General features: G+C 47.7%; 2 protein-coding genes across 2 annotated transcripts; both read left to right on the forward strand.

Moving 5' to 3' along the window:
- Positions 1–9,100: 9,100 nt before the first annotated feature.
- Positions 9,101–29,487, forward strand: LOC129385254 (uncharacterized). The gene is made up of 9 exons (XM_055071621.2): positions 9,101–9,195; positions 11,615–11,847; positions 13,527–13,656; positions 18,102–18,214; positions 19,821–19,892; positions 21,363–21,410; positions 23,997–24,041; positions 27,658–27,813; positions 29,116–29,487. Exons 1-9 carry the CDS (start codon positions 9,101–9,103, stop codon positions 29,199–29,201), a joined length of 978 nt encoding a protein of 325 aa, XP_054927596.1. The 3' UTR covers positions 29,202–29,487.
- Positions 29,488–34,297: 4,810 nt separating this feature from the next.
- Positions 34,298–45,573, forward strand: LOC126533268 (uncharacterized). Its single transcript, XM_050180533.3, has 7 exons — positions 34,298–34,385; positions 36,144–36,248; positions 38,479–38,547; positions 40,960–41,184; positions 41,849–42,028; positions 42,867–43,043; positions 45,167–45,573. Exons 1-7 carry the CDS (start codon positions 34,298–34,300, stop codon positions 45,487–45,489), a joined length of 1,167 nt encoding a protein of 388 aa, XP_050036490.1. The 3' UTR covers positions 45,490–45,573.
- The last annotated feature ends 9,908 nt before the right edge of the window (positions 45,574–55,481 follow it).

Raw genomic sequence — 55,481 nt, forward strand, 5'->3', positions numbered from 1 at the left:
TTGCGCGTGAGCTAAGTTTCGAAGGAAACAGACCGACATAATGTTGCAAAATTGCCAGGAACACTAAGTCACTCGTTAGGAGTGTAGGCATGGGCACTACTATCGGTGACGTTTGGTAGATTTAAACGTTCATTGATGACAACTGCTGCTTGTACTCTAACCATAGCTGAAGCGTTAGTGCACATGTAACGAGGTGTTAAAGGAACACTAAAGATTTTAAAAAAGTCATGAGCTGTATCAGTCAGAATACCTTGTACAGTATATATGAAAATAAGCCGCTATTAACGTTGGAAGAGACTTAACGAAGCGAAGCAAGAACAAAAGACGTGTGACGACTCCTAGAATTAAGTTCCCGCATCAGTTTATCGTGACGTCATGGATTTTGACGCGCGTGCTTGGCCCTAAACAATTCCTTATCGGTGAGGTTAGACCGAACTGTGTTTTAAATCAGCCAAACTTCGGACGTTTCAACAATTTTCACTAAGCCACAGAGGCTGAAATAGAAAAAAAAAAGTACTTTGGAGTCGGTGACGTCGCATTCACGTGCCGCTGCTGGCGTTTTGGCGCGAAACTTTAAAAATTATACTTTTCACTTTCATTTTTTTTTCTCTTATAATGAACCGTTCACCGCGAAAGTAAATGATTTGAAATGTCTGAAAGAATATTACTATAAACGGATTTCTTGTGTATCTTTATTGTCATTTTAATATTTCACCGTGCGGAGAAACACGGACGAGACAAGCTATATACACGCAATGTTCGACAAGAGCAGACCGGTGAGAGAGCAAGAAGGAAACTATAGGTCGCTTCCAGAGACGACCGCTCGAATTCACAGACTTCTTACGCTATACATATTTTTTCGCAAGTAAATAAATTTGAGCCAATACCGAGGATGAGCGTATTATTATTGAAGGAAGCCGGTCAATGGCAAGGAGCACTTACGAAATAACATCTTCGTGAATCGCGACGTCAGATGGCCTTCTTCGTCTTACTTCCCGCCGGTCTTTTTGCGATATGTAGGGACGTAGGAATTGCACTAGAAATTCTATGTAAGCTCGAGGCGAGTGCGCGCAGTCGTCGCTGCGGCTATCGTCGCCGTCGCCGTGCTGTCTCAGTATCGACGGTGTAAGCGCAGCTCGCGCGTAGATGCTTAGGTCTCCAGAGGCGTGAAAGACGCGCAGGGCTTCTGACTTTGCACACTGAATGAACAACACACTTGGAGGAGCATATTTGTTGAAAAAAAAATCAATTGTGAGGTTAATTTTTTCTCTCGACCATCTGGAGTCCTTTAATGTGCACCCAGCGCATTTCGCCCTCGTCGAAATGCGGCCGCTGCGGTTGGGTTTCGATGCTGCGGACTCGTGCTAAGCAGCGCAACGTCAAAGCCACTAAGCAACCACGGCGGGCGTATATTTCTTGCAGTGAGAATGTTTAGGCGTCGCTTGTTGTTTCACTGCGAAATTCTGCAGAGAAAGGAGACCGACACATCTGTGCAAGGGTTCTGTACCGATGGGATTGCTTATAAGCCAATTAGTTACGTGAGTGTTGTCCTGCGTGCAAGCTGTTCAATATATATATATATATATATATATATATATATATATATATATATATATATATATATATATATATATATATATATATATATATATGGGGTTTTACGCGCCAAAACCACTTTCTGATTATGAGGCACGCCGTAGTGGAGGTCTACGGAGATTTCAACCACCTGGGGCTCTTTAACGTGCACCTAAATCTGTGCTCAGCAGCCCAACACCATAGCCACTGAGCATCCACGGCGGGTCAAGCTGATCAGAAAGACAGGAGCAGCAGACACGGTCAGTAAAGTCGGGAAGTTTTCTCAGTTAAAAAAAAAAGAAAATGATTTGGAAGCGCGGGCAGGCGCTTCACGAGACGCTGGCCACAAGTAGCATATCCTGACCACAGGTGCATTGAAAACGACTACGTCAGCGTTTCTACCGTCTCGTCACGCGGCGAGGCTGAAGCCTACCTGAAGTGTATCCCGACATGCTTATTTTGCACAGCATCCACACACCTCATATCATTAACCAATAGCGGAAGCGTGTACCGTTGGGCTAGTTGCTTCATCTGACGTCGTTGTTCTATCGTCGACGTTTTGTGCGCTGTTCTCCCGAAAACCGTTTGCAAACAGAGATAGCCAATAACTGCTCAGCAGCAGACCTCAGCAGGGAAGTCATAGCTTGCGCTAGACAATCTTCCTTGGAGGGTTTATGCTCACGCTTCACGCGCAAGCGTTGGAAAGGAGAGGGGGAGCGGTGCTTCGCGCATGGGGCATGTCGTTTGGCCCATAATTAAAACATATGCTTCCAAACACCGCTGTAAGAACCTGGGAATTCTCATGTCGTGGGGGCGCCTCGTGCACGTGGAGGAGTGGCCCAGTGCTTTCGCGTGCACATACTACAAAAGCGAACAGATTTCTTTGTCGCATTCGTCCGTTTTCGTGGTGGTAGGCGGGTGGCTTTCTTCAAGTGCGCCCTTATATGCAAATGGCACGTGCTCCCTGCGGGGGCGCGTCTATCGTTAAACGCCCAACCAGCTTCTGAGGCGCACCCACAGGGACGCGAAGTCTTCGTGGCGTGTGAAGATTTAGATACTGTGGTGGTGGTGCTGCGTCGGACATTGCTCCACCGCCTGGACTGACCTTTACGGGGCGCGTTCCTCGCCGAAATCAGCTGTGCATGTATGTAGTGTCCGTGACGCACTCTTTCGTCTCGCCGGTTTGCCACTGTGCGCCGCTCAGACCGTCTCCCGCGGTGCGTGGAGCCAGCACGATGTTAAATCGAAAGGGTCGTAGGAAGCATCTGGCCGCCGGTGGAGTGAACAAGCGGAGCAGTGCGGGTGCGGAGCCGTTGTCAGGTCGTCGTTATCACGCTTTCGTCATTTCGTTGCCGTCACGCCGCCGTCATCGCGCCATCGTCGTCTCCATCTTCGTCGTTCCATCGTTCGTCGCGCCGCCGCCGCCGCCGTCATCCTGAACCACGCTTTCCCGGCGTCATGCCGTACACCAAGACATGTCGATGACATCATTTGTAAAAGTTCTCTACCGCGGGCTCAGCTAGCTAACCGCGCACTTGGTTAAAAAAGGCTAGCTGTGGTCGACAGCGGCCCGCGTATGTGCCACTGCGGACCAGAAACACGCGACGCAAAGTAAGGCACAGGCGTACATGTATACTCGCCCCAAGCTGCTCCCACGCAAGAAGGCCCCCTCGCGAACTTGGAGGAGCAAACAGACACACAACCTTTCTCTTTAAAACGCAATTTTACTTTCTCAACGACACAGCCAGGGTCGTGTACACCGCCAGGGTCGTAAGACGCGGGGCCTCGAGGCGGAGGGAGATGCCTGCGGTCAGCGAAGGGGGTCGAACCGGGGGTGGCGGCGAAGCTGCAGCCCGCCGCTTGCGGGACTGTCTCCTCAATGTCTTCGAGGCACCTCATTTTCTGAGGAAAACGGGGCCTCGTAGTGACGGTGCCGTGTTCGTTGCTTACAAACTTGTGCCATCATCGTCAAGCACCGTTATTGACGTCAGCAGTATATGTATGCTCCGGAGGTATTGCTGTAATGTGCCCGTTTGATTTCTGCATTCCGAATAAGCTGTTTACTTGCTTTGACAACAATATTCGATGTTTTATATGACGATTGCTTTTTATCCAGTATACTGTGCGACCGTTTGAAGCTGGTAAAGCTGGTAGTAGTAATCGCGCATGTTCTATCCTCTTTCCTGTCGCGCTGCTTCTGTCTACTCGTTTTTTGAAAGAATGAACGGGTCAACTCGGCAGTGTTGCGTTGTATTATATCCCGGTTGGTTATAGTCGTATCTCAGTGTTACGTTCACTAGAGTCCCTTGCTTAACGAGCGGCGGAGACCCCTGCGGACCTCCGCCCTGCTTGTCGCTCACGTTCACCTGAGTGATGGCCGTCGCCGCGCGGGGCGCGGTGGGAGGTGTAGACGCACTTCCGGTGCGCAGCATCTGCGTGGGCGTGCTACGTATACAGTTCATCAGCACGTGGCGGGAGGTCACGTGGTTGCACGCGAACGCGCAACGTTTGCCGTAAACGCAGCCCACGCCTTCGAGAAGACCAAACAGTGCGCTGTAGACAGCACGGCGCCTTGACCCTCCTTTCTTTGATCTCTCTTATTCTTTTCACCTGCCTCATCACCTTCTATATGGAGCGCCTTTCCATTTGTATTGTGCCTTCGCAGGACACTGTGCTTCGCCCTCTTTGTTTGGCGCTAACACCCATCTTTGTTGTATGAGGTTGATGACGGAGGCCGCGCTGATGAACCGGACGATCTCTTTTTTTTTTCTCCCCTGTTTCCTTCAGTTTTTACTTTGTTTGACAGAGCGTCTGCTATCCAGGTTGCTGTACGTGTCGTTTCAGTAGGCGTCAGGGCTCTTGGGAAAAGAACATCCCCGGACAGTGGCCTTGCGCGTCTCTGGCGCAGAAACCAACGATAACGTTACTGCTGTACGTCAAGTTGGCAGATCTCGGCGAGCTTTCTTTATAGACTTGCTGCGCATCATTCGAGTGTGTGCGCAGTTGCTGCCCTTTCCCTCCTCTTCTCTCCCTCATTTCATACCCTTATCCCCTTGCACCAGTGTAGGGTAGCAAATAGGACGTGCCGTCTGGTTAACCTCACTGCCTTTCCATTGTTGTATATCTCACTCTTTCTCCCACGTCACTGTCTCCACTGAACGGATACGCAATCAAGTTTGCCAAATGGGGTAATGCTTACGTAATCACTCCGGGACTCACCACGGTAGCATCCCTGGATATTGTTTTCTGAGGCGTTGCAGTAAGGGTGTGTGGTGGTAAAATTGAGAAGAATGGTGCTAAAGCAGGTTAACGGGGGGTGTCTTCTGCGTTTCAATGTTATATCACAGCACACAACTGAAAGCAAGCAGATATTACTAAACGAAGGAGGTAAGCACTAATAAGGGACTCTTAGGGTTTGCGCCCCCGAAGTTAGGGGACACAAGTCGCCGAGCGTACAAGATACCGCAAAAAAAGTAAAAAAAGAAACGCAAGAATAGTACCAAAGAGCCCAAGCAGTGCACGGGCTTTCGTTAAGAAACTACGCTCGGATGCGCTATTTCTCAAACTCGCTAAGTTGATAAGTTAGTTGTTGATAATAATAGAGGTGACTTAATACCTGTACAACGTTACTGCTAAACGGTTATCGTTACCGATACCACCTGCCAACTATACTGCTCGTGTGCAGGATTGCACCATGCATCCGCATTTTTCCACTTGGGAAGAAAGTGTACCGGTGAGGGTATGCCTATGCTAAGATATCTTAATATGTGAGCTACCGGGGTTGGACGGTGCTTGCTCGAACACGCCGCTTTACTGTATTAACCACAGTCAAAACTAGGTTTAACTAATACTTATTTCATGAAATTTTCAATTTAACAAAGCACTTTTGATTTCCCCAAAACACGTTGATGGAGGGCTTCGAAGACTTCAAAGTAACGGAGGGAATTAAACGTGGCGCCCGATTTAAGGAAGCTCTCGCGTGAAATTTTGGTTATAACAATGCAGTCCACGGAAAGCTCTGGTGTTCAAACGCCTCGAAATGTATTGCTACGTACAGCAAGCGTATTACCATTCCTGTTACAGGGGAACCGTTTTCCTTTGACGAAACTGGCCGTTGCACAGTCTCAGTTTTGCAAGCTCAGACCAGATGGCGCTAGCCAGCAGCCGCTATGTGTCAGTCGACTTGAAACGTGTGCTGTGTTTTCAGTGTAACCTTATTTCACAGTTGCTCACTCCCGAAAAAGTCCACGCTCGCAAAAGCTGCATTCATTTGCGCTCTTGAACAAACATGCAATTCGCGCAAGCGCACTTACATGCCTCCGATTTAACGAAGTCCTCGAGTTAACGAAATAGTAATTCTCGGGTCCAATCTAAGTCGTTTTACCGAGCTTCAAATGTACTCCGCGTGTGTGTCTCCTTTTATCGTGTACTCCAATTTTACAGCTATTGCAGCTACTACTTGTGGACGTGGGAATACCTCATATCATAATTTATTGATCCTTCCTATTTTTCACTCGTGTGTTTGTGTGTGTGTGTGTGTGTGTGTGTGTGTGTGTGTGTGTGTGTGTGTGTGTGTGTGTGTGTGTGTGTGTGTGTGTGTGTGTGTGTGTGTGTGTGTGTGTGTGTGTGTGTGTGTGTGTGTGTGTGTGTGTGTGTGTGTGTGTGTGTGTGTACCCTCTCTCTTCTTCAACGGACACTGCCGCTCGCCCCGTCTCGCGCCTCTTTTGCAACGACTGGAGACTGGCGACGAGAGGCCACGTGCGTCCTCGGGTTCAGGGCACGTCTGACACGTGTCGCCTCCCCGGTAGGCGCACGCTACACAGCTCGCCACACTCGGCTCCTCGCAGAGACGCGAATGAATCCCCCAGCGCGCCAGGAAAGCTTGTTTTGCCCGCCGCCGACGCCGCGTCGTGGGTGCGGCAGTGGCGGGCGTGTGCGACCCTCCCTGTAATACGGCTGACTCATCGCCCCGCCGCCGTCTAAGAAGCGCCCCTGAGCGTCATCACCGTCTCCTCGCACGCCGCGGTTCGCGGAGCGGTATACGCGCTTGTTATTTATTGTGGTATATCACTCGCGGCCTCTCACTCATCGCTCCGCTTATAAGCCTGGCTCTGGCTCTGGCTATGGCTCTTCTGTTTCATTATTCGTTTTTATCTCGTTCTCTGCCAGACGTGGTCGCGAGACGTAGGACTACAGTGCGTGCATGCAGGCAGGGAACGCACAGCGTATAAGCGGAACCAGGCCGGTTAGCGCCGTATAGCCGTCGTGACCGATGACGTTGCCCCGTTCCCACACGGGTGTTGACGTGGGTCACAGATAGCGGTGACGTCGATTCCTGTCTGGACCTCAGTTTTTCAGTGTTACGTCTCTACACGTTGTTCTTTCTTCCTCTCCCCCCCTCCTCCTCTTCTGCGAAATCTCATCGGTCGCTGATTCAGTGTCAGCGGTCCAGTGCGCGGTCGGGGATTTACGTAAGCCCCGAATGTGCGTACTGGCGCTGCGCACTCCGACAGAGATGCTAGCCCCAGAGGTTTGAGTCATCTGACGCGTTAACTTTTCAGTTTCGTGATTCGGTTCAAAGAAACAGACAGATACTTAAAAAAAACACACACGCAGGGTTCTGAAGAATACGCACTTATGCGCCGGTACATTACTCGGAAGGCAACGCCGCGGAATCTCTATTCTTATTAGACTTTTGCGCGCACAAAGACAGGACGTCGAACGAACAAGGGACACACAACATGCGCATGTTGTGTGCGGCTTCTTCGTTCGACGTCCTGTCCTTGTGCGCGCAAAAGTATAATAAGAAACACCTATATAACCAACTCGCCAAAATGTAACGCTTTTGAATCTCTATTGTGTACGCAGTATAATTTGTGCGGTCATAAATGCCCCACTCGGCGCGTTTCGTTGTCTAGTTATTTCTGACGTGCGACTGTCTCTGCGGAATTATTGCTTCGTATATTACAACTACATACAGCATGTAGACGCGAGGGTGCACCAGATTGCGAATTATTTGCGCCCCGCTGTGCTTGCGATGTGCGACATGCTGTTGTACTTGGTCTTGAGCGCAAGCAACGGCGCTGTGATCGCTGCAGGTCGCAAAAACGTTGCCACTGCGTTTCTTCGGAGACACATGTACATAGTTCGTATCTACAATGCCTTCAATGTAATAGTCGCGTCAAACTTAGCGACGTGGAATTACCATGGTCATTATTACATTGAATGAAATGTAGCTACATACCGAGTACCTACCGGTAAAATAAGTACAAGCGCGTTTCGAGCCTGGTTCTCGGCAACTACGGGAGTTGCAGATTCTTGGAAGGCTACCCATCTATTAGGAAGTTAGCGGCATGGGACCACCAAATTCCTCTTAAAGGTGCATCTTCCAGCGACTCCGCGATATACGTTTCCAACATTCCCTCTTTCGTCAATTAAAAAATATATATACTTTTCATTAAGCATTGCTTTTCTGGTCTATGGAAGTTTGGTACGTTGTTTCCGCACTCATTTTCTTGTTATAATCAGTTTCTTTAGTCATCATCATCAAGACGACCACGATCATCCTCTTCATCAGCATCAGCCCATATTGCAACTTGTCTTCGTGCTGCAGATGGCATAATACAACGGTTTATTAATTTTATCTTGATCTTTAATATTTATTTTATAATTTAGTTTGTGCTGGTATTACTCCTCAGTTACGTATGTCTGCAAAAGCGACGTTTTCTTTGTCTCTTCTTCCACCCCGGCAGGTGTAGCGGCGGCCAGCCCCCCTGCTATAGCTGCTCAGAAGTTGAACTCGCTCAATTTAACGTGATTCCGGCTGCCGCGCGCTTCTTGGCCTGTCTCCCTAAGTGGGTGCATGCGAGGGTTAAGAACAATCATCATCATCATCATCATCATCATCATCATCATCATCATCATCATCATCATCATCATCATCATCATCATCATCACCACAGATATAAGCATAGGGTGCCTCGCATTACCCGCTACTCGCCCAGTCCCCGCAGTGGGTAAAGGCACGGGTACAAAGCAATGAAGCAACTGCCAGAGCCCGAGCCTTGACATAGTTGAGAATCATGATGATGATGATGATGATGATCATCATCATCATCATCATCATCATCATCATCCTAATAAACATGTGTATACGTTGCCTAGTAATGCCCGCTCCTTGGCCAATCCCCGTACAGTGGGAAAGAGCCATTAGTCGGATGCCAAGCGATCGAGGAAGCGTCAAAACACGAGCTCTACGGTCACGCCGCGCGCGTCGACGCATCCCAGCTGCCATCGGTCGTGCCGGACGGTTGCACGCATCCACAGCTAGGCCGTTGAGCTTCCAAACACCAGGACGCAGGGACTCGCGGTGCACCCAGGCAGGAAGGACACTCGACCGTGGGCCAACTGCCACCGCAGGTCCGCGGGAGCATCGACAGCTGCGGTGAAAGGCGGGAATCCCCGGTAGTTGCGCCACACGAACCTCGAGGAGGAAGTCCCTCTCGAGCAACAGCTCAAGCAAGACATGAAGCCCGCCCCCGGCGCAGCAGGAAAGGGTCGCGGAACGGCACCCGCGGCCGCCAAGCCGACCGCTTCGCGGAGGGGATCCCTCACTTCCAAGTACGCACTCTTCGAGAGAGCTTAGACGTTCACACTACTTATGGCATCTTGTTACCCCCGTATTCAGAAATGCAACCTAATTTGAAGGTCATGCTTGACTTGATATAAATGACGCCTGGTGCGAACGCGCCGAAGAGGCTCATTGCGTTTCTTTCGGTGGGTTGAAGACAGGCGTCGTTTAAATCAAGTCAAGCATGAGTTTCAAATTAAGATGCATTTCTGAATACGGGGGTTAGGCCATTCATTTTCCGAGCATTCGAGTCTCACTGCAAGCTCCCGCAAGATGGCGTTGGAGCTGCGTTTTGAGGATAAGCAATAGCTTGAATGGCGATAATTGGTGTGTCGTGAGTTTCGGTTTGGTTATTAGTTTCGGTTGCGTATACTCGACTCGGACGTGTACCCGCGGCGTTGGGTGACATAGTGGCTTTGGCATTGCGCTGTTTGGCCCGAGGTTGCGCGATTAAATCCAGGCAGCGGCAGCTGCATCGCGATGGCGGCGAAGTGCAAGAATGCCCGTGTACCTGCCAGTGCCCCACTGCGGCGTTCCCCATAATCATATCGTTGTTTTGGCCCGTAAAACCCTATAATTTATTATTTATAATCGACTCGGACGCCTCTCGCGGCTATACAACGAAATAATTAATGATTCGGTCCCGCTTTTATTGTGAGCTGCGCGGTTTGCAACCTTTAGAACGAAGTGACCTGTATAAGGAATTATTTCGGAGGACCCACGCAGTAGGTAATAAAGGTAATAATGGCGTTCAACTGTACTGTGAAATGTGTCCACGACGTCACTCGTCACTGCTCTATATAAGGGCATGCTCGCGTTCAATAACGGGGTGGGGGGGGGGGGGGGGTTAGTCTCAGTGCGTTCTTCGTGCCTGCTGCCTACGTCTAGGTTTTCGATCACCGTCTTCGGCCGCGCTCGCTTGTCCTCCGGTGGCGTCGCCACCGTCTGTGTCGACAACGCGACAATGACCAAGATATTTCAGCTTCAATTTTACTGCGATAGGAATTATACGGACACTTTAGGCGACTTTTCGCCGTCGCCGTGATGTTCTGCATAAAGCTCAAGTGCGATAACATGGCGGCCTCGCGTCGTATGGTGTAGGTGCGAGCGAAATCTTGCGAGGGTGACTCGAGAAGGATGTCCGATTGATGTGGCGGTGTCTTCTCGCGCTCGCAAGGGAGAAAGGAGGGAAGGGTGCGCGCCGTCTTCTCCCGCGAGCAAGGTGGGGGGGGTTAGGAGTGGGTAGGTGTGGGCGCCTTAGGAGGGGTAGGCGATGGGCCAGGTTAGCGTGTATCTCCTCTTTTACTCTAGCTGCGGCTGCTAAGCGCGGCCTTGCGCGTCTTGAAAGCAATCTGCGCGGGGTTCGAAGGCTAGCTGGCCGGTTATAGCTGATGGCTTCGTGAATGCTGTGTTATGGCGCACTTAGTTCGCATTGAAGCGAGAGGCAGCACACAGGGGAATTCGCTCGCCCCTGCTTCCTCTCTTCATCACACCAGGGTTTTGACAGCGAGTGTCTGCGGTCATCGAGTGAGACGCGCTCGTGTTTGACTGTGCCCACGTGACAAAGCGCTTGTTAATTTAGTTAGTATAAGGAATTGTTTGCCACAGTATGTGCAGCTCATAAAAGAACTAACCTTATTTCGTACAACTGCCTAATAATTTGCTATCGCAATCAATGCTTCGACTGTGGGGCGAAACTTTACTTTTTTCGTCAAGCTGAGGGGCTGACGATTGCGTTATATATAGCGACACATTTGTTAACTTGAGGAAGGGTGAAAATAGGTTGCTGGAAAGGGCTAAGTTGACAGGGTTCGTAATTCTGATAAAAAACCGGATGATACTTTTCTTTCGGTCACTCCTGTCCTCTCCGTGTCTGTCTCGCTCTCTTAATTTATTGCAGTGGTGAGTAGTGCATGAAATTTGCTGCTATTCGGCATGCCTTCTTTGCGAACCTTCTTTGATTCTCTGTGACGCCGCTGTGCTGCGTGACAGCCTAACATAACATTCTTTTAGAGCAGTGTAGCCTTTTACTCCGGACAACAATTTTACTCTGTCGGGTGATTTTGAGTGCATAAATTATATACTCAACGCTTACGAGTTGCTGTTTTATTAAATATAGAACACGTTTGGGCAGTGATCCACCTTGAGTGATCAGCAGGGGTGGAACGAACGATAAGACGTTTGAGTCTCAACGCGCAAAGAACCTATGCCGGGGCAATTCAGGACTGCTCGGAAGGTCGGCGCTTGCATAAGAACTAATGCCCGAGCATGGACGAAGCCTCATCCGAATGCGAACCTTTAGACGAGAGGTCTCGCTCAAGTGCTCTGTTCGCACAAATTGCGCCTGAACGAAGCTTGTGCGTGTGTGAATGCCGAAAGAATGTGGTATTCAATTGGTCTCCCTTTCAGAGCGGCCCCCGACGCAGCGGCGGCGGCGGCGTCGAAGTCGGCGGTATCGGCTGCGCCGAGTGCAGTGACGTCACCAGCGGGACCGTCGAAGCCGGCGGCACCCGGGGGCTCGCCGGGGCGCCTTGGCCGCGGCAAGGCTCCCGCCGGAGGGGGCACGCCCACCCCGGCCAAGGCGGAGGTATTGGCTGCGGCGGCCGCTGCGGCAGGCAAGGCGCCGCCGCCTCCCGCCGCAGGTGTGAACGCTGATCACTTCTTTGTCGTGCAGCGGCCAAACGGCTGGTATAGCCGGACGCGTACGGAGAAAATAAACAGTGATCGCTGCGGCGTGCGGTCAGTTCGCGAAAAATTTTCGTCGCAGGTGTGAACGGTTTATTTTGCTTCTCCGCGCTCTGGCTCGATGAAACTGATAACTCGAGAAGGGGTCCCGTCCGTGTTCAACAAAAAGTTATTACGCCAGAATTGTTCGTAAGAAAACAACTTCAGCCAATACTGATGCTTACGCACTTACGCACTATAAAAACGAAAATCTTCATGAATTCGGTGCCAGGGCCCCTATTCACAAAACGCTCTTACGCTGAAACTCTACTTAAGAGGCAGCTTTAGCTCGGGCGCTCCTATCTAAATACATGTAAAACGAGAATTCGCTTTTCTCGGCGACCACTGCACCAATTTGGACGAGGTTTGTTGCATTTAAAAGAAAAACTTTAAATCTAGTGACTGTTTGTTTCGAATTTTTTGTTTAGATTGTCAACATTTTATTAATATTGGAAAATATTGAAAATTTTCAAAACACGAAACTATCAAGTTTACAACTCTGTAACTCATTAACGAAAAATGATATTACAATTTTCTGAATTACATCTGATAATACATCGCAAGCGGACAAAATTGATGTGTTACGCATGAACCTCAAGAACTTAATAACATGGAAATACAACTTTTGCAGAACCCTTGTAAACAACGTAAAGAAGTTACGTAAGATGTAAAATGACGTATCGAATTAGTCCGCTTTCAATTATCTAATGGATGCCCTTCACAGAACCGCGATATCTGTTCTTGATGCAGAGCTATGCATTTTTAACTTCGTGCTTCTGTATTTCTCAAACTTCCAAATTTTTGAAAATTCTTGTAACAAAATTCAGACCCTAAATCGAAATTCCGCTTGTAACAGTCACTAGAATTTAGCTTTCTCTCTCAAATGCAACAAGTTTAATTAAGCTCGGTCCAAGGGTTATCTCAGAAAAACGTTTTTGCGTTTTACATGTATTTGAATAGGCCGCGTCGGAGATGGACCCGAGCTAAAGCTTCCTCTTAAGTGAAACTGTCAGCCGATCGCTATGGTGGACACACTCTTAGTGAAGGCGGCCAGCGAATGGCTACAAGTACTTACCAACGAAAAGCTTTGTGAATTCAAGACCCAGAGGCGGAATTCCCCAAGTCTTTCGTTTGTAAGTGCTCTTCGCTGTTGGCCAGCCGCCTCCGCTGATGGCATGTTCAGCATCCGGATTGGTTGGAATGTTCTATTACGAACAATTCTGGCGAAAAAGCTTTTCGTGAATGCGGGCCAAGCTTGAATGGAAAGTATAGACCGCCATCAGTTCGGCCGCGGCGTAACTGAGAAAAGTTACCCGCTGCCGACGTGAACGCTTTCTTCGCTTCTGCTGGTCCGGCTGGACGCACCTGACGGTTGGATGAAGGTCCGGACCATATGTAGCGAGTACAAAAGTGTCAAGTATAAATGTTTTCTTTGCAACATGTGACTGACGTCACGAAGGGAAGAAAAATTAGGCTTGCTGTATGCATGAGTAAGCAAGTACCGTTAGCTGATATTCTCCTTTAGATCAAGAGAAAGAAGCGGGGCTCTACAGGGTTTCTACGGGGCTCTACAACTTCATTTATCCGCTCGCTGCAGCGGCAGCGCCGGCTGCAGCCGCCTGTCCCGCCGACGCCGCCAAGCTGGGTGCTGCGGCGGCCGCCAAGGCTGCCCAGGCAGCTGAAAGGGCCGACGCCTTCATCTACGAGGAGTACGGCTTCCCGTCGGCGTGAGTATATAGAACGCTTACCGCTTTAGAGGAGCACTGAGCTCGGCGCGAAATAACAACCTACAAGCGCACAGTTGTCTACGAAAAATTGACAGTTAAGCCCGAAGCTCCGAGCACCGAAATTGAGAGCAAGGCTTAGTGCTGGGCTGAAGCTCCTCGGGCGGTGTTCAACGAATATGCGGGGGGCGACATTTTTGTGCGCCGCAGCACGCGAGGCAACCGCTGCGCTGCAGCAGAAACAGCGCTCCGGCAGCTACCAGGCGTCTCACAACGCTGGCGCGACGAGGAGCGCCACCAGGGGGCGTTGCAGGCGTCGCTTTTCGAAGGCGCACGAGACAGAAGGAAAACCATGAGCGTCTGTAGTTTAAAGTCCGCTTCACGCAGACCACCGCGTGCACAGTGGTTTCGTAAGCGCACAATGGCCCAGTAGGAAAGCTATAGTGCGTGTGCGCACAACGCTGTATGCCAGCAGCGGCAGGCGTAGCGCTCCGCTGCAGAGTGGATAGAGTGGAGCGTGAGGGTGTACTGTGCATTATTTCAAGTGAATAAGGGTGCAAATCGGTCTCCACTCGCACCCTTACAACCAAAAAGCGGAGTAAAGGTGTGAATCGTAAACCGGTTCACATACTTATTTGTTTTTTAGGGTTTAAATTATTTTTCAGTCTGCGGCTGCTTGGCTTTCTCTTTTTGCACCCAAATGCACAGCGCGTGCGCCGTCGTTTTTGGAGACATTCTGACCTTGCACGCGTGGGCCGCGCACGCGCCGTTGATACCGTGACAGCACGGCGGCGGCGGCGCCGACGGCGCAAACGCGCCTTGGGTGTTTGCGTCTGTTTTCTATCTAGATAAAAACAATTGCTAGACGGAAATCTGGCGCTGCGATTCCTCAACGTCGACATCGCGAACGGCACGGACAGTGGGGCAAGTGGTTCGGACAGCGCAGACATGAGCTGATTGCCAATTGACGTAAATTCGGAGTCCAATTACACACAGGCATATCCGCCTGAGGTACTATCTACGAATCGGAATAAAAATCGGTTGATGGCCAGCGCATCTGTCCTGCCCGTGTGACTTGCCATGTCGCCTGCGCTGCCCGCCGTGTTGCACACAAACCAGAGAGATCAGCTTGAAGCCCTCATATCGTTCCCGCTACCACGCAGATACTGAGAAATACTATATGTCTCTCTATATATATTGGTATGTGTGCCTCAGGCGTTGCTATGGGGCGGTTTATTAAGGTATAGTAATTTAATGTTTCCAATCAATGAACCAGGCAATATGTATCTGCAGACATTTGTAACCATTGCGATTTGTAGCACTTCTGTCGAGACATTCCGGCGAAAGTTATAAATTTGCAAAGTAACGCTGGCCGGTCGACGACAACACAACTAACAGCAACAATCCGTGACCTAGCTCGCAACCTCCATCGATAACCGCGGATAAACTGCCGTTATATTTCTTGATTTATCAATATCCTTTGACCGGGTATCGCGCACGAAGTTATTCTGGAAACTTGATAAATTATTCGGTACTTGCAAGGCAATAAAATGGATTGGAAATTGCCTTTCAGAGGGGACCAAGTTTATTCACTACACAACGGCTACTCATTCGAACGCTCTCCGATTCTCTCTGGAGGGCCGCAAAGCACAGTACTGGCCCCTGTTGGTTTCCTAATTTTTATTAATGAATTAGCTGAGAATACAGATGTGACAGTTCGAATGTTCGCAGATGATTGTATAATATATAAAGATGTCAAAAACATTACAGACCAGGTTATTCTGAATAATGCAGTTGCAAACATTACTAAATGGTGCCGATCGTGACAGATGAATATTTATCTAAATAAATCTGTGTGTATGATAATATCAAGAAAGAAGAAACCCCTGACGTTCACGCATGTCATAGATGATGTACCATTAAAGGTCGTTGACCAGTGCAAATACCTAGGGCAATTGTTTCCGCAGACTTAAAATGGGATAAACAGGTAGCATATAATTCACCCAAGGCCTTTTCCGCTCTTTTCTCACTAAGAGGCTCAATTCGGATAGCTCCGCCAAGTACAAAACTATTATCATATACATTGTCAGTTCGCTCAGTTCTTGAATATAGCATTATAATTTGGTTTCCACAGACGAAAAAAAATGTATGGATAACTTAGAAGCAGTACAAATGAAAGCATTTAGATTTATATACAACAGGTATCGACGTTGTAATTCACCTTCTCACCTCCTTGCGAGAGCAGATCTTTTCACAATAAGCAAACACGCAAAGCAAAGAGATTTGTAATCCGACACTTCTAGTAAAGAGGAATGCCTGTCGTACGCGTCTTCCTTTACATGGCGTTATGACGTGACGTAATTGTCTCGAAGTTATCTGCTCTGCCGAAGTGTTTCCGTGCTGTACCGTCGCAAGCGTTACAAACTGGTTTTTCCTGGATAGCTTTTACTCACGTCGTCGTATGACATTCTCATATTGCGGCTGATATATCTTGGGTGGCATTCTGGACGCTGTAGCATTACGCCGTATCATCGCAATTGCCAGCTTATCAGATTCTGATTGACCCACAGGGCTGCCATGTCTAGAACTTGTCGGGTTGGCTCAGTACGCCGCCACTGCAGAATTTGACAATCTGGCGGAATCTGAACGGCGTCCAAGACAGCACCCATGGAGTCACGCTTCTGTCGCACCAAGTTTGTTGCAAACACTTGAAGATGGCACGTCCCGTGTTCGCCCTAAGCGCGTGCCTTTCACAGTGGTGAGCACTTGGGCTTGTTGGTTTACCGTGTTTTCATTGATTAATTAATTCAATAAGTGATTCATTCATCGATACTGTCAGCTCTATGTAGGGCGGACAGTATCACTGTATGCAACTATATGCATCGACAGGAGGGACAGTTATTACAGTACTCTCAATATTCATGCAGCAGGTAAAAGATTACACAATAACAAAAGAAAAACATTAATTACGCATAAAATCTACAGCAATACACTCGATACACAACTAGGCAATAGTGCTCACGGCGCAGGGTCAGAGAATATTAGTGTGGACATTATCTAAGAGGATATCTATATCAGGTTCGCCGATAGAAACAGCACCTGGCAGCCCATTCCATTTTGTAATTGCTCCAGGAAATTAAGTATTCTTGAAACAGACATTTCGCACTTTCAGAGAGGAAATAAACATACTATGGCGGCGACGGGAACTATGATTAATCCTAATTATGAAAAAAATTAGTTTGATCAAGTTTAACCTAGTGACGTATAATTAGGACAAAGACTTTAGCTGTTCATAGGCATTGAGGACTTTTATGGGAGAGATGTGAGATCCTGCACGTGCCCTTCCCCACACATCCAGTTTGACCCATTCAAGATGGTGGCCGTCGTAATAGAAGTGAAAATAAAGCGTGAGTGCGTGAGTTGTGGTCGCCTGTTTTATAGACACCAATTGTTCCTTCCCACATCCTCGCTGTTTGCAAAGCTATCCTAGCCCGATGGTGCCGGGAATGAGAGGTCGGCCATCATTTGAGGGGCAAACTAACTGCGTGGGAAAGCCTTCTTACAGTATTTAGCACGGCACCTAATGTAGCGCATGAACGAGAGAAAGAGAACAGAGGTCACGTGGGCACCATTTCTGTGTTTCTTACTGATAAAGAGTTGCAGTAACTTAGAAAGGGATGCGTGCATCGGCGGTAACGTGTTGCTGCTGAAGTGTATACAATGCTGTTGTCCCGAAATAATCGGAAATGCAAACTTCGGCGTTCCCTCTGGTACTTGAAGTCATTTACTGCGACAGCAGCAGGATGTTGCAGCGGACATGGCAATCTTGTCAAGAAGAACGTCATCGTTGCAATGCACACAATGTTGTCCTCCTCCGCTACAACGGTGTCTGGTGCGGCCACCAAAGTAAGCGACGCCACAATACCCAAGAGTTTGGGCGACGTGCAGGACACCGCACGAATTACAACGCCACCTGCGTCGGTCTGTGTTTTTTGACGATTTGGTCCCGAACGAATTTTAGCGGGTTTAACAGAACGTACAAGCGACCTGTTTGACGCTTCGAGTGCTGCAGCCAGAGAAATGCTTTAGGAACCTATCACGTTGACTACACTATTATATTTTCTTCCCTCGTGTTCCTGCACTTTCAACGACCTTATCCACCTTCTCCAATACGCCGTACTCTTGTTGGCAGGCACTCTTGCGGTAGCCCGGCGTCTATGGCATTCTGCTGCCGAGAACAAGATCCCGGGTTCGATACCCGGCCGCATCAACTGCACTTTAATGAGGGCGAAATACAAGAAGGCTCGCGTACTTAGATTTAGGTGCACATTAAAGTACCCCATCTGGTCAAGACAAGGTCGCAGCCTCAATTCACCACAGCGTCCCTCATAATCCGCTATGCAATTTCTGGACGTTGCAAACACCCAAACTTAATTTTTTTTTTGAAGGGCCGAGCCCTTGCCAGCGGCCAACCCGCTGCTCATCTTCTCGGTGCTGGTCTCTTACTTCCTGTTCGTGGCGGCCTGCTTCCTCATCATCAAGTACGCCTACCACGGCTACGGTGAGCCGCACTGTCTTATTCGCTCATTAGTAGCACCGCGTCGTCAGCTTCCTTATTATCATTTTTTTTAGAATTACACTGCAGGCACATGAAGCAATCTGGAAAACCTAAATCAGTATTTTGTTGAAATGGAAAATGCACATAGTCGCAAGTGTTTTGAGCATTATGATTAAAGTTCGAGTGGACGAATAGTTAGTTTGAATGCGTGAAATGATCTTATAGAAGTCATGCAGTGGGGTAGTTCGTCCTATACTTCTGCTGCGGCAAACGGCCGGAAGCGAGAAGAACGCATAATTTGTTCGAATGCGTGGTGATGCCAGAGAGTTAGCTGAAGTAGCTCGTGTTTGATATGCAGATGCAGGGTTCGTGATGTTTGGTGAAGAACGATTAACTATAATATGCTATCGTCAGTGGGGAAACATACATACGGACAGAAAAAGAGACGGCAGACGAGTTCGTTTATTTTTTAATGCCGGTCTGTGAGTTTAAGCGCGATACGAATTCTGCTGATCACACACCGTCTTTAGTGCATCTTGAATATCCCTCCAACTTAGAAAAACAATTCTGAGTTTTTACGTGCCAAAACTGGGATCTGCTTGAGGCGCGCTGTAAAGTAGTTATTACAGTGGGGCCTTCCGTAGTAAGGTAATCCGTAGTTGGGGTTTATTCCCAAAGTGTGCAACGAAATGCTTGGACGTTTCAGTTGTTTCTGTGCTTCGTTGCATAAAACGGGGGATTGTTAAGAAAAATCTCTGGTGCCTTAGCAGTGAATGCGAGAGAAATGCGTTAGCATTATTACGTCGGGCCTCTTTGAGGTCCCGGATTCATGATTTAAACCGGGTTCACCACATAGCGAAATGTTGTTAGGGAGCTCACTCGACAGATGTCCGGCCTCTTCGAGGAGCGAAGTGCAGCTGTCGGTGGTCCGGAGTAGGTGGACTACCGTCAGTTTGACGGCGTACATCTCAAAACGGATGTCATCCTCAGAATTCGTTCCCCGAGAGTATGCCTTGAAAGTTCGCCGGCTACAATTCGTAAATCGTAGCATGTTCCGTGAATTAGTCGGGTTAAAAATTAATGAGTGAACATTTCGTTAATTAATCGATTACGCATTTTCGTTTGTTGCGCAAGAAATGTCCGCCTCTTCGAGTAAACCAGTTCAAGGATTATATTATGATTGTGCTACCTGCCACAGACATTTAAAGATTCTGTGAATTCTGTAAGAAATACACAATGTCATAGGCTACGAAACTCCTCCTCACCCCATTTGCGGTCAATGACAAGCCTAGGAGCACAAAATCGACAGTGGGCGAACGATGGGAATCGGAACTGGAAGCGAACTTTCTTTCTTTGTTTTCTTTTTGGGAAAGGGACTAGTGTTCGTTAAGGCCCTTCTTCAGAGAACGTCGCCTCGCGTCGAAACGTTGGGGTATAGGGGGCCAAATGTTTCGACAGGGTTACACGTCCTCGTCAGGACGCAACGTTAGTTCCGTCTTGAGGCTTCCGTTGTTCGCCCATTGTTGAATCACTTCGAAAGTAGCGTTTTTGCCTGAACTACTGTCTTTTGTTTAGCAGCACTGAAGGAAGTGCGTTTTGTGCGCCGCAGATGTGAACGCGCCGGACGTTCACACGGTGACCAGCAAGGACATTCACGCGAAGCTTGAGTTTGACCCGAAGGGTGAGTAGCGAAGTGTGTTTGTCAGTTCGTCAATTCGCCGCCCAACGGGCTACTCCTTGTAACTTGGAGACTGCGCATGGCGTTCATTGACGTCTCTCGAGAATTGTTCTTGAGATGAGCACGATTACCTTTCAATCTGTGCGAGCTGTACAATTTCTTAGTATATATAGTGATATGTCCGTCAACAATGAATATTAGAAGTTTGTGCGCTCGCAAGCTAAAGACCAATGGGGCCAGATAAAAAAAAAGAAGTCGGCATTTTAGGCGCCCCAGCTGAAATCTTTTAAGTGATACAGCTTACGTGCGCGTGTTCGACCAATGGAATTCCACGTTGCGAAGCTGTGCTAGACGAAAAAAATTGAGCTTTTCGCTGATATGGTTGCCAAACTCTCGCTCGTGAGTGGACATTTTGTGTTTACTTTCCTTTACAATGCTTAGGTTATGTTAACTTTTACTTGCTTGCAGCCTGTTAGACGCTGCCTTTCAAACCCTTTGTTGCTTCAGCAGACTAATAATTTGCAATTACTACACACATTTTGATAGATTATTATTATTATTATTATTATTATTATTATTATTATTATTATTATTATTATTATTATTATTAGTGGGCCGCATTAGGGACAGCGAAGTAGAGCGAGAAATACATCGACATAGAGAAGAACGTACTGACGCACAGCGAGAAGGATCGGAGGTATTGAGTGGGTGAACTCATTGTTACTAACGTCATAATTAGGCAGCAGACAATGAAGCCAAGAAAAGCATAGAAGAAATTGACTGCCCCGATAATTCAAATACGGAAATAACAATGAAAAGGCGAATGAATGTCGAAGTAAAGACAACTTGTCACCAGTGTGGCAGCCGCACCGGCAATCTTCGCACTATGCTTGTGATACTCTACCCATAGACGTTAGGCCGCGGCTGTATGCTCGTCCACTTGTTTAGGTCTTTCTGTACTGTACGTGAACTAAATATATAGCCCTGAGAGTGTTAGACAGCGCCACTCAAGGCTATGGCGGCAAATGTGGAAGACCGTTGAATCCGCTTGCGTCACGTTGTACCTGAGCTGTTGAGCAGGAAACTGGCCGACAAACCCTTTGTTTGTATACGGCCACAGACAAGCGCGTAGTCGCGGAACTTGTGAATTCGTATGTCTTCCTTCCTGCTCGCGCTTTTCGAGAAGCGTCAACCGATACCCATAGCACGTCAACTAGCTCGAGCTTTGACTCCGCGGGTTGGTCAACTTTATAAGTATTTTGTAAAACGCCCAACCATTCATCCTGGCTATTAGAACTGCTCGAGAACAACTCTCGAGAGTCACTTTTGTCTCAGGAGCGTCAGTATAATTAAGTGGAAAAGTTGAAATCGGCTCACTTCCAACAAACTAATTTTTATGACGGCCATCGCATCTGCATCCGTAAACTTATCGCCAGTGTATACCTCTGACCTCGATAACTTGCTTTTTTTCAGACCTCGAGGACAACAAGCCGCCGAGTGCAAGGCGCTTCGCAAGTTTCGGTAAATACACAGATGCTTTGATTAACTCGTTTAAACTATAGCTGTCGCCATGTCGGCCACAACAAGGCTCGATTGTCTCGTGCGGATGACCATTATACTTAGCTTCAGGGTGCGATCAAGGAACAATTTGGCGGGCAGAGTAAGCGAAGCGATTATACCGTTGCCCGCGTTACGTTATCTATTTCCTCCCTGTGAGTAATAGGTGGTGTCCAAATTCATCGTTCAGTGAGGGCTTGCGCTGAGTATCACATACAGATCATGGGAGGCTACGCGTTTGCAAACTGCATTTGCCGAGAGCAACTGCAGGAGCCGGAAGTATGTCATGGACGTAAGATATTTTACACCTAAGATAGCGTGTATCCCGCAGTACGATATGAGTGCTTAAGATTTTTTTCAAATGCGTAAGCATGTCTATGCTTACTCAACGAGGAAAATCGTTAAGACGATCTCTATGCTTACCCAACGAGGAAAATACCGTAAGACGATCGCTTTCAAGATAGTGCCCGTAGCAGCGAGTGAATTCACCTTAGTTCTGCCTCTCGATTAAGCGTCGAGAACACAGCGCGCGAAGCTATCAGCAGTTGGCGCTCACTGTCCCCATCGCAGATCGCTTTCGGGATACGGGCCGCGCGGCAGTGCCGTATGCAGCCGCCGCCGGAGTACGGTTGATCACAGTTTATGATGGTTCGACGCGGATGAATAAGGCGCTGAAGAGTGATAACGGCTTATAGTGATATGAACGTCATCAGCGCACCTGGCGCCGCCACCTGCAGTACGTTACCTCCACGGGAAGCATTGACCGGTCAGCAGCAGAGATAAGCAAGATACGTTTAGAGTATTGGTGGGAAAAAATGCACGGAAGAAATTGATAGGACCTGACCCATTACAGGCAGAGGTATAGGTGCTGGGTAGATATGTAGAAGGTTTAAAGCAGAGAGAAAGTATTCACTAGACATAGACACAATGCTAGACTGATAATTATCTATAGATTACTTGATCAGGTCAGGTAGGCTAAGTGACTATTTGTCGCCGCGCCATATCAAGCGGGGCGCCAATAAATCATAATTGTCATTGTCAACTCGTATTTTTGGCGCGGGCGGTTCAAATTGTAGAGCAGCGGCGTGGACATGAACGGGACCTTTGGCAGCGATGTTCTGTTCAACAAAGTGACATGCTGGCACAGAGAAAACGATGACAAACTTCTAGACGAATAATCTGTTTATCTAGCTCGACTTAAAGTTTCTTCCTTGAGCGTATCTTTGATGTTGCACTTCATGACGCATGTATCAGCGCGTATTGCGTAGCTTTGAACAAAACAACGAGATTAGCTTAATCGGGGATAATTTATGGCTTTGGTAGGCTCGTAAACGTGTCGTTGCGCATGCGATGTGGCTTACGTGTACATTGACAACCTTGCAGAAAAATAAACAGTTCATAGTATGCACTATGTTTCGCGTGCCTGCATGTGGTTCAGTGTTCACTTTTAAGAGGAAGCTTTAGCTCGAGTGCTTCTATCTAAATACATGTAAAAGGAGAATTCGTTTTTCTCGGCAACCACCGCACCAAATTTGACGAGGTTTGTTGCATTTAAAAGAAAATCTTAAACTCTAATGTCTGCTGGTTTCGAATTTTTGAGTTCGGGCGTGAATTTTTTATTAAAGATCGGCATAAATCGAAAACTTTCAAAAAACGAGACTATCAAGTTTTCAACTCTGTAACTCAACAACTAAAAATGATAACACAGTTCTGTGAATTGCATCCAATTTGTAATATGTAAATACAGTTTTTGCAGAACCCTTGTAAACACCGTAACCAATTCACGTACGATGCAAAATGACATATCGAATTTGTACGCTTTGAATGATCTAACAGATGCCGTTTACAGAACCGCGATATCTGTTCTTGATGCAGAGCTATGAATTTGTAAAATTGTGCTTCTATTTTTTTCACACGGACGAATATTTGAAAATCTGTTTAACAATATTCAGGCCCTAAATCGAAATTCCGCTTCCAACAGTCACTAGAATTTAATTTTCTCTCTAAGAGGCAACAAATTTCATTAAAATTGGTACAAGGGTTACCTCAGAAAAACGTTCTTGCGTTTGACATGTATTTGAATAGGCCGCGTCGGAGTTGTGCCCGAGCTAAAGCTTCCTCTTCATAATGAGAAACGGCCATGGGTGAGAAACCGAGAACGAGCATCATGGCCTACATCGCATAAACTTAGCGCTTTTTACTGCCATACTTTCTTTGCCTGTGTCAGAGATATCGAGAAAAAAAAAATCAGAGAGAGTCGTGAAGTTTTTGTGACGAAATTTCCGGTTTGTTCGTGTTCAGGGCGCACTGCTTCTTTTCTATTTGACCGCAAATGTTAGATGCGTATGACCAGAAATACAGGACGTTTAAGGCATGCGAGATATATGGCGTCAAATCAATCAATTGGACGAATGATATAAGTTAGTGAACTTGACATATTACAAACGATTTAATGAATGAATGAATGAATGAATGAATGAATGAATGAATGAATGAATGAATGAAACTATAAATTTGCCAGTTACTAATTTTAACAACCTTATCACGCAGGACGGGTGAAGAGAAAGGGCTCGAAAAAGCCAGTCCGAACCAGGAGTAAGTGAAATCGTCGTAAGCACCTTCGCTTCGGCAAAGCAAAAATTAGTCTTGTATAAGGCGCATATTTTTTTTATTATAATCAAAACGGAAAACGTTGTCAGCTGCGTTTAGAGCGACGTTCGCTCCGCAACACGTCGGTGCTAATAGAGCATCAAGCTGCGTGACTCCAGGCACATCATGTTATTGGATTACTTTGATCCGTCTCGACAACCACGTCAAGTACAACGAAAAATATGGGCTCCATCAGGCCAACCAGAAAAGAGAACCAATAGGCTTCTCACGCTCGACGCCGACTTGATGGAAGCTTAACGTAAGGAATTCACGATGGGTAAGCTGTACCTCCTGATCCTTTCTCTGGAAGGGCACACGTAGCCGGCATTCGATCATTACCCATAGGCTGATCCTAACCTTAGACTTGGCTGTGCTTCACAATTTTGCGGAGGCGGAGCACCGAACGAAGTGCTCGGTATTCATCGAACTGCAGTGGGAATGGGGGCCAGTAGACAGCTTTTCTTCATATGTTATACGCATTACTTGAGTAGGCGCAGCTTTGCAGCTTAGCCCATTCTTTCTGCTTTTAAGGTGGGCCACGCTACACGAGTGACTCTCTAAAGAGAGCGTTTTATATTTGCGAATAATTCATTTCACTGCATAATTTGGAGCGCATAAGTACATATCGGCACCCTTTTTAGTGTGCGTGTCACTTAATCCAGTTGTAGAGTAACAGTTGTCATCCGTAATTATAGCCATTATTATTGTTTGCAACGTCATAAGGACCATTGGATGGTAAGAGTTATTGGCCAAGTAATGCGAATTGTGTCCTTACAACAACTCTGCCATAGAAAGTGAGCTTCAAAAACTTTTATATAAGAATCCACAAGGTCGTTCGAAGCCGTAAGGACGAAGTCTATCGGCCGATTCATGTGCTGTTTATCATCACCATGCTGGCTGAACAACCACGTCGCCACTCGCAATATACCATACGTCGCGCCCCATTTCCCGCGTGTTCTAAGTGTGAAAGTCTACAACACTCGGTTTACTCTCAGGAACATTACGGTTTTCTGTGTGGAACCCGTACAGCTGCGCCGACTTAAGGAGGTACTTATAGAGAGAAACAGCAGCTCCTGTATCTATCAACGGTGATTGACTCGAAGCTCTTTCTCGACTCCACGATAATGATGATGCTGATGCTGATGCTGCTGATGATGATCCGGACGAGTACAGTCTACGGCGCCGCCTCTCGACCGAATAAATGCACTGTGCTTCAATACCACTGCGCGGTGATTTCCATAATCAGTAGTTGCTAGATAAACGCACCTTCACTCTGACGCATTCGAGTAGACACCGAGTGTGCCTGCTTACAAAGTGCAATTGCCCATCATCGATCGCCGGGAATGTCACTGAAGCGCAATTACAATATTAGCCAAGGGGCAGCGCTGTTATTCACAAATATTCACAAGACAGTAAATTCACCCACCAGACGGTAAATTTTATCCAAAAGATGTAAAAAATGAAGTCCATGCAGATTTACAAGCGCAGCAAGAAAAATAAATCAGGAGAGAGATTCTGTACGATAACACAAAGAGCAGTGCCTGCTATTCGAGGCCGGAGCTGGTTGCCTGAGGATAATTAGCATACCACACCAAATATTCGCGACAGGGTAAGGCGTGTGTATGCTGCAATTAAAGCCCGGAGATGACTCAGCACAATGTAATGGAATGGCGAGATATTCACCTGGCAAGACTAGTGTGGAACGTCCACCTACCGGAAGCGCTGGGATTCATAGAGTTTCTAAATGAACTCTAGAGGGAAATGTGGCGCTAGTGTCTACGGGGGTTCTCATGAGCGTTGCCTCAGCCTACATGGGAATGATGGGAAGTACAGGCTTCGGATTGACTTCGGTCTTCAGACTAGTGACGTTTGCTTCTGGCGCAGTAAACAAAGCTATACTCAAATATTATCTCGTAAAATCTAATTCTATTTCTGCAGTATGTTATATAATGTACAACACGCTACATAAACTTTGTATGACTTTGAGATGGAAGCACGGTTTACTATGGTTTGTCACCAGGACACACCAGGGTATGCATACTTGTGCGATTCTGTTCTCAATTTAACGCCAAAGAATAATTATTTATTCATTTTTGCAACAGCAAAACAACGGTGCATGTACTTATATAAAAATACTCATCAAGTATTTCTAGAAATAAAAATGTTGTATTGTGACAAAGCGTTGCGCCCTTGAGCGGAATGCTACAAGTGTCGTCTGCTACGGCGCCTGCTCGCTGCAAACGCGATACTTTTCTCGCAGACGACAGGCACTTGCGAACTCTCTCGCTCTTTCGAAAGGCTGTGTCGGCTGTCACGATTGCTGAACGTCTTCAAGTACTTTTAAGCACATCTGCTGCAGTGCTAGCTAGGACGCTAGTGGCCTCCTCCTACGAGTATGCTTCATCTTATTTTATATTGGCGTACCGCTTCCGAAGCGTTACAGCGTGGCTTTGCGGGTACACATTGTGCGACACTAGACTAGAGCTAGGAAGCAGCTATCTTTCCTACCACAAGTAAGTTTGTGTTCTCAAAGTCCTAAAACACGCATTTCAATGAGCACATAAACGAGCACATAATGAAGCCCTCAATAAAATTTGATTGTCAAGCCACTAGAAGTACAACTGTATATATCTTGTATCAGTAGCGCCTTCTTTGTCCTATTCTGAAGTTTCATGAAGCACGTAACGCTACAGTGCCAACCTAACGCACTTAACAAACCAAGGTCCAAACGCTCAAAACATGTTCTTTCAGCGTTTACGATGCCGCCGCTTTCTCGTCACGGCTTCGACGCCACACTGCGACACAAGCATCGTCCCAGTCGCTGGCCCAGCGCGCTATCACCACTCCGAGCAACATAACAAAGGCAGAGAGCTTTGCGTTGCACTGTCCCACTGCAGGTTATAGCAATTGCGCTTGGAGCGAAACCAAAACTGCCAAAAAAATTCTTGTAGACTAGTTTGCCAGTCAATAGAATGCCAATCCGAAGCCTGTACTTCCCATCATTCCCATGATGGTTGAACGATCGCAGCGCCAGATTTGCCTCTAGGTATACTAATATGAAACTCTATGCTGGGATTCAAAGCGGATCGAATCATTAGGAGAGACAGGCAAGAGACGTTTAGAGTATTGATGGAAAAATAGCAGGGAGGAAACGCATAGAGCCCGAGTCGTTATAGGCATAGGTTACTGTATGAAAAAGAAATAGGGGTTATAAAGAAGAGAGAAAAGATTAAAGAAGAGAAAAAAAAAGAAGCTTTTGTCTTCACGACAGAAATATTTGCCACTGCGGAGGGTTATCAGTGACTATCGCCAAATTTTTCGACATTCTCTGTTTACTTCTTCAAGTGGACTTCACCCTATTGATTGCTGAATCACAGATGTCAAGCTTTCTTTTTGTTTGTTTTCACATGCACCATTTATAAATGTCGTGTTAGTAATACAGGCTAAAGAAACAAGGAAAAAGCCTCAACTTTCAGTTTTTTTAGGACGCCGTGTAGCGACACCGCCGAAGAAACTTTCCTATTGCACACTGCTCCACGTTCCCCATTCCCTCCATTTTCAGAGGTTCGTCGGCGGTCCACGTCGTCGGCTTGGGAGAACGAGCGGGTGACCATGATGGCCGCCGATGTGGACTACCTCGCCGAGGTGTTGGGCTCGCGGGTAGCGGTCGAGGGCGCTGGCCTTCATCAGAGCGCCAAGACCACGGTCCACGCCAAGGGTGAGAAATGCTACTTCATCATTGGGCAGTGTTCTACATTTCCACTCGATATTTAAGAACAGCAACGAGGGTATTCATGGAGATAACGGGTAACGCATATCAGATATTAAGAGTGCAGTGAGAGCTATACGAGGCACTGACGGATTCATCTAAAGGACTGCATAGGCCTAGCGCCATTTTTGTCTGGCACAAAGAAGCGCAGGTTCGCAAGATTTGCACACCACTGGTTCGATCACCCTTGCGTCATTCGCCTGATTCCCGTAGTTCTTATTTTCGCGGCTATTCTCGATCCTGGCTTCACTCTTCAGTACGAGTACCACCGCTTGCACGAAGCTGAAACTGGCATCCAGATACACGGCCAGTATCCTTGGATCTCAACGGTCATTTCCAAGAAAAACATGAAAGAGGAAATAGAACTAAATGAGTAATTCAGCATTCTTTCAGCTCGAAGAAAACAAGATTTACTGGCAGTGTATCGGGAAGCCACGTTCCCGATTCGTGCAAGCTTTGGTATTCGTACTGAAGAGTGAAGCCAGGGTCGGGAACAGCCGCGAAAATATGGGAATTAGGCAAATGACGCAAGGTTGACTGAACCAGTGGGGATTCTCCCGAAAAAAATTTTCTGTTTCGGATGGCTATAAGTGAATGAGCTTGTCTAACTTTGTTCTTTTAGAGGCAGACGAGCAGAGCGTTTTTACTAACGACAGCAGATAAAAAAATCCAAGTCGGGTTGCCAGGTACATCCGTCCTTCCGTTTACGCCATCCTAGTTGTCATCGAGCGTCCACTTTTCGATCGTGGTTGGGGTTGCGAATAGTAATTCGACATTTAAGACCCCAGCCATGCGGGGCACTTTCGATCGCGATGGGCTTCTTAGCGCGGGCTGTGGAAGGGAGCCAATCATGATCCAGAAAATCTTCCCGGATCTGGCTCGATCGCCATCCAAAACGCCCCGCCGTGAATGCGGTATAATGCCCCTTTCATACAAGGCACACTCCATCGCCATCGAGCCCGATCGGGATCACACTTGTCGAACACGATTGGCTCCACCTTCCACAGCTGGCACGAAACAACCAATCGCCATCGAGAATGCCAATTGCCATCGAGATTACCCCGTGTAACACCGGTATAAAGGACTTTATTGGCTTGGCGTAAGCGTAGCAGACAATACTAATACGGTCATCTGAAACTGTCTAACATCGAGAAATTAACGTTTTCCTCGTTTACATCATGAACTGCAGTATGGTCACCTAAAACTGTGCAATGTCGAGAAATTGACCTTGTTTATTCTCATAAACTGCAGACGCCGACGGCTCCGGCAACGACGCTGCTCCGTCCTCCCCGGGTCGCCCAAGTGTGCGGCCGAAAAACTTGAATAAGAGCGGTTGAGCGGCGGTTCGCGCCCGAATGTTGTGTGGTCCTCGCTGCTTGCTGTGGTGGAGTGAGATGGTGATGATGATGATGATAATGATGAAGCGGGCCTACGTTCTGCGCCCGCTTCGGCGATTTCCGATTTGCGTCGTGCGAACTTTTCTGTAGTCGTTTTTTTTTTTTTTGGAGCGTCAGAGCGCGTATAATAAAAGAAACGTTTGAGGGTGCGCCCAATACGCGCCCTTAGGATACGTACATTTAGGCTGCCGTGGAGACACGCTAGGAACTCCGCTAACAAAAGAAACACGACTACCCAGATGTCCTGCACTCCCCCCCCCCCCCCCCCAAGAAATCATCCGAGGTGAAACTAAGAACGTCGTAGAGCTTTCCGAATCCAGCAATTGTGGAATCAAATTCACTATATTCTTTCGATGAATGTGACTCGAATATCAAATGGCATACGGAATGCTTTAGCAGGAACTTGCATATACGAAAGGTGGTAAGAAGAAAAAGAAATGGTGGATCGTACGTACATGTGTGAATCAGTTACAAGCGAAGCTTGCTTTACATGCATACCATATTCCTTTTTAAGTAGCATAGAACTCCTGGCTTAATGCGCGCCCTTGCCTCATTTTATACCCTCGGCTGCTTCTGTTGCCGACTCCTCCACTTCTTGGCTCTTGTTCTGCTTGTATATTCGATCACATTCCTTGTGACACATACCATTTCTGGAGCATTGGCCAAAAGCTTTGCTATTCCCAGTTGTACATAGTCTTAAATATTCGCATTAAACGGCAACTCCGGCAATTTTACAGCGAAGCTGCATATGGCTAGGGTACCATAGAATTTTCGTGTCCGCACACAAACTGTCATGGCACATACCCCTGTAAGCACTCATATCCGCGTAAGCAAGCGAAAAATGCCATGTCTCATAGCTCTGTAATGCAGAGGCTACAAGCACTCAGCAAAATGAAGCGAACAGTGCTTACATTGATTATAATCCCGCATACAGCATACCGAACAGCATGTCGAAAACTGTCATCACGAATGGCTCGTGCTCCCGTAAGCAAGCAAAAAATGCAGTGGCTCATCGCCCTGTAAGGTTCGTGGCTACTCTGCGTGGGTTAGTTGCGATGAGATCCTCTGAGGTCGTTGTCGGGGATTTCAATGTGGATGTGTCGGGATCGAAAATGTAGTTTACGCGTTTCGTGTTGCAGACATCGCTTGCGAAGCCATACCGATCTTGCCCAACCAACCACACAGCAGCGTACGTGTATCGATTTGACTTTATTAAAGAATGTGTTTGCAGTTGCGGGTATGCAGTTCAGTGTATATAATAGCGACCACAAAGCCATTGTGACCATTGTTAATAAGCGACAATGACGGATGCAATAAAGTCTTTACCACAAGTTTTCTTACCACGATTTTACAGCTCCTCTGGTCATCCACCTTAGCAGGGCGGAATGGCCTTGTAGTTTTTCGATCTCCACTGACCTCAAAAATGTTTTTTGAATATACGTTCTCTTTCGCGCCATGGTTATCTGTGCCAAGCGATATGGTTGCAAGTCATTTAGTTCTACTGAAAATTAATTTTAAAGGTTGGTTGCATGTACCCGACTCATGCCCACGAATTTTACTGGCCACCCTGTGTTTGTGACGTCAGAGACTACACCGCCACTTCGCCCAGAAACAACGAAGCTGGCCCCTTCTATGAGACAATGACTCACAATCATCGTTTTGAGAGACGTGATAACCGGTGCACCTCATCCTCTTGCCGCACCCCTATGCGTTGAGCTTGATCACGTCAGCTGTCTCGCGCGGCGGCGGTGGGCGAAAAGCAAACGGCGATATTCAGCGCTCATATCGTCGCTAAAATCACTTCTGTCTAGCCCGAAAGAGCTGGAAAAGTTGCCCTTGTCATCAGGAGACATCGTCAGCGTTCTTGCATGCAAAAGACCACAAAAGCCCTTCTGCGTTTCTTGAGGGACACTGGATTGTATGAACGCTTGTGACAATAGAGATTACTCTTTGACTGACTGTGAATGACTGACTATTATTTTTCTTTTCTCTCATCTGTTCTTCCCCTTTCCCCTTCCCAAGTGTAAGGTAGCCAACCTGGCACGTCCTCAGTTAACCTCCCAACCTTTCTCTCTTCGCTTCTCTCTCTCTCTCCCTCTCTCGTCAGCTTCGCTGTGTTGGCGTTGGCAAAACGTTTACTGCGTGCTCAGCGCACCTTCTGCGCGTTTACATTACGGTAGCGTGGTATCTGACGTCGTCGGCTTATCGTGATGTCACACGAAGCGGCTACCCGTTTCAGTTTCGGTACCTCGCTTACCGGTTATTTAAAATTATTGATGACTTTCCAAGCACATTGAACCACCCTGCCAATGACAGAACTGCCAAGGTCATCAGAAAACGACAATATCCTAATATGGTTAAAAATACGCCGGAGTTGCCCTTTAACCTTGGATATTCGGCCATATTCAAATATTTGCAAATGCAAATTCTCTTATCAAGCACAAAAGTACTCATTTTGTATTCAATGTTCGGAAATTTCGTGCACCTTTAGCGTTGTGCCAAACTGATCACTCTGCGAGTCCGCCATCGGCTCCGGCATTTTACTGCTTTAGCATTCTTAGGGTACTTCACGCAATTTCCGGGTGCTCTTTGCCTATGCTTGTTTGTTTGGGTGTAACCGTTTTCCCTCCTGTCTGAGTCACTGGGTAGTCATTTGCCAAATCGGTAGCATATCTGGCTGCTCTGCTGACGTAAAAGGGTTCGAAACCAACCATTGGACCAACTTGGGTTACTGAGTATGTGGCAATGTGTACATACGTGCCACTCTATCGAAACCCCTTTCACGACGACATGGGTCGCTGCAGATGCGGGACGGGGTAAGTACCGCTGCTCGAAGAAACTCTCTGACGCCGACTTGGAGTACTGGGTATATGTGCCGCTCGGTCTGTGCTTGTCTCCAATGAATCTCTCTCATGCCATCTTGGGTGACTGGGTATGTGCCAGTAGGTGTGTGCCGCTTTTTGAATTAACGTCTCTGACGTCAATTTCAGTAAGTAGGTATGTGCCGCTGGGAATATGCCACTCCACAGTGAAGAAAGGCCGCTTAAGTTTCTCTGATGTTGAGCGGAGTAGAACCCAAATCACAAGGGTTTCTCAAGGACAGCAACTCGAATTAGCAGGCTGCGTCACAACTGCATGCCACTGGATAAGCGCCGCTCTCCAATGAACCCCTCGCCAACTTGGGTCATTGAGTATATGCTGCTGAGTGGGCGGCAGGCGAGGGACCAATTCTCAGCATTCTCAGCATTCTCAGCCTTCTCAGCGTTCTCAGGACAATTATCATCCAATGTTTGCAGCGGTTGTGGTTATTTGTCCATCCCATACCCGCCATAGTGACTCAGTGGATATGTCGTTCTGCTGATCAGGATGAGGTTGTGGGTTTGACCCTGGGCTGCGACTGAGCTGCGTCCCCTTGGGAGACGGCATGCAAAAACGCTTGTGAGCAAAGTTTCAAGTGCATGTCGAAGGGGTGGGAAAGTGGTATATTAAGTCGTACTCTAGAACAGCGCGTCTGCACTAGCGAGGTGCCCTCTTTGCCTCTGAAGAGGCTCGATCGATAAGCCAGAAAAGACGCAAAAGCTAACTACCAGCGAAGACGCCACATTGATGAAGTGCTTGCATCAGCACGCCGTCTCGTGTATTTGGACAGCGGGTGCTACCAACGAAGAGCGACGTGGCATCCCGAAGCAACCAAACGGACAACCTTGCACGTTTCAAAGAATTATATTTCCCAAGCCAAAATTTATAGAATATTAGGAGCTATCTCTTAAAATATGCTACGCCTCAGTTATGCAATGGTTCTAAGGTTTCGGCGCGAAATTCAATAAAGGTTTACTTTGGCTTTCTGTTATTTCCACTGCCAGTCTATCTTCTCCCGTCAAATGAGCAAAAATAATAGTTTTGAGATAATCGCTTACCACATTTAGTAGTTTTGCTTGGTCTTTAATGTCCCTGCAAAGATACATACCCCGTGGCAGACAATAATTCGCAGACAGCTTCCGCTTCAATCCCCCCAAAATCGTTTACCATTTATCCAGTGCTGGGCGCGATCGAATCCGCGTCACATATATATGGAGAAAGTCTCGTCCGAATATGTATTCACACACGCGCCACGCGCGGATTTCACGGCAGCGCCGCTAGATGGCCCAGCGGGTTCAGAGGGAAACGTGAGAAAAGAACATGGCTGGCATACAGACCTCAATACATGACGCGTCTCTGCGGTCTCAATGCGGTGTGGCGCTACACTGCTTCAATGCTAATCGCATTGACGTCGACATTCATCGTTAGATGGGTTCCGCCGCAATTTATTTCAATTCGACTTAGTTTTGTTTCCCGCCATATATGCATTTCTTCGTTGCCTCCTTGGCAAGATTGCTGCTTAAAACAGCATGACAAGACCAAAGCGAGACTGGCAGGCGGAAGAGCAAAAATAATAGTAAACAATTATTGTGGTCAAGTACCATGACATAAACGTCATTAAACGCATAAAACTCGGTAAATAGTCAAACAATATTGTGATAACGTATTACAAATCCTGTGGGGATTGATATCCCGCACCTCTACCAGTTTTATCACGTTGGCTTGACAAAGACATGGTGGCATTTATTACGAACAGGTGGATAGATTCGGTTGGTTGTTCCTCACGCAAATGGTTCGACACACATTGGTGGAACTGCCACGAATGAGGCGGTACGATGGTTCAGGAAAACAAAAATTTTGAAGAAATTAAGATCGGACCTAATTTTCGTACTGAAGTGTACCGACTTCTTTTGTATTGTATTGGATTCGATTTCCTTCTACGAAATCCAACCATTCCCTGCTCTTCTTCTTCGCAGGGCGACCAGAACTGCAGGCGGCAAGGCGCATGTTTCTGTTTTTCTTTTTTTTGCCACTCGTTGGGGGCGCATTCGTCTCGGCTGTGGTGTCCGCCTCGTGTGTATACGCACCACGGACTGCGCGCGAGAAAGAAGAAGTGGCATCGGGAGCCTGCCTTCGCCTCTCCAGCTTTGCAGACGCGTACGATCAGCCGTGCAGTCATGGACGACTCGACAGTCACGACCTTCAGCGAGAGCACAGCGACTCTGGAGGCCAGCAGCACCACTTCGGTCGTCGAGGACAGCGACAGTGAGTGGCCGGCGTACGAGCAGTGCGCGTGTAGCGAGCACAGCGGCCAAGGCTCTAACTGGGACACATGGAACTAAGCTAATTTTATTCATGTCTTTCTTCAGCGTCATATAGTCTTTATATCTTACAGTTTTTCCGGGATGCGCACGCGTTAGTTACTTGCCTTCGAAGTGAACTTGTGCTATTCGCGTTTACGAGATGGCGCCTCAAACGTAACAAAATTTGTCTTCTTTGAAGGATAGCTTTATTCACAGGTGATGTTTGTCGAAGCAAAGTGCAAGGGAGAAGGGGATCTCGTAGTTCGGAATTGTACCGGCAGGTGTGTGTAAAAAATAAAATACGCAAAGTGTGTAGTCGTAAATTGGAAGCTAATACAATTAGATCAAATATCGAAACGCTAAAGAATTGCACTTAAATATAATAGAAAGAATGGGGCAATAGCTGAGCAGGCATACATACATTTATACACGCGGAGAGAATCAGCACGTAATACAGAACCAATAAAGCTCAAATTGTAAATATTTGAAGGCAACAGCTTTCAGACAAAAGATCAAATGCACAAACTGGCTATAAACCAACTAGTTCGAGTTTAATGGTGATAAGATTATTTTATAGTTCTTGTGTTGTGAAAATGCAAAAATTTGTGGACGCGGTAGCATAAAAATTTTCCACATAAAAATTTTCCACAAATTTTCCGTGAAGCTTTCATAATTTTACGTCATTTGGTAAACTGTCGGATTTTCCGCAAAGTATTTTACGTCCTGTAGCAAAGTACAGAAAAAGGTATCCCAGAAATTCAAGCTCTAACGAAATTACGTCATGTGGTAAAATGCTGCAATATTTAAAAAGAAGTCGCAGTACCGCCATAAAAGTGAAACATTGACTGTGATAGCAAATCATCCGAAGGATATAGGAAGTAAGGTTAGCAGTTTTATCGGCCGTATAAACTGCTGTAAACAGCCGCTTATTAAGTATTTTAACTAGCATGCTGTCACGCGCATACAGGCAAACATGAGCACATCTCATTCGATGATCGCGGACACTCGCTGTCAGAACGCTAACGTGATGAAGAGCGGCAGCAGCGGTAAGTGAATTGCCCTTCGTGCTGCCTCTCGCTTCGACGTGAACTAGGAGCGCGATAACACAGCGCGCTTGAAGTCATCAGCTATCTCGGGTTGCCTAGCCTTTGCAACCGCAGATAGGGCGCGCGTGGCCGCGGCCGGAGTGGAAGGGGAGAAACGCTCCAACCTTCCTCTCTTACCCTCGCCCTCCTAGTGTGCGCACATCTACCCGCTTCCAACCTCTCCCCCCCCCCCCCTTTCACACGCTAGAACGAGCCACCATCCTTATCGGCTCACCCTCGAACACTTTCCTTAGCCCCTCATCACACGGCGCGCGGCCGTGATCGTTTCGCACTTGTACTTTATGCGGAACGATCACGACGCCGCCGGCGATGACGGCGGAAATTCGTTTGGAGTGTCCATAAAATTGCTCGTGACACGGAAAGAAGCAAGGAACGAAGTTACACATACAGCGCAAATGACACACTATGGCACACTATCGCACCATGACACACTAATGACACATGTCAAGCTATGGTACATTACATTATGGCACGCCATAGCGCACTAATGACACAGCAACAGGTTCAAGTAGCAACCTTAATAAAATTGCTATCGCAATAAAAAGCATTGCACAAAATATGTCAGCACCTAGAGAGTTTGAATTTCACTCGTATGTTGCCTCAATGCCTCGCAGGCGAGGAAGGCAACCGCTGCCTGGGCTGGCTGTTTCCCGGCGTCTTCTACGTGTTCCTCGCAGTGCTCGTGATCGGCCTGGTGCTCTTTGAGTACAAGACCGCCGGTGAGTGCGGGCGAGCGCTAAATTTTTAACAGCGTCAGCGTTCGAGGATACCTTTGTGGCATAGCAAGCGTAGCTCAAACGGCAGCACTAAAAGAATTGTTTCCGAAGGCCGCCCGAATTTCTATAACTTTCAGTTAGCAACGTTGAGGGTAAGCCATTTTGTTATCGTGTGTTTACGGCAGTTAGTCGCAATGTATTGGCCGAGTTATAGCGGAATTTCGGTCAGGTATAAGACACTGATATGACGGGCCGCGTTGTAGCGGAATTTTGGTCAAGAATAAAACACTGCTATAACGGGCCGCGTTACAGCGGAATTTCGGTCAGGTATAAAACACTGCTATTACGGGCCGCGTTATAGCGGAATTTTGGTCAGGTATAAAACACTGTTATAACGGGCCGCGTTGCAGCGGAATTTCGGTCAGCTATACCACACTTCTATAACGGGCCGCGTTATAGCAGAATTTTGGTCAGCTATAAAACACTGTTATAACGGGCCGCGTTATAGCTCAATTTCGGTCAGGTATAACACACTGCTATAACGCAGCTGGAAAGTCACGAATAAGTGCCCTAAATACGCATTTTATTGGAGGGCCGCACCTTTCGACTTTGCTAACGAAATGTGGTTGATAATCGAGTGATATTTTCGAAAAAATATTTTCTTTTTTAAAATGCTGCCCATTGAGTTACGCTGGTGCATTGCGGCGAAGTTCGACAGCAGACGACCGCAGGGGCAATTTTCAAAATTCCTGGGTATGGCTGCAAAGAAAACTCCAAGTAAACCCAAACTACAAGAGGTTTTCTTTGTAACGTCGGGCTACAGAAGGGTCGATGAGCTTCGTTTTTCTTCATTTAGCTAAATGGAGTGGCGTTGTACATAAAATCGCAATATTTATGGAACAACGTTGTTCTTATCTGAACCACTCTCTCTTCGAATATCCGCGATAAATATATAGAACTTCATTCCAGTGAAATAGATACATACTGATACTCGCCCAATCTGCCATTCTTTTTACGTTCCTAATACCTGTACTTATTTCCGCGAGATTGTTCCACACACCTGCACCTGGAAGCGTTTTTAAGCATGCGGGACATCGGCGTGTTCGTAAAACGTACGAGGTTCAAAATCATGGACCACCGGTCCCTATATACTTTGATTTTGCACGTGGCGATTTTGTATGCACGTCGCTGATGTTAGAACAATTGCTAGAGGAAAACGCAAAGGTGTATTCTGAATACAACGTCGCAGAAATCGAGTAGACTTCGTGTAGATGCTTGTTGGGCTCTTAAAACAGTTTGCGACTTTCAGGAAACAGCATCGTACCCATTTTACACGCGCATCTAGCACAACGTAATCTGTTATCAGATGCGCAGGCGCACACGATTTCGCGATTACCCCCGAGATTAGGCTGCAAAAGCGGTCTGCGCACTCACAAATGGAGTACCGATGGCGTGTCGAGTCGGATTGAAGCTGGTTCTCGTTTGGGAGCCCTGGTCCATGTTCCTCTCATCAGTGGTAGCAGCAAGGGATAAGAATAAGGAACGGCAATCTTTCCTTTCATAAACCTTCCTCCACTTTGCGGGCTTCCGCTGAACCTATTTGCCATATTCATAGCCTCCGAGATTGCCATATTCGTAACCTCTGGTGCGCGCTATCAGCGCGCGCCGCCTGATCCCGGAGGCCTTGCCATATTCAACATACATGCAGTGCCTCGAGTCGTCGATTAATTCGGCCTAGCTCTGTGACCATGCAGCATACCCGCTCCAGGGCGAGTCGGAAGATCCGTTATACATAAAGAGAGAAAGGATGCATAGAAAGGCAGGGAGGTTAACCAGAGGTAGTTCCGATTGACTACCCTACACAAGGTAAGTTGAGGGATAAAAAAATAAACAGAGCGGAATGGGGGGAGGGGGACAGAGAGAGAAAGATAAGCGACCCCAAACAAATCGCGTATACGAAATTATTAAATTGCACAGCTTATGAATTTGCAAGGTGCGGAATCTTGTGTTTCATTTCAAAACGGTCGCTGATTAAGAAGGAGCATATGAATGTTCTTGACTAATGGACGTTGGAGTTGGTTGGCACCGGATTTAAGGAACATTAGAGAAAACGTAAATATATACGTAATGTGGCTCGTACCTATAAATTTATCGTGCCGCGCATGATAAGCGCTCGGTATACAAAATAAAATATGTGTTAATGCATCTTACCCCTCTTTTTTTCTTTATACAGGCGTCCGCCAAATGATCTTCGCACCTGCGGAGATCACGCCCGAAGTGATAGCCCCTGCAGTCCTACGCAGTAAGCTGGCCTTAGGCTTTTCTATTTTCTTTTCATCATCTACCAAAGGTCCAAGTGTCCACATACACTAAAAATCGTTCTGTTTGTTCATATCTGTGCACCTCCTTCGATATATTTTTTCTTTTCATGGCCCGTGACGAACAAACCTAATGAGTTGCGAGAAAATCCGCAGAGTATCTACAAAGTTATTAGGTCTTACGCTTGCTAAGCTCTATAACATTCTGCTCAGGTCATTTGGTATAGCGACTGTCGCCGATGTAGGCGCAGGTCTCGGATTCGATTTCAAAACCAGAAATACTTGTTTTTTTTGTCGGGACGCAAAGCTTTCTTTCCGGGGAACCGTCTTTCCTCGTAACCTTTAGCTTCACTCAGATAAACGCTACTTTGCCTTCCTTTTTTTTATATAACAAAGCGGCGGGGAATGGGGTAACTGAAAGATTGAAGGATAGTGCTTATAGTTTGGAAAATACGGTTCTGCGTTAAATCCTCGGTCTGCCTTGAACCACCCATTGTTGGTTAAGGGGACACTGGTAAGAGATAGCACACGACCCATTTATTTCAAGGAGTTCTTCGATATGCAACAACAAAATGGCACAGATTTGTATAAGACAATATTTTACGGCCCATTTCGTGGATGCAGATAATCTCGAAAAACGTTTTGTGCACGTAAGCAAGCACTCGAGCACTTTGCGTGGTATAATGAAAAAAAAAAAAAATCTAGGCCCCATTTTAGCATCGCTAGCTAAGTGTGCGATAACGTAGTTAGATTGTGATGTATGTGACGCCTTGACAGCTGCCGCGCTCTTGCGTCACGCCGAGCTTGGACACTTACATTGATCAAAATTTGTTTCAGTTTATTATTGGATTTCTTTCGATGAACAGTCAGTACATTACAAAGATTATACAGTGAGGTTTCTATAGGTATAGCCTCTTATAAATGTCCTATTTCGTGCTCACCGTTTCGTGCTCAGTCCTCTAAAGAAATGCGCTACCGAATCTGTTTTCCGGCACACCAACCGTATTGAATTTAGCCGGATTGTCTCGAATTTTGACTACATGTCCCGGGTCCTGACTTGACCCAGTCTGGACGGCATTGTCATAAAGGAACATGCAGGCGGTTTCGTTTTTGCCATGGTTCGATTTATGTTACAGGCCCTAACTGTTCCCAGTACCTCTATTCGTATTGCTAGCTGTGTTAGTCAGGCAAACAAACTGCTCCTTTCTTGTTGTAAATCACCGCTAAAAAAATTGGCGAGCATCCCGGATGTGCAACATCTCAACGATGCCAATTTTCGTACGGTGTACTTCCGAGGAAAGTCTCCTTCTTATTAAGAGCGTTAAGATTAGGAGTGTCAAAGCGGAAACAAAGTGTGTATTTGTGAAGTGTGAAAAGCCGGTCACGAGGCAGATGTAGAGAGGGGGTGGGAGAGCTCAAAAGCGTGTATGTGTGTATTTAAATTTCCCCCGCGCAGTCCTTCGTGTCATTGTTTGTTGGCTTCTTATTCTTCTATCGTTCGTTCATAACGAGGGTCTCGAATCTGGCAGCAGTGACATCATTAGGTAGCATACGAGGCTTTTTTCTTTTTAACCACGTGCAGCTCTCCTAAGGTCATGTATTACATGACGCCATCGTGCAAAAGAAGTATGTTCCACCTCCACCTACCATGCCCCTGAGTGACGCTGGCTAACGCTCCCGGGGCTAGTCCACCCGGGGCTAGTTCTAGTAAAACATAAATACACAAGTTAGTAGAAGAATTGATAGCCGTCGTCGTAGCGCAATTGGTAGGACAACGCACGCGCAATGCGGAGGTTGTGGGTTCGGCTCCCACTGGCGGAGCGTTAACTTTTCGTCCACTTTCGTTTCCCTTTCCTTCATTATTTTCATCGTTTCCATTTCTACCACGGCTGATTTCCCTGAATCTTTCCATGGCTTCGTTGTCTGTCGGCGTCATACGGTCATGATATATATGTATATATGTAGCGCAACTGCCGGTGATCTGCTCCGGACGACCTTCAGTTGCACCTCACTCCTCGCAGAATCAGGACGTGTGTCGAATGATCTTTTGTATAGCACTTTGCAAAGTAGTGAACGCGCGGTTTAAGTGACGGATCCGAGACCTCACAGAGGTGCGACGTAATGCAAACGCATTACTAATTTCCCATTTCGCGTTAAATGACCACTGAGTTTCTTTCCATTTTCTGACCTTTCGAATTTCTGGGGTTGGCCTGGCATCCAGGCCGTCCGAATAGGGTAGGATAGGGACAAGGAATAGGGAAAAGGAATAGAGAGTATGGTCCGAACCTCTGTTAAGTGAATTAATTTTCAATTTTTGCTCTGATTTTCCCCAAGTCAATAAGTAAATAAACTCAGTTGAATTGAATTCAATTCAATTCAAACCCACGTTCCGGCAGGTGGCGGTAGCATCAACATGGATGCGACAGTGACGAGTGCCGGCAGAACTGCGGGTGCCGCCGCGTCGCCCAGTAAGAGCGAGGCCGGCCGCACGGTCGCCGTCACCACGGCTTCGACCAACAGCTCGACGGCCGGGACCCGGGGTCTGATGAGGCGCTTTCTGTGGCCCTTCGGCACAGCCTCACCCGTCGCCAAGAGCACCGGGCCGCGATGGCGTCCACCCGGTGAGCAAATGCGAGCCATGAGTTCGCGAAGTTGACCACCGTACGTTTTGTTTCATGTCGAATGCCTTCAGATATTTCTCGTGGTTTGGATAAACGCGGGCGAAATGGATAACACACGGCGACAAGTTGTGTGTCTCAGTCGCTAATGCGTTTTTTTGTTGTTGTACGCAAAAACTTAGCTGTATGTATATACACAACCTTAATTTATCTAATCATTTGATTGCCGTGATGCCAATTATAAAGTACTTAGGGAGGGAAGTTGGGGGAGACACGCTTCCGGTGTATGTGTCAGTTTGCCCGTAAGTTTATTAAATTTCACGTAATAGCCGAGACGTTGACCTGAGCAGCAGCGATGGCGGCGCCATTTCGTTACATTGAGTTCAAAAGCCATTATTAAAATCTTGGACTCTGACTCAGCTGCCGGCGTGAAGCCGTCAGACACAGCATAATTATAAACATATAGTGCTTTGGAAAATAAAATTTCTTAAGCGAGAACAGCATGAAACTCGGAAACGTTTCCGATGCTCTGTGGTTGAACAAATGCCGAAATACGTCGTTAGTAGCGCTCCTGTTGCTGCCGTCGGCGTCTCCAGCGTACTGTATAGTTCCGTAAAGTGCTATACGTACGCAGGACAGGCTAAAACTCTTTCTTGTGCCTTTTCAGAGTCGTGCTTCAACGTGACCGTGGTGACGTGCGACTTCGAGTCGTTCCGGGAGCGGGCCTTCTACGTGGCCGAGTCCTCGTACGGCGGCTTCTTCTGCGCCGAGTGGCTGCAGCACACGCACTGCCCCGTCAACGAGGATCGCTTCAGCGTCTACAGCCACTGCGACTCGAAGTGCAAAGGTGGGCACCTAACTTCGACTCATTGCTCACACTCGTGAGTGATTCTGAGCAAGCGATTGGGTTTGCCACCAAGTGTGGCAGCTTCTTATAGGTGAGAACCCACGTAAGTTCACTGTCACCCATAGGGATCTGGCGAACATAGGCCATGCGTCTTAGATGTGATCATATATTACACACAGTGCTTGCCCTGGTTCGTCAAGCATCTTGCCTGAAGCCTCTTATGTGTCATATGTGCCTCCGTGATGTGTGGTCACGAAAAATTTCCCTGCGATAACAATTCGTGATGAGTACTTAGAAGGACGGGCGCATTCTGGGTAGAAGCCTCATGAGCCTCATATACATCAGATCACGCGAAAAGCTAAAGAGAAATAAGAAAGGCGGGTAAATATGCAAATATGTGCTACGAATCTGGGAGGAAACAACGATCATTCACTGAGTGCATGCTAGATGGCACCACAATATCGCTCTGCATGCAGCACGGAAAAAGAGTTCTCGGCGAGCAGGATCTGCACCCGGGTATAATGCTATACTTCACCCGTGTGTGTGTCAACGTGTAGCTGAAGCGGCGATAGAGAAAGCAAGAACCGGCACGTCAGCGGCAGTTTGGGTACGGGCAACCGGTACTTGCTATCACGTGTCTATTCAGACGAAGTTTTATGCGAACGGTATTCAGTTTCGTCCAGCTCAAAGCATTTGTAGCCAAACAAGGCCGTAGTGGTCGACACATCTGAGCCCGCGAGACCTTCGCGTTCTCGTCGAGTTTACAATGATACGGAACAAACGCGCAACGAGTGACAACGCGCGATATTTCACGGCATCCACGCGCTTGCCGACGCAGCCACCTCGGGCCAGAAATGCGACGAGCCGAGGTTCCGGCTGTGCACCACGGCTGACAAGGTGTACCAGTACTACTACAGCCAGGGCAAGTGCGAACCTCTGGACAACGACGAGACGGGCTGCCTGGTCGGCAGGAACCGCTTCGAGAACAGGGACGCCTGCACGCAGGCCTGCGGTGGTGAGTATGTGTATGTATGTACGGACGAACCACCGCATTCCACTCAAAATGGGAAACAAACGAGAAAACAAAGCATTCGATTCGTCGGAGACTTCTCATCGCAAACATATTGCTGCTCTGGTTACTGGAATTGGCTGGAAATATTTCGGCGTTGAGAGAAATCTGCAAACATCTGAATGCGGATGTTTATGTGATAAATAAATAAATAAATAAATAAATAAATAAATAAATAAATAAATAAATAAAGTAAAAGAATGAATTCTATTGACATAACTATCGTCGTAGCGGAAACCGCATCTACTACGTTTCCAGCAGGTACCAGTGGTCTGTTAAGTTAACGTCTTCCCTCCTTCGCTTTCTCCGGCCGTGGCGCTGTAAATGGAATAGCGTGGCGGAGTCGCCTCCATTCCTCCTCCACATGCTTCCAACGCGTGCTGTATGCCAAGGCGTCAAACGAGGCATATTATCTGCCTTTGTTTTCTTCCGCTGAGCATGACACTCCGTCGCCGTCTCATCTGCAGGAGTGATTCAGAATTGCAACGGGGAGGGCTCTTGCGCGCGCGCTGATAACCCAATGGTCTTGTATTGCTTACGAACCTCTAAAGAGAATCATTAAGAGAAGCTTTATTATTAAACTAAATTTCTGTAAAAGAAACACGTCCACTTTTACCCTGAGAGGAGGCTTGGTAAACCGGAAAAGGCATAAAGAAAGACAAAGCAGGTGGTGACGTCGTTGTCAACAGAGCTGAAAAAAAAATTCGTCCTGGTCCGGGACTCGAACCTGGTACCACCGCCTTTCCGGGGCAGCCGCTCTACCATCTGAGCTAACCAGGCGGCTAGCAGATGGCCGGGCGAAGTCGCGTGGATGTCTGATTTTCCTTTAATTAAAAACTTCTCTCCACCTTGCGGGTTTCCGCCGAACTGCTACGTCATAAGCCTGTTTAATATGTAATATGAAACTCAACGCGTAAAACTAATTCTTCTGTTTTTTAAAGCGATAGCTTTAGGGGCCCTGTGGCGCCGAAAATCCGGCGCGGCGGCGTTGTTCGTGCCTTGACCGTGAGAAAATTTTCTGTCAGCGTGGCGCGCGCCGTATTTCTACCAATCACAAAGTGGCGCGCGCCGCATGCGCTAGTTCCTTGCAGCGCACCAGATGGCGCTCCCCTCTGCACATTCGTCGCAACCGCGGCAGCGGCGGCGCCAGCCGTGTGAAAAAAAAAAAAAAACGAAAAAAAACCCGAAAGAAACCCACAAACTTCGCCTACGTGCATAGCGGTCTCCGCAAGCGTTTCCCGGTAAAGATGACGGTTGCAAAACTGTAGTTGGCGAGAAGCGTGAGAAGCAGTCAGGGACTCTTTGATGCTATCGCGGTCTACTCTTAAAGCCGAAGATTAAACGTGTCCCAACTTTGTTTCAGAAGGACTTAAGAAAACTTACAGTTATACTGTTTGTACCGTAGAGCTTGTTTACAAAAGTAACCAGACGGAACTCTGGCTCTGCAATCATTTCGCTTGCATGGAAACACGTTTGCCTCATTTTTTTTCGTGCTTGGGGCTTCAAATGTTCTTGCGAAGTTAATTGTCACGTTTTATCGTTTAAAAATTTTCAGCACTTATGATTTTTTAGTGCATCAAGGCAATTCACGCACGCCTATTTATTCGTGACACATACCGAAAATGGCCGGTTTGCAAATTCACACAGCAGTTTTAAATCATAAGAAGCGGAAAGTTTAGGAAAATCCATGTACTGCCCATCATTGGCATGTAGGCTCGACCGCCGTGGTGTACTTTAACCTCCCGTAGACACTAGCGCCAGCTTTCCATCTAGTGAATTTCGTAGGAAGCTCTGGGTACGTTTCGATTCTGGCCAGCTTTGAAGATAATCCAAAGCCAATGTGAAAAAAAGAAAAGAAAAAAAGATCAGTACGGAAGTCCATCGTATGCGGTTCCTTTGTCGCGGGCTCCGAAAAGTCCCCCGTTTTATTTATTTTTTAGCCTTAGCACAGTCAGTGACCCGCAACTTCTTCGGCGTCACATTACCCGATCAGACGAATTTTCGTCGAACCCTCGACTAAAGAAGGGCCTCTGCGGTTTGCATCGTCGCACCGTCCTCGTTGCGCGCAGACGAGGACACCCTGCAGAGTCGCTGCCGAGACGAGTGGGGCGTGACGACGTGCGCGTTCGATCACCTGCGCTACCTGTACTACTACAACGCCGAGAACCAGGCGTGCGAGATGTACAACTTCTGCGGCCGCAGCGCCTTCCGTACGGCGCACGACTGCGAGCGGGCCTGCCTGGCCGAGCAGCCGCCGCCGCCTTCGGTCGCCGACGACCCGAGCTCGGCGGCGGCGGAGAGCCGCGCGACCGTCTCCGACGACGCGGCCGGCGGCAAGGCCGTCCGGGCGCCGTACGTGAGACGGCGACGGCGGCCCCGCAGGACGCGTTGACGCGCACCCGGCGCGAACGGACTTTGGTATTTTTAGTTCTCGTCGTCGTTCGTTGCGATTTGAATAAAGTAGAGCGAAACAGCGCGTATAACGGCCTCCAAGCGTAGAGAGAGAAGAGAGAGAATCATGCCGCTACACGTACTGTGGGAATCGATGTATGGAGCTCTTTGGCCATACCTGCACCCCTTGCGCCAATAAAAACCACACATTCATTCATGGGAATCGATGTAAGCGAAGCTTTCTATGCTGTTTGCTTTGATTAGCGTTAATTAGCGGTGATGTTGACGGCGAATGTTTAAGTTCTTCAGCGCTTAGTGCAATACGAGAGCGGTGAGTTGATGTCGTTATATAAGGATACGCTGCGTGCACCACTGCTGTTTGTCTGCGTAGTCCGCAGAACGCGCAGGGAGGCGTGTTTGCTTGCCGCGTTTTCGTGCGCAGGTGCAGATTAAGAAGCTCAGGTCATCAGAAATAATCTACAGCTTTTCAAGCGACGCATTTCGTGACATCCGTTTTTGCTTTGTGATGTGGAGATCAAATCAGTTAATCAAACAAGCAAGCGAGCAATCGTTCGCCGTGCTATTAATTGACTTTCCTGGCACCACTCGCATACATGTACATGCAACCTGGTAGCCTACAGTCATAACCTATGCTGTCTCTTCCGCAAGCATTAAGTGTTGTGAAATGCGCTTCGGCAATCGGGCAACGTCAGAGCGCTGCAACCTACAGGCGCGGCACTCGAGAATTTCCTTGAGACGTAAGCCCACCCGGTGTCTATTCATACTGGTCTTCAAGTTTCATTCCTCTTACGTCACCATTCTGTAATGTCCCCTTCGGCTGTATAGGTGTTGCTCTGCTTTCCCCGTCACAATTTTCTCTCCTCCTTTCAGTGCTAGAAAATTCGATTGGCCACATTTGCCATGTAATGATAAATTTGCCGCTTATCGTCATCACCAAAGCTAAGCAACATTATGCTTAGTCGCCACTTCGGAGGGATCGCACTTATTGGATTCCTGATTTTAGTGTTCATCACTCTGCTGCTGCCGCAGAATAGTTGAGGTGCTTACGTTCATCGAGTTGAATTAGGTGTCCTCGTAAGATGATGTCCCTCTCCCCAGACTTTTAACAATGATAATTTTTATGTTGATCTTGTTGTTGTTGTTGCTGTTTTCTTTTACAGGAACTCGGGTAGGGAGACTGTCAAGGACGTTGTCAGGGGGATCGCTCTGCGTAGTTATATTGTACTGGAAAATGAGAAGGGAATGGGAATGATGAGGAAGAACAAGCGAAGGAAAATGTTATGAAAAAGGTTAGCACACAGTTGCACGTAGCCTGCCACGGAAGGAAAGCCTGAGCCCCTGAACCAACATTTAGACAAATTGTGTCGCGGGAACATGGCAACTTGAAATGATCAACAGCGTAGGAAGGAAAACAACAACAACAAAAGAACTCGCAGTCCTTAGCTAACGCTTAGACAAAACGTTGTCCAAATGTTGGCTCTGGACTGACGTTTCTTTTTCTCAACCGTTCTGGATCAATTCCTTCTGCACCTTGTTGTAATTCCGTTGTACAGCCTACCACAGTATCACAACGTGTCCCACTTTGAGCGTGACAGCACCGAACAAAGTAAATGGGTTGGCCCCCGGCTAACGCCGCAAGCGCGAGATATTTGTTACAGCCCATGTTTCTTATTTCATGGCGCAATACAAATAAGTCCTCCAAGGCCGCTCGCACGGCCCATGCCCTAATCGGCGCTGCTTTTGCCTAACAAGTTCACCGTGTCAAGGGCCACGCGCAATGCAGCCAAGCGCTGACGATGTCTTGACAGCGCGATGCGAAGAACCGGTGTTTGCATAATGACGCGATCTAACCCCCATCTTTGTAACGTGGAGAGCGCGTGCGCGTTTCAGACGGTACTGTCCGAGCGTCGTCTTGCTGACCAGGGACGACGAGCGGTATACAACAGGCAGCGACTGAATCTCGCAGAATGGAAGCTCTGGCGGCCCCCGTCGACCCTCGACCCCCCTCCACAAAGCACGGCGGGTGGCAAATGTGCCCCCACGCCGGCGCCTGGACGTCGCGGGAGGTGTGAACATGACACGCTCTTGTAATTTTGGCTCGAGTCGAGGTTCCCGGAGCCAAAGCGCTGGAGCCTTTTGTTCACGCCTCAGTGAGCATCCCCGAAGGCCAAGTGCTTGCCGCATTTGCTGGACGCGCGCGGGACCATTCAAGATTGAATTTTAAAGAGCGGGGCTCCCTCTCCTCGTGTTTGTAGAACTCTCCTTGAAGACGTCCTTCTCCATTCATGCTCTCCCTCTCGACCACCGATGTGATGGCGAAGCCGTCAGGTGGTGCACAGAGACTGGAGTGACCGTGCACCGCTGAGCTCGAGGTTGCGAGTTGAATCATGGCTGCGGCGGTCGCATTTCGATGGGGTAGAAATGCAAAAAAAAAAAAAAAGTGTGGGTACTTAGATTTAGGTGCGTGGTAGAGAGTCCCTGGTGGCCAAATTAATCCGTACTCTCGCACCACGGCGTGCCTCATGATGAGCTCGTTGTTTTGGCACGTCAGATCGTGCCACGTCAGATCGTGTTTTGGCAATCCTGGCACCAGAATTGAACCGTGATGAAATAGTACCGCTTTGAGGTAAACGCATTACCGGTAGTCAGACATAAGTGGACAGGAGCAAATAAAAGGTTATATCAAAATGTGAAATAGCTGCTCACGGGCCATATTGCGGTGGTAGCCAAGGACTACTATAGGTATTGTCTATAGGGTGGTGAAGGAGCGTTACAGCGGCTACTTGGTCCCCACTGAGCTGAGTGTTCGAATATTTTGCTGTGGCCGTCATCCCGAAGCCTGCGGTGTGGCTCTTTACGGGTGCGACATTAGCAAAAGAATGCGGCTCCTGTATCCCATTGTGATGCTTCTGACCCACGCTCTGACCCTGACCCTGAAGTTTCTGTGCAAGAAGTCAAATCTGCGTCGTCGTTCCCCACCGCACATAGTCGCAGTTTACAGATAACTAACTAACCGTAGTGCTTACGATTCGCGTCAATCACAGATCGTGCCAATCAAAGTTCGTGCCGTTCACGGTTGGTGCCATTCCCCGTGGGCCAGGTCGCGAATCTCCCCGCCTGCTAGGCGCGTATAACCGGCTGACGTTGACAGCCAAGTGAGGTCGTAGGTGAATTTTTCGACTGCCATTTCCCCCGAGCATCCTGCTTGGAAGAATTAAAGCTATACCAAACACGTTCCCCGGCGGGCGTCCTGTCTGTTCCCCGCCCACAGTATAGGTCTTCAACATTGTGGAACTGTCGGCGGACACCTATTTGGCTTCCACTGGCAACTTCGCTTTTAGAAACCGAGTGAATAACGGGCTGCGGCCGCACCTTCGGCCGCGAACCTCGCGGCGTTGTTCGCGCGTTGTCTCGTTTGAAATCACGCCAGGAAAAGGGGGAGGGGCTCAGCTGGACACCGTCCCAGCGCGATCGACGCTGGCGTCTTGCGGCAGAGACGTGTCCGTCCACGTTAAATTCTCAATGACTCAATTTCTCAGCTGTGCCTCTCTATCTTTTTTCATCACCTCGGAGCCTCTAATACACCGGCGCTCTAATCAGAGGAGGATCGGTTTACTCCTTTCATGCAGCCGGTAGATGGTGAAGCTCCTTGCCGCCGTGAAGAAAATTAACTCTCACCTGCCGCCGTGTTTTCCGGGTCCGTTCAGAAACGATTAATCAAACCTCTCGCAGTTCGTGCGCGTGGCCTTGTGCGTGTCTTAGAAGCCGTGATCGTGTAGTAGTAGCTCGTGTGGTGCGGGTTCTTTTGTTCGGGGACTCCCCCTCCCTCCTTGTACTCTCACTCCCCGCCCCCTTCGTTTCTCCTATGAACCATGGTTCTATGCAGGTACGAACATTACGTTCTACACGCATGCGGGGCTATCTGATATTACGATACATTAAAACCGTGCTCCCGTGCGGGCGAACCGAGGACGTGTAATAAGCGTGCCCGAATCTAGCAGGCTACCAGGTGCGATATAAAGAAAGATAAACGCAAAAAAGCAACAAATTGACGAAGCTTACGTGTGAAACGCTTTAGCAACGGGTCGATAGATTTTGATGAACGTCCGGAGGAAAGGGGAATTGCGTTGTGAATGTATACAGGAAGAAGAACTCGTATTAGGGTGTCGTGTGTGCATACAGACACAATAAACGCTGTTCGGCTGTTAGCTTTCTTTTTCTTCGTCGAAACGAATTGCTCATGCGTATGTGCGTCAGAATCTAAAGTGACTTCCTCATTACCGGCTCGCACTATAATTGCGAGGAGTATAATTGCAGAGTTCGCAGTCGAGATGGCGGCGCGACGCTTTTACGCGCCGCATGTATACACGAACGAAGCGATGCTCCTATGAGAACGGGCTGCGTTTTAATAATAACAAAAATAATATAACATTAGGGGAGAAGGGATCGAGTATACGCAGGAGGCGAGGGTGTGCAAGAAAAAATGGGCCCTTCGAGAAGTGTTTGCCTGGTGGCACGCCAAACGGCAACCACTCGTGTACGGGGTCTGGTCCGCTCCACGGGTATACCGCGTTTTGTTTGACCAGAGGAGGGAGGACTGCACGCTTGGCCAGGGGCAACACCTCCGGCGGCAGGTCCCACCCGGTGTGGTCGCGCCGGTCTCGCTACCAGGGAGGTCTTGTCACACTTCGATCGGGCGCGCTTGCGAAATGCGCGCGCGCGTTTAAACGCGCGACGCCGCCCTAACTACACCATTGTTCTTGCGCCAGCAGCACGGTGTACGCGCGACGCTCGCGGAAGCGCTAATCTTCGCCGGCGCAATGAAGAACTCTCGCCCGCCGTTCTTTGTCTCATTAATTCGCAGCCGCCCCCTTCAAGGTTAAAGTTGTCGCATGGAGGCAGACATTACAAGCTGATGCGACTGGGCGATATCGAATAACTGCTCATATCCGCCGGAGGGCATCCTCGTGTGTAAGCTATATCCTTGTGTAAGCGATGTCGTGCGTCTCGGCGGTGTTTAACGTAATGTGCTCGTCGCTTTAAGATTGTGAATCTCCCATGAGGAAGGACGTTGAAGGGGAGGGGGGGAGGGGGGGGCTTGCGGAATGCAAAAACAAGACCACCGGGCTAGTAGAATGCACGTGTGGATGAGGCAAGGTCGCCACTGGTAGTTTCCAGATAACTATCTACACTCTGGCATAATCTCTTTTAACCGACGGCTAACTTCGACGAGTGGTGACGCCACTGCAGTGAAGTGACTGGACGATTGTGGCTCATGTTGTCAGCGAGAGGAAGCCACGTTTTGCTCGTACTCCTTCCTGGCGATGCCACGCTGTCGAAGGTTGTTTAGGACGACGCACATGATAAATATATTCTTCAAGCATATTTGGTTGAGCGTGCGGTACAGTGATGTGAAGGAACGTACACTGTTTCCTTTCTTTTTCGAAGATAGGAAGTCCTCACGGTGTGTTTTCGTTCGTACGTGAGTTCCTTCTTCGAAGTAAGTGTCACTCTTGGGAAAAAGGAGATACAAAAAAAAAAGTATAAGAAGTAACTTATCAATTCAATACTCTAGTAGAATTGTTCTTGTTAATTTTTGTCAATGTTTCTATCACTTTTGTATACATAGCTTTTGTTTTAAAAATCTTAAACAACACTCTTGGGTCTCACCAAGTGTTTATGTGTACGATGCATACATCTGAATTTGAAATAAAATGCAAACTTCTTTCTTTTTCAGGCGTGTTAGGTAAAAAAAAAACTGCTTATCACAGATTTGTGTATACTGCCAAGCGACTGGACGTAGTGCCTTGAGTTCTTGTCCTCCCTATACGGACGCCGAGTGTGGCCCTCTTCAGACTGTTCAAGCGGCTGAATTACATTTAAACCTCGTTATAGCGAAACGGGATATAATGAAGTGAAATTCACCTTCAAATTCCCATAATATTCATATTGCAATACATTACTAGTGAATATGAGAAAGTAATGGATGTAACGAAGTAATTCTGGCTCCCCTAAACTTCGTTGTAACGAAGGTCTTACTACTCAAGACAAATAGATTCTAGGACCGTGGCCTTAGGCTTCGCAGGTGCACAAAACAATGCAAACGCTGTTACAGTTTGCGAAGTCCAACGGTCTCGGTGATCGATTAGCCCAGCGTGTGAGCACTGCTAGTACTGCGCTCCCTTCTTAGACGGCAGCTCTTAGGCACCCGTTCCTTCGGTTAGTGTCGGCGTTGCCGTAACCGAGCGAATGAGCAGAGCGAAGGATGAAAGAGCGAACGCGGAGCGCAGCGGCGGCTGAAAGACGGCGACAGTGAAAAGAAGGCGAGGAGGAAAGCAGAGGAGTAGGATGCAGGGGAACCGTGAGGCGGAAAGCGGAGGAGGAGGGATGGCGAAAGCGTGAGAAGAAAACCGTAGAGCCGCGCAAGACGGGCTTTGCGGCGACGATGGCTACTAGATGGCATTAGGGATTATCGTAATTGGCAGTCAATTTTTTTTGACACACTTCTTGGTGCAGGGTAGCAAACCGAATACGCTTGCGGTTGAGCTCGCTATCTTTCCTTCTTTTCTCCCTTCTCTATTAACACCTGGCTTATCCGGTACGAACAGATCATGTTTCACCATTTGTGGCTCAGAGTCCCATCTACCAGCTTGTGTCCCTTCCTCATTGGTATGGCTAAAGTCCCACGTGGGGCAAATGCAGCTGTGACGGGGCGCTCATACATATTCTTTGCGTGTGCCCATGCTATAGCGCCGAGGAGCAAGTGATGTTCGCACTGCGAGACAGACAGGACAATCGGTCACTATCATAATAGGAAGTTCTAGGCTGAACTTCGCTAAAGGAACTCGACGCGGAAGGCTTTATCTGTGCTGCGCACGTTCCCAAAGTCTACGTGCGTTCCTAAAGTCCTTTCCCTCGTGCAATGTAGCAAACCAAGACAACCCCTAGTTGGTTAAGGCGTGCGTTTGGGCTAGTTAGAATAGCATACATAGAATACAGCGCTGCATAAGTAAGATAGACAAAGAGCCCTTTGTTGTTGTTGTAGCTACCAAGAGGAAGTTGAGGTCTAGGCAGTCCAGGCGTTGCGTAAGTTCTCTGCCTTGTTGTTGCTGTTGTTGTTATCCTGAATAATTTTAGCATACCCACAATGTGGGGTTGACCATGAATCAGGTGGTTCAGAGAAAACGACAAGAAAAGGGGAGATTACGAATTATATATTATTGGTAATTTATCTGTCTCTCAATTCAACCTTTCTTTGGCTTTCTCTGTCTCCTCCGTGTCCACCAACTTGCTCTATGCTATTTTGTGTTTTTTTGAGATTTTTCGAGCATGCGGTGCCCAATAGGCGCCGTGGAGCAGGCGCCAGCAAGACTCTCTTAGGGCACTGGCGATCTCGTCGTTACCAATTTCATAGTTTAGCAAGCTCCTCTAGCCTCCGGTCGTCACGAAAAACAGAAAAGGAAAGCGAGGTCAAAGTAATTTTTTTCATTCCTCCTCTATTGCCTCATTGATGTATTATAGATAGTTATTTTTTTTCCTCTTCGTAGCATGACAGTCTACTGAACCGTTTCGATTTTCCCTCGCCTAAATTCATGTAACAAAATTTTAGATTTTTACCTTAATTTTCTGAACACATAAGCAAAGACTGCCCGACTCTTGGCTAATCCCCGCGACTGGGTAAGCGCCAAACTCATCAAGGACATCATCATCAAATCACACCCACTACCTCGTCAAGCCAATCAACCCACGACCCCTCGACCTGACCAGCTACAGCCTAATGAGCTCATCGTCGCCAGAATCTGTCTGGGCGCGTTTACAGCATGGACCAGAAGAGACACTATCACCTTGCTTAGGGTTGGTAATAACACGGGGCTTGCACTGTACGCTACCAGGCAGTGGGAAAACATGTATTACTACGAAGAAGAACGCACCAAACACTGGGGAACAATATCCGGTTTGTGAAGAGGAAGCAAACGGGCTATCTACATCGCCTATACATATAGATATACTGTGGAGCTGCAAGCGCACAGAAGAAGAATGGAATAAATGCTTAGCCAAGAGAGGCATCCACTCTGGCCATGCAAACGACTATAAACAAATCTGCGGAGTCTGCCCATATGGAAGGGTAAACTGGATTCAGACATACATATAATAGAAGTAGCAGGCCTTGGGATCATGACTGTGTTGCTCTGCTCTTCTTCCGGTGTTGTTTAAAGCGATTTCAGTGACGATAATTTCGTTTCACAATAACGACGCATTGAAGCTATAGCGTACGATGAGTTGTGCTGCAAGGCTGCTTGAGTCTGAGCAGGCGGTGTTCTTACGAGAAGTGAGGCACGACATACTGGACAGGTGTGTCCCCACGACCTGGTTGCTGATTGGCTGGGCCTGACTGTAGCTTTCGCCACAGTACTATGTTGATCTGGAACAGAAAACAATCCCTCACGAAATGCACAAGTAGCGAAAACGAAGGCGATAACAAATACCAAAGGATGACGAAGGTGAAGATTCCATTAGACTCCGAAGAAGACAGCAACACTACCAACAAGAACAACAGCAACAGCGACAGCAGTAATTACATTTGTTTAACTCTGACTCTACAGTACTAAAGTCGCTACCTTGAGAATGTCAAATTATATATTGCAAATAGTGAAATGAACAAAACAGTATTCGATATTAAATACCTATACCTACTAACAAGTCGAGAAAAGTATTCAAGTGACACAGGTGGACTAAAATCAATGTCCCAAATTCCAAGTTACGAATATTGATTGAGAGCTCGCTTAGATTAACGGATACGCTTGTCTGAGGCATGCTGCCAACCGCACTGCCCTCCTTAGGAGTGAAATTAACCAAACGTCGAATGAATGTACAGGTAACAGCAGTGCTGTACATTTTTAACATTTTGTTTGTTAAATTTTGCACTACTCTCTTTGCATGTCTCATATGAAACGTTCTAACACATTCGATGGAGCAATGTCTAATACCGGAGTCTCGCACCCGCTTTCAGGGACCGTTTAAACTGAACTGAAGACCATTGAAACCCGCTTGCTTAATGGCTCCTTTGTGCGAGATTGTGGATGCGAGCCAATGGGTCTCGCAGATTTCAATGGTCCTTGAGAAGGCATGTTTGGTTGCGGCATTAGACTGTGCAGGGTATTGCCTCCGACGGCGATTCAGCGTGCTCTTGCTTGTACACATAGCGCCCCGTCGATGTCAAAAGTGCCAACGCCAACTGGACAACGCCAATAAAATGACGACTATAACATTCTCAAAGGAAAAACGTCCTTTCCACACGATGAATTTTCCCGTCAAAGTACCCGAAACCACGCTTCTACAAAGTTAGCTAGAGACGTGGAGTGAAACATACATTGAATGCCATTTTTATATATATGGACATGCCCTCTGTTCGCCGGCAACGTGTCATTGAAACTTGACGCGAAAGACAGCGGTCAAGTTGAACCCCGCGACGTCGAACACCGCCGAAAGATTCAATTCCTCGGCTGTCCATCCACACGCCAACTGATGCCGACACGAAACGACGGCTTGTCTTGTGCAAAAACTGCTCGGCACGACAAATTAACTGCGCTCGCGTTGAATAAATAGTCAAAAACAAAAGAAATACAGCACCTAGTACATAGAAAGAGCGGCTGGAAACGCGCATTATTCCTTTTTTTTTCTTTTTACTTTTCTCCAATAGGTCGTCGCCAGTGTCAAGGGCTATCACCACGGGTATCAGCGGCCGAGGTCTCGGCGCAAGCCAAAACAGAAGCCGAAAGTCAAGTCAAGAAGCAGCCGACCCGCGCTGCACGCAGCATGCAGGCCGGCGATTCCAAGCGCACCGCCGCCTCTGGCCACAGGAATGACTCGCACAAAATATCGGCCTCCGGTGCGTCTGTATACGTTTCGCTAATTGACTTCACGCTTTGACTGGACAGGCCTTGAATTCAAGCGCCGCGGAGGTCCGCGCAA

The sequence above is a fragment of the Dermacentor andersoni genome, chromosome 7 (assembly GCF_023375885.2).
Source record: "Dermacentor andersoni chromosome 7, qqDerAnde1_hic_scaffold, whole genome shotgun sequence".
NCBI classification, from domain to species: Eukaryota; Metazoa; Arthropoda; class Arachnida; order Ixodida; family Ixodidae; genus Dermacentor; species Dermacentor andersoni.

Bases quoted from the DNA above. Each gene is read 5' to 3' on its own strand.
- LOC129385254 (XM_055071621.2), top strand. From the start codon at position 9,101: ATGAAGCCCGCCCCCGGCGCAGCAGGAAAGGGTCGCGGAACGGCACCC. The intron at 19,893-21,362 runs GTGAGTAGCGAA...GCTTTTTTTCAG, and splicing joins GCTTGAGTTTGACCCGAAGG to ACCTCGAGGACAACAAGCCG. The intron at 21,411-23,996 runs GTAAATACACAG...CTTATCACGCAG, and splicing joins AAGGCGCTTCGCAAGTTTCG to GACGGGTGAAGAGAAAGGGC.
- LOC126533268 (XM_050180533.3), top strand. From the start codon at position 34,298: ATGGACGACTCGACAGTCACGACCTTCAGCGAGAGCACAGCGACTCTG. The intron at 36,249-38,478 runs GTGAGTGCGGGC...TTCTTTATACAG, and splicing joins CTTTGAGTACAAGACCGCCG to GCGTCCGCCAAATGATCTTC. The intron at 41,185-41,848 runs GTGAGCAAATGC...GTGCCTTTTCAG, and splicing joins GCCGCGATGGCGTCCACCCG to AGTCGTGCTTCAACGTGACC.